Source organism: Dasypus novemcinctus, chromosome 4 (assembly GCF_030445035.2).
Source record: "Dasypus novemcinctus isolate mDasNov1 chromosome 4, mDasNov1.1.hap2, whole genome shotgun sequence".
Classification (NCBI taxonomy): domain Eukaryota; kingdom Metazoa; phylum Chordata; class Mammalia; order Cingulata; family Dasypodidae; genus Dasypus; species Dasypus novemcinctus.
Window position 1 is genome coordinate 130,687,193 of NC_080676.1, and position 72,089 is coordinate 130,759,281.

General features: G+C 33.9%; 1 protein-coding gene and 1 pseudogene across 1 annotated transcript; both read right to left on the reverse strand.

Moving 5' to 3' along the window:
- Positions 1-10,168: 10,168 nt before the first annotated feature.
- LIPI (lipase I) lies at positions 10,169-56,194 on the reverse strand. Its single transcript, XM_058296100.2, has 9 exons — positions 55,804-56,194; positions 53,177-53,285; positions 52,023-52,124; positions 43,606-43,695; positions 41,667-41,834; positions 39,856-39,960; positions 34,113-34,224; positions 30,373-30,549; positions 10,169-10,360 (listed from the first exon to the last, which is right to left on the reverse strand). Exons 1-9 carry the CDS (start codon positions 56,113-56,115, stop codon positions 10,273-10,275), a joined length of 1,263 nt encoding a protein of 420 aa, XP_058152083.1. The 5' UTR covers positions 56,116-56,194; the 3' UTR covers positions 10,169-10,272.
- Positions 19,764-20,393, reverse strand: LOC139438823 (large ribosomal subunit protein uL10 pseudogene; annotated as a pseudogene).
- Positions 56,195-72,089: the final 15,895 nt, after the last annotated feature.

Genomic DNA, 72,089 nt, shown 5'->3' on the forward strand with positions numbered 1-72,089 from the left:
TATATTAGTGAGTAAGGAGATTATCATACATTATAAAAATAGGTATATTTTTCCCAGAATTACCCCTCACAAAGAAAAAAAATTCCTTTTATAATTGAATTCTCAAAAATATTTCATATGGAGGGAGTTTTTGTGATTACTTTGAACAATGTTTGAGGAAACTCTAACATTGTAACATTACCCTAAATGTACCTTTATCTATGTTCACTGCCAATTCTTATAGAAATCATCAAAGGCAAGCTACAGAATTAGTAGGAAAGTAAACTTAACACGCTGCTTAGTAATTATTTCTGATAGTGTGAAATCAAACTTACAAGTGTGGGATTAAATGCAGCCTTTAATGATAACTTAAAATGAATAGTTTAACTCCAGTGAGATACACGAGCAACGGTAATAGCTACGTCTCTAGGACAAGGAACTCTAAAGTAGGTCCTTTTTGTGTATTTTGAATCCTATACCATATTGAGAATAATCTAATAAAAATATATAATTAAAAAGAAAATCCTTAAACAACTAATAGGAAATTTCCTATGACAACATAATATATAGATTCCAAAAGTTCTATAGTTCAGTTTAGATAGACATGAAGACTATGGTCTAGAATCCTATTCGCTAATTCCAAAGGGAGCTTAATTGATGAAAAGACATTGATATAAAAAAGTATGTGAAGAGTTTGATTAAATTGTTACATGAAAGGTGGCTTTGTCTAATATGTTAATATGTATACTACTTTACATAATAAAATTTGTACTATGTACCTTTACCTAAATAATAAATATCATGGTTAGATATTTGGTTATTTTATCTGAAGCATAATTTATACCCTCAATTAATATATGCAGTTTTGCTCATATGAAAACCTGAATCTTCCCAATGGGAAAAACTGGGAGATTTTTATGATCTCTTCCCATAAGGATGTAAGTATGTAGATACAAATAATGAGTTGCTAGTGATTTCTTCTAGTAAGACAGAGAAAATAAAAATAACATTTAAGATTCCTTATCATGTTCTCTAAATTTCTGACGAAAGTAAACAAATAAGAACGATGGAGATAGAATGGCAAAGGTCTGATGAAATTCAGACCTAAGAACTTTTATCGTTAATGTGGAGGGCATGACCACTGGAGGTTCTGAGGAGAGGGAGAGGTAAAAAATAAGTGTAATTTGGGGCATTTTTGGGACATTGGAATTGTCCTGCATGACATTGCAATGATGGATACAGGCCATTATATATTTTGTCATAACCTACAAAATTGCATGGCTCAGAGTGTAAACTATAATGTAAACTATTATCCATGGTTAGAGGCCATGTTTCAATGTGTTTATCAATTGTAACAAACGTACCACACAGATGAAGGCTATTGTAAATGTGGGAGAATATGGAAGGGGGAGGGGATGTGGGATATAGGAAGCTCCTATATTTTTTATGTAACATGTAATCTAAAGTTTCTTGAAAATAAATTTATTAATTTTTAAAAAAAAGAGTGGCTCTAATTCATTTAGTGTATGTTTGGCAGCCATGATATTGAGAACCGCCTATTCTACTAGCCATTCAATAACAGGTACCACCCAGGTTTTATCTCTACTATGTGAGTCAACTCAAGCTTCCATTTTCCTTCTGCCCTGCTATTGCTAGAAAGAAAGTCTATTAAATAAGTATTAATATCAAGGGGATGGTACAATTCCATCATTTATTGTTTCTCTTGAGTTGCCACTCATTCCATTTGAACTCACGTAGAAGATTTCTACTAGGTTTTCCCTATGATGAAACATTCTTTGGATAAGGAGATAAAGAAAAATGCCCTGTATCCGAAAGTCATATCTACCCAAAACATAAACTCCTGTCTTGCTCTCACCCGACTGTTGAAGTAAGACTTCAGTGACCCATTGGGCTGAGTATATCCTTTTGTTTCCCTTGTTTTGAACATCAGTTGGCACATCCAGGACTTCTATAGGTTCCCAAGCTGATCTTGGTGATTTGATGTCCTGGCAGTTCAGAAGGGAAGTTGCTTCATGGCATTTATTTTGAGATGTTTTTCTCAAAAACTCATTTCAGCTTATCCCACCGATATTTGAAACTTTACCATTTAGCTCATGCATTCTAATCACTTTGCTGTCTATTAATTTTATAACAGATCATCATCAAACATTATTACAAATAGCAATGATTACTGCCATTACTTATAATGTCACTTCACAATATTTTTATTTTATCTTACTACCAAAATTTTATTGACTCATAGGTATTCCAATCACTACTATTTCAAAGTAATACTAAATAAAATTAAATTCATATTGTCCTTCTGGACTCGGAAATTTTTCTAATTCATAATACCATTTCAGAATGTGATAATACAGTAAAGGCATATTACGGTGGACAAAACTAATTTAAAGGGATTTTTTTGGACACAAATTCTTGAGTCGCTCACATTTTTGCATGACTGGAAAACAGAAGCACTGACCACCTTGTCTTGGAATATATTTTTAAGGCTGTTTGTATATCAAAGTCTCAAACCCTTCACAGTTCTTGACAGATATGATTCAATTTTTGAAAAAAAAAAGTACATTTTTATGCATACACACATCTTTGGAGTGCATTGGAGAAGGGGGAGAGAGAGAACTTTAAGAGACATATTGGTAATTGGTGATAAGATTTTATGATATTTGAATTTCACTTTCATTAGCTTTTTATTTTTCTACAATTAACATATAAACAAAAAACAAATTACATAAAATAATATTCTAGGCATATTATATTTTTATAGTGAAATACGCAGTGTCACATTTACTATTGCTCCATTGACCAACTAAGACACATGCAAAAGACTAGAGTCATAATTTGAGAGGAGAGAATGGTTATGGGGCCATCTGAACAAATTGGGAGCCATTACTGAAACAACTATCACAGAAATCATGCCACCATCATCTGTCTACATTTGCACCCAATGGCATTATATTCTTGGAGTTTTAGTCCACTGATGACTGGAAAGTGAAGCAATAATGTGATGTGATGGAAAGTTGGAATTGTGTTGGTCTCAGAAAGAAATTATGTCACAGTGGGTGCATGATCATATATATCTGCTTGGCAAGGAAATGGAATCAGTGGAGTGGGTCAAAACTCTTCCCCCACATTCCTGATCCTACTATCTGCTTCAATATCTTTTGGAGTTTGGCAAATAGCGATTCATTTTCCTGGATTCCAGAGATTTTTCAAATCATATTCTCGTTGTGTATTGTCTTGACATGTTCAATGGGAAAGGAGATAAATATGAATCCAGCACTGTTGGTTGGTATCATCTTAACTCAAGGATGTCTTCCAAATAATCTCTACTTTTAACCTTATGTGTAAAACTGTGTCTATATTCCAATCTATAATCATTGATCAAGTGTCCTTTTGTGGTAGGTTGTGAGAAAATAAGAATGAAATGAGAATATTCCTTTGCTTGGTAACTCACTGCTGAAGAGAAACTATATCTTGTCATTTAAAATGAAAATTTCTTGGGACAGTATCCTGTGTCTCATGGTTCTGAGAATACTTTTACTTTTATAATTAAAATAAAATGTGTTCTTAATGAATTCTAAACCCTTCCCCTTCCCTCTCTGTCCTTATCCCATATCACGCACTCAAAGAGTGTTCTGCTAATAATTGATTTTCTAGTTCCTTCTTCCCTCACTTTGTGAATTCTTAGTTGAAAATTTTTCCATAGGTATTTTCCCAATTAAGCATTTCTCCTACCAAGTCTTGATGAGTAACAAAATATTTGAAAACTTACTATGCTATGTTTAACTGACAAAGGTCCCTTGATTTCAGAATCTCTGTCAGCAGCACAGTTTGTCTTTTGCCTTTGAATGGCTTCTTTTCTAGAAAGCTATTAAGGAAATACCTAAAATTTATAATTCTTCTATGTGTTTAGGATGCTCTGAATGTAATAATATTTTACCAACATATATGGAAGATTTTTTGCGGAAAAACAGGCATAAATGTAAATTATCTTTAAATATGGTAATTGTCTTGAATAAACTCATCTAATGTTAAAATCTGGTTTTGCTACATTCCTAGAAAAGAGCTTAAGACATAGATCATCTTAGATTTGCTGTACCCTGAGAGTGCTCTGATCTCTAACCAGAACCACCTATAACATTTTGTTCTTTTGAACAGGCTGCAATCATTAATCTCTGCCTACTCTCTCGCAGTAAGCTAAAAACAAAACGAAACAAATCTTATCATTTCATTTATTTAACTTTGCCTTTATTATTCAATAAATATTTATGGAATACTTGAACTAGACCAGGCAATTTTCTAGACCCTGAGAATATAAAATATGTATAATACAAATTTAGGGGGACTCACATTCTAATGATGGAGAGAGATAAGTAAGCAAAGAACTACTGTCCCATTCTGTAACAGATATAAGAAATTGAATCTCTGGAAACACAAAAGAGGATACAAAGGTAAAGATGGAAGTGAGCATGGGACAGATAAGTTAACCAGAGGAAGGGCCAAGGTGAGAATCAATGTGTGAGGGAAAATCTGAGCTAAAAACAGGAAGGTACTGATGGAGATCAAACAAGGAAACCAGGAAGGAAGTGGAGTCAACAGATTCCTGGTGAATCTGGGTGGATGGTCTATTGCTTTGAATCTTCAAACATTTTCTGCAATATTATGCTCCACTTAAAGCACTTTATTTTTTACTGCTAGCCTGCATATAAACACATCCTTTCATGGCCCTGTGTGATATAATTCTGCCACTAGCCAAGAGCCTACCATTCCAGAAACTTAAGCCATGATACTAAATTCCAAATTAAATTCATCAACACCATCTGCAAAACCAGCTGCTGTTCACCTCCCAGATTTTCTCTTTACAAGTCCCACATGTTCACAGGGAAGAAGTGATGAATGAAAATATTAAATGTGCTTTGAAGTTATAGATTTCATAGTATCATTTATCCCACATAAATATATGTAGGCTAGGAAGTTTATTTGGTAAATTTTAGTAATGTCTTCACCTTAAGATCCTAAAAGCACATTCCAGAAAACCAGAACATGTGTCAATTTGCTAGTATATTTATATTCATTACCCTCCATATCAGTTGGCAGATACCAAATAATTCACAATTTCTCAGAGCCAGCCTTCTCATTTTTGTCTATTCTTATTTTCCAAAGACGTGTCTTCCTTTTATTTATCCACTCATTCTTTTTTTTTCATTCCACAAACATTTACAGAACACCTACTATCTATTCAATACATAACAATCAAAACACAACAGAACACATTTCTTTCAAGAATTCTCAATTGTCCAAAGGATTTTTTTCCTCTTTTCCTCCCCTCATTCACTGAGGATGATAAAATTACATAAGAATTAGGGCATTTGTAAAGAATAAATTAAAGATTGCATTTAAAGGGCTTCAAATACAAACTGGCACATAGCAAGTACTCATTATACATTTGTCATAAATTTTGTAAAAATGGGAATAAACAGAATTAACTTATAAATAGTAAATGTTATGATCATACAAAATATTTTTATGGATAAAATGAATTGTAAATGTAGTTACATAATTATGCCTCATCTATATCGGCAACACACGCAAAAAACTAACACTTATCCATCATTTTAGAATGACATTGGAGCTGATCTGAAAAACACATTTTATGTGAAAAAGAAAGAAAGAAAAAAATCTGTTCTATAAAAAAACAAACAAAATCCAGTTGGCCAATCAGATGTGTCCATCCCCCATTTGGTTAAGCATTGTGGATAGCAAAGGTATACTTTGTTGCTTTGTTGGTAATTTATCTTCTGAATAAAATGTTTATAATTCAATGGAAGCACAAACAAAGCACATTAAGAAAGTGAATAATATATTATTTAGGTAATATATCATTTAGTTAGATGCATCATAAAATTAACTTAAAAACAATCAAACTACCTGGAAGCCAGTATTCAGTGAGAGCCCATGAGCTATGCTGAGTAGGCATCTTAAAGGATAAGTGCGACGGTTTGCTCGGTCGGTAGAGGTGGGGTCTGGCTGCGGACGAGGGGTCGGTCCAGCTTGGGACGAGGGGTCGGTCCCACTTGGGACGAGGGGTCGGTCCGGCAGCAGACGAGGGGTCGGTCTCACAGGGGTTGCACGGTTCGGCTGACGGGGTCGCCCAGCGAAGCCGGCGACGAGGGGGTCGCCCGGAGAAGCAGGCGACGAACTGGGGACAAGGGAGGCCAGGCCCTTGTCAGGGGCTCTCAGGACTGGAGGGTGCACGGCAGAAGAACTACCGCGGAGACAAGGTAAACACGCAAGTCCAACTTTATTGAGGGAGAGGCAACAGTTTTATAGGGGCTGGGGAAGGCTGATTGGTCAAAGCCACGCCCTGTTCTGATTGGTTGCCGGAGAAAGGTCAGTGGGAGGTACTGGACGGGGGAGGGGTGGTGGTCAGGGATTGGCTGTTGCTGTTGCTGGGGGAAGTGGCAGGGTTTAGGGATTGGTGGCTGCTGTTGCTGGGGTAGAGGGCAGACTTGAGTTTCCCGCCTTGTGCCTGGCTGTTGCTGCTGTTGGGGGCGGGGAAAAGGGCAGACTGGAATTTTCCGCCCTGCGCCTGCACAGGGAGAAAGAAGAAGAAGGGTGCCGCCCCACAGGCATCGTGTGGCGCCATCCGGGAGGAGGGGCGGCCGCGGAAGCATGGCCGCCGAGAAGGGGAGACCCGAGGGCACTCTGCGCCCATGCCGAGCTCCCTTCAGGGGTGGCGGTGAGTCTGACCAGCCACCCTATTATGGGGGCAGTGGCTTGGAATTAGGCCTACCGCGGCCGCTCCCCCGCCGGGCCAGCAAACCACACTTCAGCCCGAGGGGTGACCGCAGATAAGGATTTAAAAACCTTTTCCCTTTACTTCTTTATGTGTCTGAACAAGAGCATAATGTCTTCAAGGTAGCCTGGCTTAGCATACTTCATGCATAACAGCTATTTATTCTTTTTGTTGTCCAACATATTTGCTATAATTTACCTCCTTGGAAAAGTGCATTTCCCCCCATTACTTCTATTTTTGATAGAATTTGAAAAATCAATAGAAACTAAATTTTGGTTGAAGACTGTGAACTTGATGGTCAACAGAAGTAACTTCCCTCACCACCATGAAGACTAGCACCAGAGGATTCCTCTCTGGCATTCTTTGGTAACCTTCACTTTAAAAAAAAGTGGAAGGAATTAAGAGGATGCTGGAGAAGATGTTATAATACTGGCACTTATATACCTTTTGTAAGTTTATGTCTTCAAGTTATACTTGGAAGATTTGGTCATCTCTGGGAAGAAAGATTCAGGTATAAGGATCATAGGATCCTTTAATATACTGAGGCAAGTTGGCTCCAGTCGTCTCTTTGTTACCCAGAGGCCCTTACCCAACAGGATTACTAAAGCCAGATTCCTGCTCCTGGTAACATATCTATAGATATCATATCTAAAATTTTATTTGACTTTAAATGTCAGTAATGTCACAAACTGAGATTTAAAAAGTCTAGGGATGGGAACTGGATATGGCTCAACTGATAGAGCTTCTGCCTACCTGGTTCAATCCCTGGGGCCTCCTAGTAAAAAAGAAGAGAAAGCATGCCCGCACAGTGAGCCAGTGCCCATGCGAGTGCCCACGTGGTGAGCTAGTACCCCACACCAAGTGAGTCACACAGCAAGATGATGACGCATCGGGCAGCGGACTTGGCCCAGTGGTTAGGGCGTCCGTCTACCACATGGGAGGTCCGCGGTTCAAACCCTGGGCCTCCTTGACCCAGTGTGGAGCTGGCCCATGCGCAGTGCTGATGCGCGCAAGGAGTGCCCTGCCACGCAGGGGTGTCCCCCCCATGGAGCTCCCCTACGCGCAAGGAGTGCACCCCCTAAGGAGAGCTGCCCAGCGCAAAAGAAGGTGCAGCCTGACCAGGAATGGTGCCGCACACACAGAGAGCTAACACAACAAGATGACGTAATGAAAAGAAACACAGATTCCCGTGCCACTGACAACAAGAGAAGCAGACAAAGAAGACGCAGCAAATAGACACACAGAACAGGTAACTGGGGTGGGAGTGGGGGTAAGGGGAGAGAAATAAATACATAAATAAATCTTTAAAAAAAAAAAAAGATGACACATCAAAAGAGAGACAAGGGGAGAGTCAAGGTGAAGCACAGCAGAAATAAAGAATTGAGGTGGTGCAATTGACAGGGAACCTCTCTCCCCATCAGAGGTCTCCAGGATCGAATCCCTGTGAATCCTAGAAGAGAGGAAATGAGAAGAGAAGATAACACAGACAGCAAAAACAGAAGGGTGGTGTGTGTGTGTGGGAGGGGGATAATTAAATAAATAAATCTTTTAAAAAAATAAAATGTCTAGGGATATCTGGCAAACTAATGGAGGACAATGGAAGAATGAAATTACATGTGGGTTTGTGTTTTTATTTAATAAGGTGAAAGGTTTGTGAAGAGATGGCTAAGAGGTAGAGAGGAGAGAATGAAGGTACCTCTGTGGGCTAGAGTCGGGCCTGTGGAATGAAGGGCTGAGGCAGAAATTGAAAGGGGTGTTTTTACGAAGGATTCTATCAGACAATAGAGGCACAGCCAGTGCTGCTTAAATCTCAAGGGAAAAAGTGATGAGCCTTCTCCATGTGTCTGCCTGATACACTCATTTAAAACACAAAGGCTATTCAGACATCAGTGATTTCAAGGTGGGCACCAACGATAGCCCAAGTCACCCCAAGTTACCCTTTGCCACCTTCATAGGCAGAGGACATCATGGTGGGGGGTGAAGTGGTCATGACAATAAATGGAGAGCACAGACACTGTGACTGTAGGTGGCAGACTCACTTAGAAGCACACATAAAACGTACTTGGGAGACTTTCAGAAATAATTGAGACCCAATTACTCTTGGGCTAAACAGGTAAGGGGAAGAATGCTAAGGACATTTAGATTATTGTTTTGAATGTGATCACTTTTAAGTATAGCTACTGTCAGCTAACATGTTTTGAACTTTGGAGAAATATATAACATAGAGATTAAGAACACAACCCTAGAGACAGATTTCTTGGGTTTGAATTCTGCTTCTGTGTGTGATCCTGGGTAAGTTAGCTGACAACTCTTACCCTTAGTTTCTTCATTATTTAAATTTTTTAAATGAGTTGTTATGTGTAGTGTTTTAACTGTGCCAAACATAGTGAAGTATATGTTAGCTATAATTACATTTATTATGACCACTATGCCCATAGACCACTAAATGCTTTAAAGGGTCAATCTTCACCAAAACCTGGTTATGTGGCTATGGCAGGTTGAATTATATACCCCAGGAAAAAAAAGTTATTTATCTTCATCCCATTCCTGTAGGCGTGAACACACTAGTAAACAGGCCCTTTTGTGGGTGTTATTTTTAGTTTAACTGTGGCCAAGAGAATCCAGATTTGTCTTAATTCTATTACTGGGGACATTATAAAAGACCACGAGGAGGAGTCAGCTGTGAGCTGGAACCCAGAAGAGAAAGGAGAGGACATTACCAGGTGACAGAGAAGCTGAGGAATCCAAGGATTGCTGGCCAGCTGAACTGCTGTTAAGGAAGTCAGAGGTTTGTTCTCTGAAACTGTGAGACAATAAATTCCCACTGTTAAGCCAACAGATTGTTTTATAATTGTCATAGCAGCCTGAAATCCAAGACAGTGACTTAGACACAATGAGTAAATTACCACCACACCGTTAGTAAGTGGTGGAGGCAGGATTTGACTTTAAGCATTATATAGCCATATGCACCATAGAAGCAAATCCTTTATTTACATAGTGCCAAGTAGGTATTTAAGCCAAAAGTGTATTTATTTTCACAAAGTTTACATTAGTTCAAGTGATTTCTCCAAAAGACAAATTTACAAATTAAAAAAAATATGTATATCTGTATTTCTTTTACTTCTGCACGTCTGAGGAGTGTAGAATGGTACTGCACTAAGCTTCCTTAATTTATCTAAAAATATGTACTTAACAGGAATAATTAAGGTGAACATTGAATGATAAAGATTTGATTCAGGGAGCAAATACAGTAAACCAAGAAATAAAAAGCTTTTAGAATATATCCAGAATGCTTTACCATCTGCATTTTTATTTTCCATATTTTTGATTCTTAAAAATGTATTCAAGAAGTAAAAATATCTGAATCCCGGATTGAATGATGCATTTTAAAAGAATTATTTCACTGTTCCCATTTACAAATTCTCCAGTTCACAAATTAGTACAGTTGTCATATTCAGTGGAAAAAGGCATTGCAGTTATATCTTTCTTAATTTACATGTGCTTGGACTAAGAAATACTTCCTCACGTTCTTTAAGCACAAAATTATACTTGCAAAGTGGTGGCCTGTTAAAGAAAAAGAGAGACAGAAAAAAAATCATTATCAAAACCAGAAAAGTTTATTTCCTTCTCATATAAATAATAGAATATGCTACACCTGTCACTAGCTAGTTTGCCAAATAAAGGGAATTAGAACAAATCTATAAGATCATTTCAACTCCAACTCATTTTGCTGTGTGTTTTGCAGTGTAAGGAAGCAAAACACACAATACTTAATGAGAAAGAAAAAAATTCTGTTTCACCATCTTCTCTCCTTGCTGCTTCACTGGAATCCTTGCATCATATGGGATGGATAGTGAAATACATAGCTGAAGCCTGAAATCACCTCCTAGAGGACAGGCTACTCCTTTACTTCAAAACAGACACCGTGGAAGAGTTGGAAAGTATTGCACAAACACATTTTCATCAAAATGATCCAATTATACCTCTTTTGCTAACTACTAAACTGGAAATAAAAATGCTTAAATATTTTATATCTAGGAGAGACCAGATCAATTTTGAAGATTTCTGAGGTCGTCATAACTTTTTTATTTAATTATTTCTTCCTCTTCCTGTTAACTTCTTGAAAACTCTCAAAAGAAAGTCAGCCGTTAAAATAAGAAATGGTTGATAGAAGAGCAGGAAAGGAGCAGATTTCCTGTGTCAGCCTTAGTAATTTAGTCATAGAAAATGGGCCATTCAACTGTCCAAGTGCTGGTGTAGTTCACCCTTATATGACATGTACACTGCTCTAGCACAGTAGGTAAATTGTTCCCAGTACCCTTCCAAATCAGTTAACACACAATTTGACAATTTTTTTTTAAATAGGTCAACAGTATTTCCGAGTAAAATCAATTTTAAATAAGCAAATTTCCTATATCTACTAATGTGTTTAAGAGTAAAAACAAATAGACAATTATCTTTCATTGTAAAAGTTTATTTAGGACACTACAGTACATCCCATTTGAAATTATAAAAGCAGTTAGACATGTTAGCTGTAATACAATACCAATAAATGTAATATGATAGTGCTTCAATCTTATAAGATCTTTTAGAAGTCTGAAAAAAAATTTTTTTTTAAGTTGTGGGAGAGCAAAACTTGAATTCCTATCTTTATAATAACTACATACAATTGAAAAAAAACAGATATCATCCTTTCTTTACTAAGTAATGAATAAAGGGAAAGCTTTAACATTCCCCCAAACAAATGTTTATATACTTATTTTAAATATTTATCTTCCCTCAGCAACATCCCTTGTTCACTGAATGTCCTAGATCTACTTAATCCATCCCATTTTTAAGTTGTCACAGAACAAGTGTGTCATAGACTTATGTGTGGATAAAACAACCTAGTCTAAAAGTAATCACCCTATTCATATAATTATAATACACTATTCAAACATGTGGGTTTTGTTCCTTTTTTACGAAAGAATAAAAGCTTTACATCCTTTTATCACTGGAAGATTTTTAATCACTAATATTGCAAATAAATGTATTTTCCCTTACATAGTTGGTTGTTCGCAAAGCCTTAGCAAGCATTATAATACAGTGTAGGCAAGCAAAATTATTTTTCTTCGTTAATTTTGTTAAAAGCCCTCTAGTTCTACTGCCATCACTCTAATTTTGATATATTAATAACCTGTGCTCCTTCTCTGCAGAAAATAAAAAAATCAAATATAAGAACACCATAATTTTGAAAAAAAATTCTGATATATGTTGAACTACCTGGGGAAAGAGAATATTATATCTTTACTCCATTTTTTAATCTCAAAAGTACACTGAATATTGCATTTCTAATGCTTTCCTTACTGCAAATTATTATAAATGGACACCTTCCATTTGGTAAAGTATAAACTTTCATAAAAATAACAGATGAAATGCAGTTGTAAAATCTCTCAAAAAATTCAAATACATCTAGTTATCAATTTACATTTTAATCCACATATGTTGTACCAAACTATAAGAGATACATGTACCTTCTCATTTTTAAAATGTCATTTTTTGCTCCCTAAGGCTTCCACATAACTGATATCACCACATCTTTGCATCTAATATTCCCTGACAAAGCTATTTAGGACAATGTTCTCGCCAATTAAGAGTAAAAGGTAATGGCTCTACATAAGGAAAGAAAGAACATCTGGAATTTTAACTTGTGGATAAATGTATATTTTTCTTTGTTACTTAAATATATTAATAGATTGACTAAGCAAGAATAATACAATATAAAGAAAGTGGAAAAGCATGAGAAAAATACAATTAATGTAACCTATGGACTATACTTAGCAGCAATACTATTATATTCTTGTATCAATGCCAAAGATATACTGTTTAATAATAGGGGGATATAGGAAAAAATATACCAAATGTACACTCTGGACACAGTTAGTGGTAACAGTATGATGATATTATCTCATAATCTGTAACAAATGTTCCACAACAAAGTAGTGTGTTGGCCTAGGGATGTTTTATGGGAATTCCATATATGTGCATGACTGTTTTGTAAGTTCACAACCTCTCTAACAAAAATATATTTTAAAAATAATAATACGATATATGATCAAGTAGTTAGTATATGCCCGAATAAAATGTATTACAATAACACCACCAAGACAATGGTGGGAAAAATGGAAATACTAGCATAAGATTATATGAGAAATGGTAAAATTCACTTGAAGATAAACTACGACAAATTAAATCCCAAAGCAACCACTAAAATAATAAAACAAAGATTCATAGCTATTAAGTTCACAAAGAAGATAAAATGGAATATAAAAGTACTCAGTTTATCCAAAAGAAGGCAAAAAAAATGAGGAAAAGGAGAACAAGGATGAGAAAGACAAATAGAAAACAAGATGACAAGGTGATGGATTTGAACACAACCATATCAGTAATCACAATAAATGAAAATATTCAAATACTCCAATTAAATGGCTGAGAACTTCAGAATTAATAAAACAGCAAAATTTAACTATTTGATACCTATAAGACATACACTTTAAAAATAAAATCACAAACATGTTAAAATTAAAAAGATTTACTCTAAGAAAAGAATGGCTCAGCAAGATGAGGTGTACAACTTGCATAAATACATCTGAGGAAATACCTTCTCTACTAACGCATAACTTCACAGTTGAAATACCACTTGGTTTTTAGCAAGATTCAGGGCCTTGAGAAGCTGAAATTCCACTGTAGTCTATTTCATTTTTATCATTAATGCCATTTTCAAGGTCTTTGTGAATCACGTGTACATATGGGAATACTTACATATATATACAATTTAAACCAAGGTGCTAGGTGACTGAGGGTTGTGGGTTTTTTTTAATCTTTGGAATACATTTTTATAAAACCATTGCTGATTTTAACTGCACACTTGAATCTGTAAACTAGGAAATCTACAGTACAAAGAAATAAGGTGTACTTAAAGCCTCTCTTCATTTATATAACGTCAAGAGTTATTTTGGATTTTGTTTAAAATCTATTTTCTTGTGAAAATAAAAGATAAAAAAAGATAGAAATTTGCTAATTCTAATCAAAAGAATACATGAGTGGCTCTATTAATATCAGAAAAGTACATGTCAGAGCAAAGAATATTACCAAGGAAAAAGAAGATTGCTTCATAATTTAATAGGGGTCATAATAACCCAGATATTAATGTACCTATAACTAAAATTTCATATATATAAAGCAAAAACTGAGAGAACAGCAAGGAAAATAGAAAAATCCATTATTATAGCCCAAGACTTCAACATACCCCTTTCAATACTTGATCAAACAAGTAGCCAGAAAGTCAATAAGAATAAGTAATATCGGAGTAATACTCCCAATCAAATTTACCTGTTTGACATTTATAGGAGACTTCAAGCCAACAACAGTTGAATACACATTTTTTAAAGCCCATATGGAAAGTTTACCCGGGTAGGCCATACACTAGGCCATAAAACACTCTCAAAAATATAAAAAAGATTAAAGTCTTACAATGTATATTCTCTGACTACAATGGAATTAAACCAGAAGTCAATAACACAAAGATCTCCCTAAATGCCACAAATTATTTAGATGCTAAATAGTACACTTATAAATAACTCATAGTTCAAAGAAGAAATCAAAAGGAAAATTAGCAGGTACTATGAATACAATGAAAATTTGAGAGATATTCCTAAAGTAATACTTAGAAGGAAATTTGCAGCACTAAATGCCTCTATCAGTAAATAAAAAAGTCTCAAATCAATTATCTCAGTTTTCACCTTAAGAAATTAGAAAAAGAAGAGCAATTTTAATCCAAATGACTATACTGGTGAATTCTTTTCCAAATATTTAAGAAAGAAATAATAACAATTCTCTACTTTCTTCCAGAAAAGTAGATGAGGTTACTATTGCACTTACACCAAATCCAAACAAAAACATTGCAAGGAAAGAAAACTATAAACCAATATTTCTCATGGACATAAACACAAAATTCTCTATTTTATTTTTTAAAATTTGCAATTTTAAAAGGAAAATATACCACAACCAAATTGTATTATCCCAGGAATGTAAGTCTGAGATAATTTGGAAAAGAATTCAGTGTAATTCACCATATCAACATAGAAAAAGATGAAAAACCATATAGTTACTTGCATATATACAGAAAAATCATTTGACAAAATTTAAGATTCATTCATGGTAAAAACTCTCAGAAAATAAGGCATATAAAGGAGCTTCCTTAAGCTGAAAGAGGGCATCTTCAAATACCGACTGCTAAAGTAATATTTACCAGTAGAAGAATGAATCCTTTCCTAATAAGATCAGAAACAGGGTAAGGATGTCTGTTTTTGCTATTCCTATTCCACTTCATTCTAGAAGTGAATAAAGGAGGAGAATAAATAAAAAGTATATAAATAAGAAGAAATAAAATTGTCTCTTTTCTCTATGACAATTTTCTACATAAAAAAAAATACAAGGAATCTACACTAATAAGGAAGTATAGCAAGAAGACAATATACAAGGCCAATGTACAAAAGAAAAAATGTATTTCTATATGCTACCAATGGGCAATTGGAAACAAAAGTTTCAAACAACACCCTTAAATAATAATAGCACCAAGTCAAAAAGTAAATCAAGATACATTTAACAAAATGTACAGGATCCTTATATGCAAAAAATTACAAAATACCTTTGAAAGAAATCAAAGTTATAAATAAATGGAAAGATATACCATGTTCATGGATATAAAAACTTTGATAAAAAGAATAATATTGATAAGATGTTCTAAATTGACTTACAGATTCATTATAATCAAATCCTAATGAGGTATTTTTTAGATATAGACAAGCTGGTTATAAAATTGTATTAGAATTGACTAAACAAATTTTTAAAAGAACGAAGTTAGAGTAATCAAATTACTTTATTTTAAGCATATTATAAAGTTACTATAATCAAAGCAGTGTGGTTTTGGCAATAAAATAAGTAATAGATCAATGGAACTGGATAGAGTCCAGAAATAGAGCAGGCATGGTCAATTGATTTTTAACAAATGTCTAAAAACAATTCAATGGAGAAAGAAATGATAGTTTTTTCAACAAATGTTATTGAACAAGAACACCTAGACATCCATGTGGATGAACATGAACTTTAAGCCCATACTTCATGTATCGTTATACAAAAAAACCTCAGGGCACAGATCTGAATGCAAATTCAAAACCATACCACTTCTAGAAGAAAACATAGGATAAAATATTTGGGACCCGGGTGTTCCATCCACTTTAGGGTAGTAAGTAGCATCCCTGGCCTCTACCCACTAGATGGCAATAGCACTCTGCCCCAGCTGTGACAACCAAAAATGTACCCAGACATGGCCTAATATCCTTCCTGAGTGTTGAGAAGGGAAGCAAAACTACCACTACTTAAGAATCACCGGGTTAGGCAAAGTTCTGAGATAATACACCAAATTCACACTCCATACAAGAAAATAAATGAAAAATATGGCTAAATTAAATTTTAAAATGCTCAGTTGTGAAAATTATTCTTAAGAGAATGAAAATACAAGACACAGGTTGGCAAAAAGTATTTCAAGTTACATATCCAACAAAAGGCTCGTGTTCAGAACATATAATGAACTCCTAAAACTCAATATGATAACAAGCAGTATAATAAAAATATAGGCAAAATATTTCAACATTTTACCCAAAAAAAGACATACAGATGGCAAATAGCATATAAAAAGATGATCAACATCATTAGTCATTGCAGAAATGCAAATTAAAGCACAATGAAACACCTCTACACATCTTTTAGAAAAGCTAAAATTGAAAACAAACAAAAACTGGTAAAGTTGTAGAGCAAATGGAACCTTCATATGTTTTTGGTGGGAATGTAAAATGTACACCCACTTTGGGAAAAAAATTGGCAGTTTCTTATAAAGTTAAATATACACTTACCATGTAAGCCAACAATCCCACTTCTAGGTATTTACCCATGAGAAATGAAAATTTATGGTCACATAAAAACCTATACATGAACATTTATGATGATTTTATTCATAGACATTGAAAAACAACCAGCAAACTATATGCCCTTTAACTGGTCAGTAGATAAACTTAGGGTATAACCATAGATTATGTGGTGAATTGTTTTTCCCCAAATGACATGTTCAAAATCCTGGTGCTGTAGAGGTGACCTCATTTAGAAATAGGTCATTTCAGGTGGAATTAAGTAAGTTAAAATGAAGTAATACTAGAGTAGGATGAGTTCTTAAAAGAGATGCAGACAGACAGACACAGGAGAAAGAAGACAGCTATTTGATAACAGAGGTAGAGAAATGCCAGAAGTCAAGAAATGCCAAGGATTGTTGGCCACCACCAGGAGAGAAGCCATAAGAGAGGCTCAGAAGAGATTCTCCCCTACAGAATTCCTAGGGAGCTTAGACCTGTGGACAATTTGATTTTGGATTTCTAGCTTCAAGAACAGTGAGACATTTCAGTTAAACCATCCAGTTTTAGTACTTTGTTACGGCAGCCCTTGGAAACGATGATATATATAGTGGAATGTAATCCATCAATAATAACCCACTGAACCAAAAAAAGGTAAAACAAAATAAACAACAAAAAAAGAAATGAAAAAAATAACCCACTGATATAAGCAATAACATGGATGAATTTTGTAATCCTTAATTTAATTGAAACAATCCATACTCAAAAAACTAGGCAGAAATGGGCACAGTGGTTGCCAGGAGTTGATGGTAGAGGCAGGGTTGAAAGCAAAGAGGCAGCAGGAGAGAGTTTTAGGGATTGATTGAATTGTTCTGTATCTTGATTGTGGTGGTTGTTTTATGAATCTAAGCATTTATCAAATTCATAGAATTATTCACCAAAAACTAATAAATGTTACTGCGTATAATTTTTAAAGTAGTTTTAGTCCAACGTTACTCAAAAAGTCATACCAGCCTAACGCCATGATGCATATCCCTCTAGGCCAAGAGTTTTTAACAAGGGGTCCGTGAGCTTGAATTGAAATTCAAAAAAACATTACTCTGGTGGGGACAGGTGTTGGTGCAGGTGTGATATATTTACTAAATAATACACAGTATAGTGTGGACTTAGTAAGGTGTCCATGGTTTTTACCTGACTGGCAATGGGTGCATGGAACAAAAAATGTTAAGAACCCCTGCTCTAGGCTCTTAAGTTCTAAAGTCCTACTCTTCTGGAAATGCTGGAGAAGACCCATGTTGTGGTCTATATCACAGATAATTACTTGTTCAGTGCATGCACCGTTTAGTCTGGACCATAAAGCATCGCATTTTGTAGTTCACAGTCCCAATAATTTGGCAGTGTTAATTCTCATTAATTGCACTTTATCTAAATGGAAAGATCCAAATAGGAAAAGCAACTAGAAGGTTACAGCAATTATCTAGGTAATTAAACTTAAAGCCTACATTTCATCCAGACATCTGTTAGCATCCATAATTAGCAGGGACTGTTAAGAGCTTTGTTAAGCATATACAAAATGTACTTGAGATTTTTTATTTTCCTTTAATAAATGCAATGGCATCAAAATTTGAAAATATAGTCAATTTTCTTAGTCTACTGTTTAGAGTTTATGTAAAAATTATGAAATGAGCTGCTTATTTTTGCTCTGTAGCATATCCCAATCACCTTACCCTTCTTTTTTACTTAAACTATAAATAAGTTGAATGTGACATTAGTCCATGTAGAACAAGATTAAGAATTTTGAGTGTCAAATGTACTAGTAGACACAGTCTGGTTGCCTTTCTCTTTTCATTCTCCTACAATAAGTGACTTAAAAAGAGAAGTGCATGGATAAAGAAACTACTGACTATGGGCTCATCAACATTCTGTATCAAAGAATGAGCAAAATATGATAAGAGGGAAGAGTTGAAAATATTCTTCCTCCTTGATATCCTTCTTAAATATATAATGAGGACATTTATTTGTTTAAAATACAAGTAAATATTTATGAATAGATATTCACTGCAATATAATTTATGATAAGCAAGCGTAGGGAAAAACTGAGTGCCCAACAATAAAGGAATATTTATGTCGAATATTTCACAGAAGATTGAATGCAGCTATTGACTCAGAAAAAAAAGAAAAATGCTTATAATCAGGGCCACAGTGCCTGGTACATCACATTCATATTGTTATCTATGTAAACAGCAACCTTGCTTATAGTATAGGGTTAATATTTAAATATATGACACAATTATAACACATGTGATGATAAGTATAACAGAATATTAACAGTTGTGATCTCTTTGTGGGAGGATTGCACATGATCTAAATTTTACAAATATTCCACAGTGTGAATAATTGACTCTATTAACTGGTAAAAAAAAAAAGTTTCTTTAAAAATAACAGCAATCAAAAGCAAAAGAAAAAAGTAAACAACAAATTCAAACCCCCAAGATCATTGATTTTGGGGTGCAAAGGGTTTGATTTCAAGTCATTCCAAAGGTGCTTCTTAGCTGAGTAAACTTACACATGTTATTTACTGCCTCTGAGTTTCCAATTCTTTACAGATAAAAGAGACAGAAGACATACCTGAGAGGTGTTGCAAGGATGGCAAAAATAATATCTGGAATGTAGTAGATGGCTAAACCAATTAACCACTGTAATTCATCTAGAAAGTCTTTAACAAACATAAAATATTCTGAGTCCTCCCTTTAATGCCCATACCTTCAAAGGATTTACCAATACCTAATACACAATATTTCCCCTTAAATACCTTGCATTGTCCAAAATTTGCATCTCAGGAAAACCTAAAAACCCTTTCTTTAGAAACTAGTTTCCTAGGTAAGAAGGTTGAGATTGGGGCAAAGAATTCAGAAGATAAATCCTACCATATAAGATACCAAAGCAGATTTTTTTTTTAGAGAAGTAAGCCTTTATTTCCTCATTCACAAATAAAGCTAGCTGTGTTGGCTGCTTTTTGGTGACTAGTCAAAGAGAATGAATCCCATATCCTCATCAGACTTCTCAGACTCTTCTTTTGCTTCAACCTTGGCTGGGGCTGCAGCAATAGCGGAGCAGGAGTGGTGGCAGTAGCCACAGGGGCAGCAGCCACAAATGCAGATGGATCAGCCAAGAAGGCCTTGACCTTTTCGGCAAGTGGGAAGGTATAATCAGTCTCTACAGACAAACCCAGAACTCGCTTGTACCCACTGATGATAGAATGGGGTACTGATGCAACAGTTGTGTAACCAATCTGCAGACATACACTGGCAACATTGCGAACACCCTCCAGGAAGCAAGAATGCAGAGTTTCCTCTGTGATGTCAAGTACTTCAGGGTTGTAGATGCTGCCACTGTCAAACACCTGCTGGATGATCAGCCCAAAGGAGAAGGGGGAGATGTTCAGCATGTTCAGCAGTGTGGTTTCGCTGGCTCCCACTTTGTCTGCAGTCTTAATCAGCTGCACGTCACTCAGGATTTCAATGGTGCCCCTGGAAATCTTAGTGGTGATGCCTAAAGCCTGGAAGAAATGGTGCTGATGGGCAAGGCCATCCGAGGGCATCTGGAAAACAACCCGGCCCTGGAGAAACAGTTGCCTCATATCCGGGGGAATGTGGACTTTGTGTTCACCAAGGAGGACCTCAATGAAATCAGTGAGATGCCAGCTGCCTCCCGTGCTGGTGCCTTTGCCCCATGTGAAGTCACTATGCCTGCCCAGATTTCTTTTACTAAAGTTCCTAGTCAACACTGCTCAAAGTCTTTGTATATTCCCAAGGACACTACAAGGTGAGGTTATAGAGCATTACAGTTATCATAAAGGGTATTGTGAGCAAAGAAGTAGGTAAGGAGTTTAGATGAGAAGTTGAGAAAATAATGATGAATGAAATTTTTATTATGAAATGAGGCATATAGTTCCATAGAAATATTATAACTAAAGCATTTTATTGATATTATTTCCATAATGTAGAGATATCCATCTCATATAATTATTGGCATGGTTAGTCTGTTGCTTGAATTGTGTATTTATAGATTACAAGAGGAGTGAGGAACTAAGTTGGGGGCTGGGGTGATTTGAAACTCTGTACCCCAGAAACCACATACTTAATCTTGTGAGTGTGGACCCATTTTAAGTAGAATTTTTTGATGAAGCTACTTCAGTTAAAGTGTGACCCACCTCATTCAATACAGAATGTTCTGATTAGAGTACTTTATAAACAGAATGAATACAGAGAAAGAAGATGCCACAGAAGCAAGAAGCTAAAATCAACAAAACATGGAAGAGAACTAAGAGAACAGCAGATGCCACCATGTCCATTGCCATGTGACAGAGGAGACTAGGATCACCAGTAGCAGTTCTTTAGGAAGAAAGAATCGTCTTGATGATGCCTTGATTTGGACATTTTCACAGCCTCAAAACTGTTAAGCTTGTAAGCTAATAAATTCCCATTATTTAAAGACAACCTCTTTTGTGGTATCTGCTTTACACAGTCTAGCAAACTAAAATAGGAGCCAATAGGGAAAGGGAAGAAAAATGGAGAAAGAAGAATTGATATTAATTGCGCATCTACTATGAGGCAAATATTTACTTTACATACCTTATACCACTTAAAAACTATGGAGAAGTAAAATATAAATGCAGAAAGAAAATAAGCATTTTGTGAACAAGAAAGATTGATTTTAAAATACATTGATACACATTTGAAATGTACTTTGCATAAAATCTTGTTGAGATTTTATTTGATAGTTGGATATTTATGTAATTACTAAAATTATATCTCACAGACTAGTGAAAATATATATGCTGAAGATTTCGTAACCATAACCTAAAAATTATTAAATACATTGTGCAGTTAGAAAATTACTGCCTAGAATTATGTCAAAACAAAAATTAGGCAAATTAAAAAGTCACATTTTATATTTAAAACAAATTCTTATCTACTGTAAGCTAACGGCAGACAGATTTTATTTGGAAGTAAGAGATGACTAAATTTTTTCATTTAATATGATAATTAAAAGTTTGAATTTCTAAAAATTCCTAAGTATATTAGAATATCTATATTTTATTCATTAATGACTCTAATAGTATATTTTAATTTGCTAAAGGTTGCCAATGCAAAATACCAAAAATGGGCTGGCTTCTATAATAGGAATTTATTAGGATAGAAGCATACAATTCCAAAACTGTGAAAAGTCCAAGTCCAGGCAACTTTAAGAGATGCTGCCTCACTAAGTTGCAGCTGTGGACGATCAGGCAGATGGCAGGGCATAATGGGACCCACTCCTCTCTCCCTCTCCTCCAGGCCTGTCTTTTCAGGTTCGAGCTGCTCCAGGCATCAAGACTCTAGCACCTCTTTCTATGACTCTGAGCTGCACTGCTTCCACCCTCCAGCCTCAGGAATCCCTCCTTAAGACTTTTTTCCTGTGTGTCTCTACTCTCATACTTCCATTTATACAGCACTCCAGTGAGAGGGAAAGGACCCACTTTGGGTCCCGCAATCTAATCAAAGGCCCTTAACTGAAGTGATCTAATCAAAAGGTCCCTTAACTCTACCTAACCAAAAGGCCACACATCCAATAGGGTTATAGGCACAGGAATGGGCTGGCTTACGAACATAATTTTCTGGGGTCCACAAAAGACTCAAATGAGTACATAAAGTATAAAAGAAAAGCTTATTTCTGGTCCTAAAAATAACTTTATTATCATTATATGAGGCATAGCTTGCATTATAAATAGAAACACACATATACAACCTACATTGTTGATGTTATTTGGAATTCTTTATTTGTATCACCTATCAACATTCCACTGGACTCGAAGAGTGTCGTTTGAGGACCAAGAAAAAATGGGAGTGGGAATGAATACTGAGAGTCGGGGGAAGGTTTTCAATGGCTAAAGAAACTTTGAAAATATAAAGTAATTTTGCCAAAATTGCTCATTTTAAACATCCCTCAGAATTCTAGGGTTTCAATCCCTACTTGCTCCCAAAATACTCTTGACCTTATAGCCATGCAGTTTAAAAGACAGAAACAAAACATTAACGATATCATCACAAACAATATAACTGTAAATTGGTTTTCTGAGGTTATTCTCTAAATTAAATTCAGCTCCTTTGGCCATTCTTAACTAAATACTTCATTAAATCTAAGCATTACACATAATATTTTCAAAAGGATCTTGAAATTACTAAAACTAAATGCAATAGTAAACTTGTGAAGCAACATGAAGTATATATGGCATGCATTCAAAAGCTACAAAATTAATTTGAAAAAGAGCAATACACCTGAATAGTTTACATAAATCCTTCATAATGCATTGGAATAAATTACCTGAGGAGTTACTTCTCTAATATTTGAAGTTATATCAATCTTATATATAATCTTATCTGACAAAATCCTAGACCACTGTTATTAAGAACTCTGAGCATAATTGAGGAATAAAATTAACTGCCCCAAAATTGTTTGAAGTATCCAGATCTTGGAAAGATCTGAGTTTGAGTGCTTCGACTTAGCCATCTGATTTGCTTTCTCTCATAAGTTAATTTCACCCATCAGTCAGCAATATATAGAACCTACTATTTAACTATTCTTAATCACTAACTCAGTATTGAACTTTAACAGGATATACTACAAGTCTGAGAATCTATGTGTAATTAATGTTTTACATAACATTAAATTGTCTTCAGTCTCTCTGTGGTAGCATGTTATTTTTCCCATGCAACATCCATTCCCCTTTCTTCTAGTAATATTATCCTTATTATTCTCAGTCAATAAACTTAGAGGAATTTGACTTCATATTTTCTCCAGAGTTCAGCATACAACAATCAGAGGACTTATTCCCTGGTCAATCAGAAACTGTATTTCTCTGATCACATTGTGGCACTCAAAGAGGTGTACTTTAATGAACCAAAATCAATGAACTGGTTAACAACTATAGGGATTACTCTTTCCTATTGGATTTAAATTTACAATCAAGTATATTTAGAGGTACTGGCAGCCAACTTGCCACCAAGAAGCCTGAGAATGAAAAAAATGTGAATAGCCGAGCCAAAAGCTAGAACAAAAGTGCTTCTGATTGCATGGCCTGATGCCTTGAATCCAGCCAAGCCAGCCAATCCCAAAAGACTTTCAGATACATCTGGTCACATATTTCATCTGTAGGGATTTGTGATTGCATTTTCTGTCCCTTACAACAGAAAGAGTTTTGGGTGATACATTGCCATTTTATTTCCTTGACATTAAGCTTCTTCTCCATTCATTTTTCTCCTAGTCAAGAATATGTTGATCCTTAGAATTGCTTCCATATTTAGAAGAACCATATTTATTAAGATATATTAATAACATTTCCATGCAGTGCATGTTTAGTTATAGAGATAATTCTTTAAGTTATCTAACTAATTATAGATGAACGGGCAAGTATTACATGCTTCATTACATAAACCTAAGCATTTTGTTACAAGTTAGTATGTGATATTTTCTTATAATGAAATGTGTTTATTCATATTTTAGGAAGGCAATGAAAAACTACTGTTTAGTTATATTGGAATATGCCAACTGTGCTAGTATCAAATATTCCTTGGTTGGGAAGAAGGGAGAAAATGAAATTCATTTCTCTCCCTAAGCAGAGGGAGATTTTATTCTTTACCATTTACTTCTCCAAATGTGTGCATTTTTAAGTCTACCTAGGATATTTAGTAATAGTCCAAAGTGGCCTGCCCCTTCATAAGTACTATCTTGGCCCTTTTTCTTTACCTTGATGCTCTCTGTAGTGCCTAGTAACAATATATCTATAGATAGGTAGGTAAACAGGTTGGTCCATGGATAAGTGGTATGCATATAATTAGACCAAACTTTTTGCTTGGCTAACTTGGAGAAAAAAAGAGAATATCTTTCTGGATGTTATAAATGGATAGATTCCAGAGAGCCATGTAAAACTATTAAGACTTTGTAAGGCTGATAAGAGCTTACCTTGCCTTCTACTGACCCCACTATTTCTAAAAACCTACTCATCCACACAACCACTTCATTTTTTGTTGTTTTTTTCTTTTTCAAACTGGTAAAATATGCCAAAATTTCTCACCCTACAGGTTTGTAATAACATGGCATAACATTGGGCAAATGTAACAGAAGCATTACATTCCACAGCTGGCATGCAATGAAGTCAGCCCAAAGGACAACATTTGATCTAACTATTGCCTTTGAGCCATCAATTAGAAAAAGAACACATGGAAGATTAAACATAAAAGTCTCTTTGTCATTTTTTGAGGAATCAAAGACTCTGATTCTAGTAATTTCTGTAAAATATTATGGACTTTTGATTACTTAAGGAGTTCAATATTTTTAAAAATTCAAGGGGCAGATATGGAAATAATTTCTAAATCACATTGTTTCAACATCAAATCCAAAAATAAATTCTCATTTCAACAAATTTCTTTACTTTCCATAAACACTGCAATTTTTAGGATTTGCTAATATATTTATAAAAGCATTACTTGCCAAGAAGATAATTGTTAGATTGTTTAAAGTATTCAGCAAGTTACAATGCCATAAGTATACCCTTTCACTTAAGTATCAGTATAAATTTATCTTATTTCATCAAGGTGACTTGACAAAGAAAAAAAACAGAAAAACATTTAAGTTTTTTCTAATTACATAATAAATATATGCTTACATATTTTGAAAAAAACATTGTAGTGCAAAAAATTTAAAATAATGCAATCTGAAACACTAAAAATTTATAGTGTGCTTTCTTTTAATATTGTGAATTGTGTAAACATGTATGATTATCCCTAACTTCAGAATTATATTGTATATAATCTCAATTTTCATTAACCATTATGTTGTGATAATTTTACCATTTGAATGAACACCTAACATTTCCTGTTGTAGATACTCCATAATAAATTTGTCAGTTACTCCATTTTGAGCAGTTAATTTATTTCCAGTTTTTCACTACTATACATCAAATTGTGATTAAATTTCTTATGTAGAAACATTTAGGTATATTTCCAATATTTCCTTTCAATTAATTAATTTAACAAGTATATACATAGCAATCATTTTTTTTGTTTTTCTTTTTTTTTTTTTTTTACATATTCATACTATATTTACTGTAACTGATGTACAGATACTGAGACAATAGCTTTCAAACAAGGTAACATTTGGGTTTACATTGTGGTTTATAATTTAGACTATACAATTTTCTAAAATTTTAGTTATCTTATGTTTTACATCATGACTTACATTTTAGCCTATCAGCCCCTGTACATTTTTGCTGTAATTATCATGTCTTATATCAATCCTTGTGTAATCTTTTTTTTATTTTATTTTATTTACTTTGTAATAATATTACATTAAAAATATATATATATGAGGTCCCATTGAACCCTACCTCCCCCACCCCACCTCTCCCCCCCCTCAGCAACACTCCCTCCCATCATCATGACACAGCCATTGCATTTGGCAAGTATATCTAGGCCAAACAATGTTTTATATCCTTTACAGATAAAGTATATAAACCTCTTAATAACCTTATAAAGTAGACTGTTATCATTCCAATTTTACAGACAAGAAACCTGAGACACAGAAAGATTAATCAATTTGTCCAAGGTCACGGACCTAGTAAGTAGTTGAACTAGAATTCAAACCCAGGCAGTCAGTCTCTACAGATGATGCTCTTAAGCAGTACCCTACGTTACATCTCCGAAGTATAAATTCTAGAAGAGCAAATAATGAACCAGAAGTATTAACATTTGTGAGTTCTTGATATATTTTGTTATTAATAATTCTTTCCATAATATGCATAACAGTGTTATTTCCTACCAACAGTGAAACAGAATGGCATCTTCAGCAACAAGAGATTTTTTTTTCAATTAGTTGAGGTAGATTGCACCTCATTGCTTTATTTTTAACTTATTTGAATACTACTGGGCTTCAGCATTTTAAAGTATGGCTATTAACCATATGTTACTTTGATTTTGTGAATTTTTCCTTGCCAATTTATTATTAATTTCTTCACTCAACAACTATTCTTTGACTGCCTATTTTGTGCCAGGAACAGTTCAAGGCATTTGAACTTCTTCAATGAACAGAATTAAAACTGTTCATTGAGGTCTTAAATGGCTTACATTTTAGGTAGGAGAGATAAACAATAAATAACAAATACATAAATAAGTAAAACATATAGTACACCATAAATGATATTCCTAGAAGAAAAAAAATAGAGCCGTGGAAGGGAGCAGAAATGGTGGGGGAGATAGATACCTTTTTAAGCAGGATGAAAAGGGTAGTAGGCTTCTTTGAGAAGAGAACATTGAGCAAAATCTTGGAGATGACAAAGGTAGCTATAGGCAGGCAATTTTAGGTGAGGAAAATTCCAGGCAGAGCAAAGAGTCAGTGTAAAGTTTCTAAGGGAGATCCTACCTGGATGAGCACGGAGGCCATACAGACAGCAAGTGTAGAGAAATAGGAGTTGATGCCAGAGAGGTACAGGGATAGTAGAGGAATAGGGGGGAGTTGTGCAGAGTCTTGTCATTGTGATGACTTTACTTTTATTGGGAGGATATACACAGGCACGCCATTGGAGAGTTCTGCACGTGGTAGTGAGAATAAACTACAGGAAACAAAGATGGAAGCAGGAAAACAATTAAGAGATTATTAAAAGGGAAACGGACTTGGCCCAGTGGTTAGGGTGTCCGTCTACCACATGGGAGGTCCGTGGTTCAAACCCCGGGCCTCCTTGACCCGTATGGAGCTGGCTCATACGCAGTGCTGATGCGCGCAAGGAGTGCCGCCCTACGCAGGGGTGTCCCCCCGTGTAGGGGAGCCCCATGTGCAAGGAGTGTGCCCCGTAAGGAGAGCCGCCCAGCGCGAAGGAAAGTGCAGCCTGCCCAGGAATGGCGCCGCCCACACTTCCCGTGCCGCTGACAGACAACAGAAGCGGACAAAGAAACAAGACGCAACAAATAGACACAGAGAACAGACAACCGGGGGAGGGGGCGGGAATTAAAATGAAATAAATAAATCTTTAAAAAAAAAAGAGAGAGAGTGTTAAAAGAAGTCAGGAAAGAGATGGTGCAGCCAAGTACACCATCTCTTAATTTTTAGGCAGGCAAATTGATTAACATTTCTCTTTCACTTTTCTGCCTTGACTTTTGTTATTCTGCAACCAGGCAAATATTTACCTACTTAGAGATATAAACAATACTTTCATTTTTCAAACTTTCTCGGTTCATCTCAGTAATTTGCTCTTCCAAAATGAGGAAGAACAAGCAATATATCATTTAGAATTTGATTAGAATTTGATGCAAACTTACATGTGCATTTAATAAGAATTGCCATTACTACAACATTGAATCTTCCATTCCACAAAAAATTTATTTGAATACTTGTAGAATCTATCTTTATTATCAAATTGTTAAAGGAAAATAAATAAAAATGAGTCTAAATGGTGGCATCTGTTTAGTTTCCTGCTTCTTAGTTCATCCTTTTGATTTCAGGCCTATATCCTCTTATCCTCAATTTTTCTTCACTACATCTGTAATTAGTTCTTCTGTTGTGTCTCCTCTTCAGTAATATCAGATATCCACATTTTAAATTTTAGTTATTTTCCCCCAAAAGTATTATCCAATATTCTCTGTTATTTATATACCTTTATTTGTTCTGTGGGTTATTATAAAGTTTGTTCTCCATATTATTGCTAATTTCTATCATTTACTATTCTTATTAATAAACTTTATTTTCAACTTCAAAAAATAAAATAACAAAGGCAGCGTAACAGATTATGGAAACATTACTTTAAAAAATTCTGTTTGGGCACATTTATTTTATTTAATCCTAAAAACAAACTTAATTGTTTCTCCAATGCACAGAAATAAATGAGCACAGATTGGTTAAATGGCAGGACCAAGGTCTCCTTGTTAATGATGAAAATAAGAAGAATAAATGCTTGATAATATACACATCTCTGAAAACTAAATCCCATATTCTTTTTACTTACCCTTTGCATCAATATAGTACCTTCTTTGCTTTTGCTACAAAAATATTATGGTATACTGTAAACTATATTCTATAAGTTAATGTTAATTATTCTATAATTTTATAATTATAGTATTTTATATTATAATTTTAGTGCTAGAACTAAATCTGATGTTGGCTTCAGATTCTTAACTTAGCAAACTCCCTTTTATTCACAATCTGTTGTCTCATTTTCTCATTCTTTATCTCCTCTTCCATAGAATTACTCTTTTCATAAATACCATTGATAACATTGAGTAATGCATTCTATAAGTTACTGCTATTTCTTGAAATAACTCTTTTAAAAGTACATACTCAGTCTAAATCTTGATTGTTAGATCTTTCTTTTTTATGTTGCTGAAAGTTGAATTAGGCCACCTTTTATTATTCTGTTGTCATTATTTTTCCTGTTCACTTTTGCTTAAATGGCAAGAGGATTATTTCACCCTCACATTTGAACATGTACTTAAGGGTTGATTATCCTCCCCATGTACAGGACTAAATTTCTCTTTTTCATCTCGAGCCTCAGATTCTGGCTAAATTTCTGGTGTTTGGCCCAAATTTACATAGTGTGCCTCTTCTGAACTAAGGAAGAAACTGTTGGTCCCTTTTCCCTGTTACAATGCCATAAAGAGGAGCTATATATGAACAATATGAATTCTTTTCCATTTAAATCCCAGGGAAAAAAAGTGATATAAAACTACAGCATGTGGGTTTCTCTGTTCTTACCCAACAAAATTCTTTTGCTCAAAGATAGGTATTAATGGGGCAGGAAAGGTGAATAAAATGGTACAGCAAACCTGGCCTCCTTAGAAAGCAGCTTTGGGGCACTACAGGTATTGTTTCCATACTTATGCAATGTGAAGATTTTGCGTCTTTAAGGTGATGGACACAAAAGTTTGTTGAAGATTGTACATCTCACAGCTGTAGTCCTTCAAGCTCTGACATCCTTCCTCCCTTTTTCTCTTTCTCTCTATCTTTCTCTTTCTCTCTCTTCTCCTCCCCCCTTTCTTGTACTCTGGTAGGGAAAGTTGCTAATGTTTCTTCTGAAAATATCCGTATCTTTTGTATATTTTTGTATTTTCATAATCATTTTAATAAAAAACCAAGTACATTCAACTTTATAGATTTTCAGCATTATGAAAGCATCTTCCTTATTGAATTTTGAATGACTAAATAGTATCATACCAGAAGTTATAAGAGAACTTACATTTCAAAGATTTTGCCAACTGTTCTTTGTTGGTATAGACCTTGTCTAAGTGCATGTTCTTATCATTTATTATTTTTAATAGTTTTAGTCTCCACAAATTCTTACTTACTATATCCAACACTCTTAGAAAGGTAACTAGGAAATCCAACATTCTTAGAAAGGTAACTAGGAAATCAAATAAATAATTATAAGATCATGTAATGCATTTTGCATCATTTTGATATTCTGATACGCATGTAAAATATAATCTGAAATGTACAATAAAATGATATTTGAATCCATGGTTTATGAAACCATTCCTTAACAAACCAATATTTTCAAGTTTAAAAGAATAATATTTGCAACCACGATTTAGTGGTTTTTTTTTTTACCTTTCTGGATATGTAAGTGAGTTTAACATTAGACTCTGGATTCTGTAGTTGCATGTAGTACATTGCAGATCTGAGCTCTGGAAATATGTCAAACCGATGCTTGAAATATTTACAACATCATTGAAAAATTGAGCAAGGATCTTGACTTCTTGAAGTTTATGAAATGATTTGCTCTCCCTAAATAGGAAAAATGATATATTCAGTATATTTATAATTTGAAATGTAATTTTAACTATAAAGTCAATATAATCTTAATGATGCAGGATATAGAGATCAATCTATAGAAAAAAGGTCAAACAAGACATTTATGAAAGAATTTAAACAATAATTTAAACATCATCATCATCATACATGATTGCAAACATTTTGGAACTGCTTTTGAGAAAAAAAGTGGGACATCTTATCTTTCCAACTAGACAGCTATATTGGAATTTTGTCTGAGGTTAAAGAAGCTGTGCTTCTCTTTTTAAATCCCTCAATAACTAACACAGTTCCTTGAGCAGACTGGGTGTTCAATTAATATTTACATTTTGTTTTCTATCATTTTATCAAATATTTTTCTTCAAATAATAATGTATATAAGCCTAAAATTTAAAAGAAAAAAAGTAACATTTAATAATAATTAACACAGCTTCCTGAGAATTTACAATGTAGTTGGAAATACAGTAAAGTTGTACATACTTGATCATTTAAATATCTCAACAACTCTTGGGATTAGGTACCATTAGTCTTGCCATTTTGAAGATGAGAAAACCGAACAGGGGAGCAACACGATGTCTTTCCCAAGGCCACCCAGCTAGGGAATGCAGAGATGGAATACAAATCCAGCCATGTCAGTGTTCTTCACCACTCTGCCAATTGCTCATTCCCCAGTACCAGAAATCAATAAGGCCAAAGTTGGACCCTCTGATTCCAAAGGGAAATCTTCTGCCTACTCCTCTGCATTTCCTCTCATTAAATAAAATTGAGGGAAAGGCACATTTAAAGAAGGAGGAACAGGAAGAAAGGAAGGATGGAAAGAAGGGAGGGAGGGAGGAAAACTGTAAATATCTGTTGAAATAATTTCCTATACTCACCAGAGCATTGTCAATACCTGGCTCAATATTTGAATAGAAAAATGATGAGCATTGTTATTTTATTGTTATTAATTTAAAGCCTTTCTGCTGCATGAGACTGAAATTACATGAGGGAAGAAATCTAATTTGTCCAAAATTTCCTCTCCAATTTCTAGTATCATTCCTGAAATACAGATCCCTCAAGAATTTTTATTGTATGGTTAAACTGGCCCATATGTGTGTATCTCTTAGCTCAGTGAATGGCACCATAATTCAAATAGTTTCCAGGCTCAAAACATGAAGTCACTCTAGACTGGTTTCTTTCCTTCATTATTACATGTTCATTTAATAATAAAACCACATCCATTCTAAAGGCTAAAACCTCTAGAATCTAGCTCACCCTTCTTTTTCACTTCATTAACTTGGTTCAAGTTCCAGTCTTCTTTAGAATGAGTTATTCCAAAAGTCACACCTCTGGACTCCTGCCTCCAGTCTTGTTTCACTAAAAATCCCCATAATCATCTACCTGAAGGATCATTCTAAATGGAACACCCAATATTGACATTCCCCTACTTAAATTCTATATTGGTGTATGAAAATATTTGGCTTTATATATAAAGTTTAAGTGATTTTAAAGACAGAAAAATGATCACACTATAACAAGTATACAACATAAGGATGTAAAACTCATTTGCAATAAGATCCAAATTTTGTTAAATTACAAAAAGTTTGTGTGTTTGTTAGCAGCATGCACATGGAAAGGGAGAAGTAAGAGAAGGGGGAGAGAAGAAGGAGTAATAATTAGAAACTAAATGGGAAGTGTGGGTTTCCCTGGATTGTATAATTACATGTTATTCTTGTTTTCTATTGTATAATATGGACTTTTTCTAAAGTGAGCAAATAACACTGTTTCCATTTTAAAAAGGAAAATAAATGATCATTTAGAAATCTCTAACTTCCCTGCCATCTAAACAACATAGTTAAATCCCAAAACATAAATAAATAAGGAGACAAGAATTATTCATGGAAAAAAAATACAACTGTTATCCAGGCTTAGATGGACAGATTATTTGCTATGTGTATGTGCTCCCACAGTGTATATTCCTTCATGAAAAGTGTACTAATTCATGTATTTAAATAAAATGTGTCAATATTTCACGGTGTTCCACATAGAACATGATATTTGTAAAGTATATCAAGACTCTCGGTTTCTTTGCAACCTAAACAAATTGGAAACAACTACAATAAGACTGCAGTCAATGTGCTATTCTTTGATTTCAGGAACTTTCCTATCTTCTTTTCTTTCCAAGCACCCTCTCCCTGTTCCCTGACTTCCCCTAAGTGTATGGCCTCCCCTTCAAACACTTTCTTGCCTCTTCCTCTGTGGGGATATAATACGTTGTGTTCTTCTGTTAGGAAACTTGTTACGCAAACCTATAATTATGTCCTGGTCTCCTCCAGGATTCTGTGATCTCTTTGAGAACAATAACTCTATCAGTTTTCAGTTTGGATTCCCACCACTTTGTGAAATGTCTGACAAGTTTGGTGCTGAATAACAGTTGCTGAATATATGAATATTTCAAAAGATGGTAAAGCTATTTCTGACAATAATGAACAATAGATTTTATATACATATATACAAGATTTTAAGCAATTTCAAATAATTAGCTGCTGTGGAAAAATATTTTTATAACATTCAAATCAGTGCTCAAAATTAGGTGGAAAGGGCTTACAACTTGACCTTTTTTTAAAGATAATCATTTTTATTGTCCTTTTTTTTTTAAGATAAATACATCCCAACTTTATCTTAATAAAAGATGGGTCTCCTGAAATTCCAAAGAGGATATCAGTAATAGTCAGAACTTAACCCAAATTGTTATAAGGCCAGAGACGATCAAATAAAGTTTATCCTTTATTTAATCACTAAATATATGGTAGTTGTGAGCCTTTTAAAAACATTTCCATTATTTAAAGAAGTTCTAGAAGTCTAGCATATCAGGTTGGAATCCACAATTATAATAGTAGCATAAAATTTTATATCATTATTTACATAAGAGAAAATGAATTCCCCAGTTTGGGAATTTATTAAGCACACTCATATACATTCAACAAATTCAAGCTGATGACAACCTTTGAGATGATTCAATAATTTTAAAACTATGTGCACACACCTACACACATTCACAAATACGCATACTAGCATAGGTAAAAAGATAAATAGAAGATTGAGGGAAAACAAAACCCTCACCTATTATTGAGGGGGGGAGGTTGTGGCTGGGACAACTCTCTGAAACATGGAAATAGCGTCGCTTTATGGATAGACGTCACAAACATTTATACATCACTGTGAACACTACCTTGCCCGGAAATTTGAGAAAATTAGAAGGTAAGGTGGTTTGATGAGAACACTGGACTGAGCGTCAGGAGAAAATAAAGAGTTACTTCAAATCTATCAACTCTCTTGTAGTAGCTAGTTTTGTAAAATAAACTAGTCACTTTTTTTTTCATTCATGTTCAGTGTCTTCCTCAGAGGAATGAAAAACTTACAATACAATATCTGAGGTTCTTTCAACATCTAACACTCTAGGAACCTCTGGATTGAAAAGTTACACTGTTTGGATTATCTGAAGTGGATACTCGAAATGAACATTTAATAATAAAAAAAAGATAATAAATTGTACTTACTCATAGAGCCTTGGTTCTTCAACAATCCCTAACTGGTTTATTAATTTAAATGTAACATACCCATCTGTCATAGTTTTCTCCAGAACAATTATACTGAGAACAAAGTAATAGGCTACAAAACAAAAATATAGAATCCAATTCACTATACATTTTTACTTTGTTTTAGTGCTTATGCATGAATGGATATATGCATGCAATCTAGGTATATCGTATATGAAAATTACATTAAGAGATATGTATTTGGTAAATGGGAAATACATTTTATCTCTTGTCAATTTTCAACTAGTCTTCAAAATGAGTAATGAAGAAGACAGTCATCAGTCATGAGTATCGTGAAAATTTAAATAGCTAGTAAATACTAATTGGTATGCAGACCAAAAAAATTCAGAATTTAGATTACTTAAACAATTTTTCCAAGATACACATGTGAGGTAAATACAATGTTTCCTTATTCATCTGAACAGTAGTCCCAGCTAAATTCACTTGACAAATATAATTCCCAATTTCACTGTCTGTTTAGAAATATTGTAAAATATTTAATCCTACACAGGGTGAGCACATAGTTCTTATTCAAATTGCCCCTAACATAATTTAATGGAGCATTTTTTTCATAGGCAAGGATGCTTAACTCAACCATATGCTCAAGATGTTCAGTGTTTCTGGAAGCTCTGACCATCTGTGAGTGAGCCTGAGACCTCCTAGAACACAATGTATACATAATGGCAATTAAAGAAACATGCAATACTTGAAATGTTTCTGTGAGAAATCTCTTTACAAAAATCGTGCCTGTTAGCTGTTAAGTGATGCTAAATAGCCAAGAGTATCCTAATGTCTTGTGCCTAATGCAGGGCACTACCTCAAATAAGGTAATGCATCTATGATTGGACCTCATCAAGTGTCAATAATTTCTGACACAAGAGATGTAAAGGGACACCTCCTACTTTGAAGTAAACACCCCTTCTCAAACAAATGCTTTGTTCAACTTCATCCAAAAAAGTGGGTGTTCAGTATTGATCAGATATTTCCAGCAGCATGACATATCAAAGTTGAAAGAATATAAATACGTAGAAATACATAAATATTTAAATAAACAACCAAACTCCGAAGAAAGAAGGGGAAATATCAGGTGCTAAAGATGTAGAGAATGACGGCCAAGGCCATAAGAAGGAATGAAACACTGGATTCCCCCCAGGACTTAAGAACTGGATGCAGCCTGGAGATGAAGACTGAAGTATCAACATTCATGCAGGAACAAGAGACTTGATGCCAGGCAACAAAGCTGCACAGACTCTGAGACCTTAACTCAGTGCCTCGTCTCTGAAAGAACTAGGGAAACGCCTTCCACTGGCTCTGTGTACGTCTTATGTGCTGGGAAAAAAAAAGTTCCCTGAGGTTAAATAAAACTCCAGGTAACATGGCATCGAAGTTTACACTAGCCTCTTCTTAAAGGATCCCCCAAACATTTATATAAAGAATACTCCAGGATCATTATGCATAAGACTTTGGGAAAAAATGAAATGCAAGATGCTCTGGAAGGATAATTTTAAAGAGTAGACTGCTGAGAATTTCTATATTAAAATAGACATGAATTCATTCTGAAATAATACAACTATATTTTTCTTTACTTTTAAATGCATACCTGGACAGATCATTAAGACTGGAAAAGAATAACAATAAAGAATTTAAAAATGTATAAATTCTACTGGAAGAAAAGTATAGATTATTTACAGGGAACAGTTAGAGTTAACAAAGTCCTAAAAACAACAGAATTCATATCTTCGAAGTGCTGAGCAAAAATAGCTCTCAACATAGAATTCTATACTAAACTAAATTTCATTACAGAATGAGGTACAGTTAGTGATATTATAAAATTATAAAATGATGAAAGAAATAAAGCATACCAAAATAAATGGAGAGACCTATCATGTTCATGGATTGGAAGATTCAACAAAATGAAGATATCAGTCCCCTCCAAATTGATCTGTAGATTTACTACAAATATTTATTTAAACTCCAGAAAGTTAATTTTGTAGGTATGGACAACTTTATTTTAAGATTTATATGGAAAGGAATAGGCCCTAGATTATACACAACAACCTTAAGAAAAATAACAAAGAGGAAGAAATTATTCTGCATAATAAGGTTTACTTTACTTTATAACTACAGTAATCAACACTTTTTGTGATTAGTAAAGGCATAAACACATAGATAAATGGAACAAAATAGAAAGCACAGAAATAGTCCCACACAAAAATGCTTAAATGATTTTTGATAAAAGACTCAAAAGTACTTTAATGAGGGAAGGATAGCCTTTTCAAAAAATGGTGCTAAGCAATTGGACATTCACAGGCAAAAAAATGAGTACCAACCTAATCCTCACATCTTATACAAAAATTAAATCAAAACAGATAACAGACTTAAATGCAACACAAAACCATTTTTAGGAAAAAAATTATAAACAAAGTCTTCAGGAATTAGAGCTTGACAAAGAGTTCTTAGGCTTCATACCAAAAGTACATTCCATTAATGGAAAAATTGATAAATTAGACCTCATGAAAATCAAAACTTGTGCTCTGAGAAAGCCATGTGAAAAACATGAAAAGACAATTTACAAACTGGGAGAAAATATTTGCAAACCATATGTTAAACAAAGACTTATATCTAGAGTGCATACATAAAGGACTCTCAACACTCAACACTAAAAATTAAATAAAAATTCCAATTACAAAATGGCAAAATACCTGAAAAGACATTTCATGGAAAATAAGCATGTATCATCAGCTATCAGAGAAATGCTAATTAAAACCATAGTGAAATATCTCTGTACATCTATCAGAATGAATACCATAAAATATATAACACCAAATACTGACAAGGATTCAGAGAAACTGGTTCACTCATGCTTTGATAGGGAGGATGTAAAATGTGACAGCCACTCTAGAAAACACTTTGTCAGTAATTTATAAAACTAAATGTAAAAAAGAAAATGACTATCATACTGTGTTTTAGTGCCACTAGTTATAAGTCCTATGATGTGTTTTCATCATTTCTATTCACTTCCAAACATTTACAAACAACTTTTTACCAATTCTGCACAGATTAAACCTACACTTTAGATAAATTGCACAGTTTATGAACAACAGCAAGAACAACAAATAGGGTGGGTTGGGGGAAAAACACACCAAATGTAAGATACAAACTATGTTTGTAGTAATACTTTAATGATGCTCTTTCATAATTTGTTACAAATGTTTCACAACAATGCAAAGTATTTGTGGTGGGATGATGTATGGGAGCCCTGTATGTTAGGCATGTTTGTTTTGTAAGTTTACAACTTTTACTACACACTTATCATTTATGTATGTTCATGTATGAATGATATACTTGAATAAAATGTTTTTAAAATGAAAAAAGCTAAATGTACAGTTACCATGTGTCCAAACAATTTGTATTCCTGAGCATTTATCCAAGAGAAATGAAAATCTATGTTTATGCAAAAACTGGCAAACAATGTCCATAGTATCTTTATTCATAACAGCTAAAATCTGGAAACAGCCCAGATACCCTCCAACAAGTGAATGATTAAACAAACTGGGTACATACACACTATGGAATACTACTCAGCAATAAAAAAGGGATGAATTATTGCTACATGTAACAACAGGATGAATCTCCAGGGAATTCTGGTAAGTAAAAAAAAAGCCAATCAAAAAGGCTACATACTATATGATGGCCTTTATATAATATTTTGAAATGACAATATTTTGTACATGCAGAACAGATTTGTGGATACCAGGGATTAGGGATGGCTGGGGTTGAGGCAGTATATGTGGTTATAAAAGGGCAACACAAGGGATGCTGGTGTATCGGATCTGTTCAATATCTTCAATGTGAGAGTAGCTACATGACTGTACACATGAGATTAAATTGTATAGAACTAAATACACATTCAAAAAAACTCACACATATACACACATTCACAAATGTGTGTATGGGGAAATCTATGATGAGTGGATTAAACCAATGTTAATATCCTGATCATGATATTCTATTATATTATAGTGTCTTTACCACTGAGGGTAACTGGATAAAGTGTACAATAGAACTCTTGGTGTTATTCCTTAAAATTACTTATGAGGGAAATGGATGTGGCTCAAGCAGTTGGGCACCAGTCTACCACATGGAAGGTCCCAGGTTCAGTTCCCAGTGCCTCCTAAAGAAGATGAGCAAGACAGCAAGCTGACGCAAGAGGCTGGCATGGCAAGCAGATGCAACAAGATGATGCAATGATGAATTGATGTGGAGGCAGTGGCCACTGGAGGCTCTGAGGGCAGGGAGAGGGAAAAACAGGTGTAATATGGGAGCAATTTTGGGACTTGGAAATTATCCTGAATGATACTGAAACAATAGAGACAGGTCATTAGAAATCTTGCCATAATCTACAGAACTGGGTGGGAGAGAGTATAAACTACAATGTAAACTTTAACCCATACTTAGTGGCAATGCTCCAAAATGTGCTCATCAATTGCAATGAATGTACCTCACTAATGAAAGATGTTGTTAATGTGGGAAAATGTGAGAGGTGTGGGGAGTGGGGAAAATGGGAATCCCCTATATTTTTTATGTGACATTTGTATAATCTAAGTATCTTTTAAAAAATTGTTTTTAAAAAAGATGAAGCAAGGAGATGATGCAATGACAAGACACAACAAGGACCATAATGAAAAACACAAGGAGGGAGCAGATGTGATCAAGCAGTTGAATGCCTCCCTCCCACATGGGAGGTCCTGGGTTTTCCTGGTCCTCCTTAAAAGAAGACCAGCAGACACAGAGAGCACACAATGAGCTCACACAGAGAACAAACAGCAAACGCAAACAAGGGAGGGGGCGGGGGGGGTAAATAAATTAAATAAATCTTTTTAAAAATTGCTTGTAAATCTGAAATTGTCTAAATAAAACTTTTAATATAAAATAAAATGTCCCAATGCTGTATGATAGGGCAGATCATTAATATTTGAAGAATTCTATCTTAAAATTGATAGAGAATGATTTCAAAACTTTTACAATAACTATGCTAGAAATATTCTAAAATATGAAAATCTATTTTAAGTATTCATTTCCAGTAACCAAAGTCAATGCCAGTGACTAGAAACGTCTCTCCCGTTTAAGAGTCTTCATATAATAGGATTTACTTTAATTTATTGACCACTTTCATTTCTAAACAGAATAACTTTTGCTGTCTTTAATAGGTCCTTATAAATAAAATTATTTCATACATTTCAGTGAGATTACTTCTTGTTCATCCAGTTTCCTCCTGTTGTCTCAATCCAAATGCATCATGAGGATTATCATTTACTTGCCCTTTCTTGTATTTATATGGTTTAGTTTCGGTTCCTAAATGGTGTTAATAATGTAGCTAGAGGTTTGGTCTCTGTAACCTGATATGTGATTAAATAATTCTAGGGGTGGACTGACAATCATACAACATTGGGATGGGGGGAGAAACAAAAAGACTTTGTTTCTTTGGGAAAATATTACACAATGCATCTGTTCATTTTATCTAAAAAGTCATGAAATTATGCACAAGTCCTTATTTGAATTTGTCCATCTTGCTTTTAAAAAATTAAACTTTTCTGAAAGTGCATGATGGAATTTGAGTGGGTGAAAAGAATATTTGGATAAAATGTATTTAAGTATATAAAACTAATCATTTATTCATTTGTTAAAAATGTTACCAACTTACTACAGAATGGATTTTTGCCATTGGTATCCAAAAACACAATAGTCCTAAGAGATCTTTCTTCCAGTCTTTCTTTTAAAACATCTTTCCATAGCTCTGCTTGATAACCTGAGATTTGAGAAATAGAACATTGGAAATTGGTCTCCCGCAAATAACATACAAAACTTTCAAATCACTAAAGGATCAATTAATAATAATTATTATAGCAATTATTTTATTATTATTATCCATGAATTTTAATAATATAAAAAGCATTTTTCAAATATCACACTTATTTAATTACAATAGCAGCTCAATTTTAGGATTCATAAATAAATCCTGATCCTTGAAAACCTTATCAGAACTTATCATATCCCATATTGCTATTGCCCATTACAGCAGTTTTCACTATTTGTTATAAATTCAGAATTGCACTTATAACTCCTTTTAGTAAATTTACCAGAATAAATTGAGTAGATAAAACTGAACGATTTAGCTCCATGAGTACAACCCCCATAGGTGTATGTGTACATTTTATAGATAACATAATATAGATCATATATATTGTGTGTATATATATTACATATAATTCACATATATATTAAATGTACATATATATGCAGTATATTTACATATAGTGTGTGACTATATTTCAGATTCTTCTCACTTCATGCATTTCTCTGTTCCCACATTACTACTTTCAAATTTGAGATTTCAATATAATAATTCTGATTTAAGAATTTAGAAACTTAATTCTATTTCTAACTTGTTCCCTTAACCAGTCCATTTATTCGCTTTGGTGTACAATTTTCTTATTTCTATGTAAAAGTCATGGGACTAGAAAAGCAATCTGCAATATGATGTCTGAAGAAAATTAATTCCACAAAATGTTTTATGGACAGAAACAGTCTATAAAAAGACAAATTTGGCAAAGCCTGTATAGTACATTCCTTTCCTGGAGATTCTCCTTATATGATAGTATAAACTACTGCTGAGGAAAACTGCTAACATATGGTTTAATTCAGCCTTTGGAATTTCTACCTATATTTTCCAGTCCTTTAGCCTTTAGAAATATTTCTGGCAGATCCTGCCATGATAATGGCCAGATGTTTACATGTATCAAGTATCTGCAGGTCTAAGAAGTCGTTAAATCATAGCTGTATCCATCTCACTTCTGCCCAAGTCATTCTTGTTATGTGAAGGTCATGTTATCTCTTCAGAAATCCCTGAACAAACAATCTCTGAGAATCCTTCCAGCCCTAACATTCTATTTTTAATGTGGTTCCTTTATTCTCTATAATTTCTTATTGGTAGCCTGGAGTTAACTGAACCTGCAATATTCAACTGCTCTTTCCAAGCTTTTATTATTTACAAGCAATAAGCCTTGTGTGGTTCATGTCTGCTTGCTGACTGCAAATGAAATGCTAACTATAGTTCATACCTCTTAACTTGCTCCTAAGACTTCCCATTAAAACAAAAAACAAACAAATCCTCACTGCTGCTAAGAAAGTGCAAGTCTCTTTAAGAGATAAATAATAGATAATGAGATCCTTTTGTATATCAAGAACAGGAATCATTATGAGGTCAACAAATTTGTCTACCATATTGAGCATAGAGAGGCAGTTGACAAAGATCACACAATAAATATCATAAAAATATTTAGTACCAAGTAATCGATTAATTCTTGTTGTTTCCCATCTCCATAGATAATTTTTCCATAAAATATTAACATTGTGAAAATTAATGCAAAATTTAGCTCCTGGCAGAAAATACTAGCACAATTATGTTATTAATTTTCATTAAAAAATGGAAGTAATTATAACAATCTCTCTTACCTAATCGAGGACATGATTTTTTCCTAAAGCCATCACAGTCCACACATGAACCAATCTTGTAATCTTTGTATGAATGACAAGGAAATGAAATAAAATTGCAGCTTGTTTCCAAAGATGCCATGAACAAATAAACTGCTCTCTGATGGTCGCACTTAATAAATTCAATCCCTTAAGGGGTAAAATTAAGCAAAAGAACTGTAGATGTATTAAGTCGAACAAGAGTAAGTTATAGAAAAATAGTACCTTATACACTTATATTTATGATTATACTGCATAGTTTAACTTTAAGCAACTAAAGAAATGGCGCCATGTAAAATTTATGTTTTTACATGAGATTTATAATAAACTTTCCTAAAGAAATAATTACTTCAGCAAAGATGTTTGATTTCAATAATTTAGCAGTCTCCCTGATTACAGTGCTACCATACTTAACCAGTGTGCACACTCTCCCTTCTAATTGCACATTCCCAACATTTCTGACCAATGTCAGAGATGACTAAGAAAACTGGTGACATTAACACTTTTTAATATCCCTTGCTTTTCACAAACTCTCATGCCCCTCCTTCCTTTAACCAAACTTCTCTATTTACAGAGGCCTTTAAGTCATGATCAGATGTCATATGATCTTAAGAATAGTTCTTGCTGTGATTCTAAAGTGAACCACATCCCACACCAGGAGCAGTTGTTCAGCATTCTCTAGATACAGCACAACCAAATGTCAAGAGTTTATACAATTGCATGTGTTTGTAGAATACTATGGCGATAGTATAGGTTAAATCCTGGGTTAAAACTTGCATTATAGGGGAAGCAGACTTGGCCCTAGTGGATAGGGCACACCTCTACCACATGGGACATCCGCAGTTCAAACCCCGGGCCTCCCTGACCCATGTGGAGCTGGCCCATGCACAGAGCTGATGCGCACAAGGAGTGCCCTACCACGTAGGGGTGTCCCCCTGTAGGGGAGTCCCACGCGCAAGGAGTGCGCCCCATAAGAAGAGCCACCCAGCGCAAAAGAAAGTTCAGCCTGCCCAGGAATGGCACCGCCCACACGGAGAGCTGACACAACAAAATGACGCAACAAAAGAAACACAGATTCCCGTGCTGCTGACAACAACAGAAGTGGACGAAAAAGAACACGCAGCAAATGGACACAGAGAGCAGACAATGGGGCGGGGGGGGGGGAAGGGGAGAGAAATTAAATTTTTTTTTTAAAAATTTGCATTATGCCATTCTTGAGCTTCTATGCTTCATCAGCGACTTTTAACTTCTAATGTTTTAAAATGATGAAATAACATGGTTGAAAGTACAATAGGGTGGCAGACTTGTTCCAGTGGTTAGGGCGTCCGTCTACCACATGAAAGGTCCGCAGTTCAAACCCCAGGCCTCCTTGACCCGTGTGGAGCTGGCCCATGCACAGTGCTGATGCACGCAAGGAGCGCCCTGCCACGCAGGGGAGCCCACGCACAAGTAGTGCGCCCCTGTAAGGAGAGCTGCCCAGCACGAAAGAAAGTGCAGCCTGCCCAGGAATGGCGCCGCACACGGAGAGCTGACACAGCAAGATGACATAACAAAAGAAACACAGATTCCCATGCCGCTGACAACAACAGAAGGGGACAAAGAAGAAGATGCAGCAAATAGACACAGAGAACAGACAACCGGGGGAGGGGGGACAGGGGGGAAGGGGAGAGAAATAAATAAATAAATCTTAAAAAAAGAAAGTACAATAGAATGGGTCTCATCCATGACCCCATGGAATATCAACTGGCAACCTTGAACTAAATAGAATCAAATTATACCATTGTTCACCAATAACTCTCCTGAATCATGGCCAATGAAGATTAAATTAAACTATTGCCAGCAAATTAAGAAGACAAAGAGAATCAGTTTACTCTTACCATTTCAATTTATATGTAATTTGTTCAAAATACTATTGGTATACCTGAAAAAATTGATTTTGGACAGCCAGGCTGTGTTTTTCCACCATTTGGATAAAAATCTATATGTCCCAAGGGTTCCTTAATGCCTAAACCTGTAAAGAAAACCACATGAGAATCACAAGGTATATCACCAAGTTAACAGCAACTGCATAAAACAATATTTCCTACAAAATCCACTAAAAATGACTCTTTTAAAAATTGAATTAAAAATAAAATAAGGGTTATTAGAAAGGTGAATTTTCTGGTATCAATTTTTTATATTATTTCCTTATGAAAATTATATTTCATTAATTAAATCTACTTATTAGTCAGCTAATACGGTCAAGTCACAGTTCTTTGTACCATAAATGCACGGTGAAATAAACAGAGCAAAAATCATTTTTCTAGTGGAAATTTCAATCTAGTGGAGGAAGGTACATAATAAACAGGTGAAAATATAGTATATCAGATAATAAGTGCAGTGGAGTAAAATTACAGAGAACAACAAACAGGAGGTACACAGAAAGAGTAGTAGATTGAACTTTTGAGTAGGTTTTTTAAGTAAAGCTCCACTGAATGGATGAGAATTGAGCAAATTCCTGAAAGCTACAAGGTAGCAGACCAACCAAGTATCTACCAGCATGCCTTGGATACGCAGAGCCAGTGTGGCTGAAGCGCAATGTGTAAGAGGGAGCATGAGAAAATGAATCCAAGTCATATAGGACTTTCAGGCCAGTGTGATGATTTGCTCTCACTCTGTATGACAACACCTACCATTTGTTAGTGCTAGATTAACCAAGTAGAAAACTCCAAAGAATGACTTGGGCAGCAGTGAGTTAGATATAACTATGATTTAACAACTTCTTAGATCTGCAGATACTTGAGATGCTGGTGAAAGTACAAATTCTTGGTCCATTACCAATATGGGGACATATCCCAGAGGAGTCATTAGGATAGAAGGAGGAGACAAATTTTAAGAATAATCAGGACTGTGATTAGAAGTAAAATCTTGCTGCCAAGGAAGATTTTAATGCTTTAGTTTGGGGCCAAGAAATTTCTTATATCACCAGGTCAATAGCAATTGCATAAAACAATATTTCCTACAAAATCCCATAAGGGATCAGGAATAGACTGACAAAAACAAATATATACTTGGGTCTGACATGAAGATTTAAGATGCAACAACATGATTTAGTTCTAGTATGTAACAAAAATAGGTTAAGAGCTAGTGAAATGTTAAAGGATCATAAGAACACTGGATATGTATGTTATGAGTAGGCATTTGTTAAGGAAAGACAAAGAAGAACTTAAATGACTTCATTAGTACTCTCAGAATCCATGAAATTTGTGTGCGTGAGTTAATTGTGACTACAGTGAGGGTGGACTAGCCAATCCCTCTTTACATTCCATCATCTGCTTAGCTGGTGGAATCTAAGCAATAAAAGACAGTCAAGTATACTGAGAAAGAAGTCCATCAGTTTTGGAGTTCTGCGAAATATCCTCACATGAAAACTCAACATGAAGTTCTAAGACTAGGGGTTCCAGGTTTGGAGCCATCATTTTCTCCAACCTCCCATTAAGGTAGAATCAAACCAAGATTGCTCAGAAATCAGGTGAAGCAAAAGACGTTTATTATTAGTTTATGAGCAGCCCTTGATTCAGGCATGTCATTTCCCTTTTCTCAGATGGAGGGTGTAGAGCAGCTTGGTCTACTTAGGTCATTAATTCCCTTGGTTCAAAGAAGGATGGAGAGAACAGGTATGACTTTTTAAATTTTCTTTTTATTATAAAATATAATGCACAAGCAGAAAAGAACATGAAACAGAAAGATATAATTTATTATGTCAAGAAAAAGAAAATAGCCAGCAACTAGGAGCCACCAATGTACTAATACCCAACCAAAAACTTTTCTCTTTCCTCAGATAACAACCTGTCTTTTAGAAAAATCATTTTTTACTATTCTTTACTTGTAAGGATGCCTCTCGAAATGCTGTATCTTTGATATTCCTGCTTGAGAAATATATATATAAATTGATTGGTATAGTCTGTATTCTTTTTATGTCTGGCTTATTTCAATTATAGTATGTTTGTAATACTAATCCCCATGGTCGTGTATAAATGTAGTTCATTCATTTCCCTTGCTATACAGAATCTCATTGTATAAACTTACCACGACTTATTTATGAATTCTATCAGTAGACATTACCTTTTTTTTTTAACATTCCTGAACACATATGTATTATTCTGTTGGATACATACCTAGGAGCATAATTGCTGTTATAAGATATTTATATCTTCAATTTTAATAAGCTATACTCACAGTTTGCCAACATGGTTGTATCAGTTTACACTCCTAACAGCAGCATTTGAGTATTTGCATTTTTCTACATTCTCTCCAACAAATGGTTCTGTCAGACATTTTAATTTTACCTATTATGGTAGGCATCTAGTATTCTACTGGGGAACTCATTGACATTTTTGTACTGAGTAATGACTTTGAGAATCTTTCCATAGGTTTATTGCTTATTTGGAACATCTTCTTTGTAAAACGTCTGTTTAAGTCTTGTTTTTTAACTAGGTTGCTTTTCTTTTGATAACTGACTTACAATGGTTCTTTATGTCTTGTTTTTTGACTTGCTGTTCACTTCCTTACATTGTTTTTTGATGAAGTTTTCAATTTTAATATTATCATACATTTTAATCTTTTCTTTTATGATTAGGAGTTTTATGTGTTTTTGAAAATTATTATTCTCTATTGCAAAGTCATGGAATTTTAACTTTAAGCACTTAATCCATAAAATGTTTATTGTTCTTCTTTTCCTATTTATACATATACAAACAGGAAGAATTTTGTGGTTTATGTGAGTCAGAAGTCTTTTAATATTCAATTTGAAACACTTATTAAAAAGAGAATCATTTAAACACTGCCCAAAAGAGCCAAATTTGCCATAAATCTAGTTTCTTGGCTTTGTATTCTGTTTTACTGGATTTTTCTCCACTCTTAGGCTAATAGCATACTATCTGCATTACTATGGCTTTTAAATAACACTTGGTATCTGGAAGAACATGTCTTTACACTTCTTTTCCTTCCTTAAGGGTGCCTCAATAATACTTGGCCTTTGGTATTTCGATAGTAATTTTATAATATCTTTGTGAGGTTGTAAAGAAGAAGAAGAGGAGAAGTAGAGAGAGGAACAGGAAAAAGAGGAGGAGGAAGAGAAGAAGAGGGATAGAAGAAGGATTTTGACAGACTGCATTAAATCTGTATATCAACTTGGAAAGAATTGGCATATACATAATACAAAGCCTTCCAAATCATATACGTGGTTTATTTCCTTTTTATTTTGGACTGCTTTAATTGATTTCTGTAAGCTGTCATCATTTTCTACATGAAATCTTCCTCAGTTTTATTGTATTTATTCCAAGTTATTATATACATATACAATATATATTTTATGAGGTAATGGGGATTGGAACTGGGACCTCATATATGCGAAGTAAATGCTCAACTACTGAGCTACACCTGCTCCCATATATTTTTATTATAAAATATGGTATAATTTTAGAATTTTATTTTCTCTTTATTGCTGATTTTTAGAAAAAAATTAAATTTGTTTATTTTTTTTGTATCCAACAACTTGCTTTAATTAACTTATGAATTCTAATAAATTATCTCGGAGTTCTTTTAGATTATCTATGTAGCGTAACTTACCATCTGATTATGATATTCCTTTCTTTTCATAGTTTTTATGACTTTCTCCACTTACCATGCTAAAATCTCCAGTAAAAGGCTGACTATGAATGACAATATAGGCATTCTTGTCTAGTTCCCAATGTCATAAAGAATGTTTCCAAATTGAATCATTAATGTGGTATTTTCTGTAGGTTTTAAAAAATATACTTTTTATCAGATTGTTCAGCTAATTTTCTGTTCCTACTTTGCTGAAAGTTTCTGTCATGAATAAATTCTCCTAAAAGATTTTGAAATAATTTTTCTCCTTTATTTTTTAATGAGATTAATTGAGGTGATTTTTTTAAAATGTTAAACTAAACTTGCTTTATAGAATAACACAAAATTGATTGTAATCATTTTCCTTTTTAATGTGTTGCTGAATTGATTTGCTAATATATTTTATGTATAGTTTTTACATCTGAGATTATGAGAGATACTAACAATTTGACTTCTCTGTAATATTGACAAGTTTTTATTAAGTGTTCAATCACCTTTAAAATACTGTAAACTATTTCTTTTTTTAATTTTTTTTTATTTTCTGGAAGTGTTTGTGTAGCCTGGTTTTATTTCTTCCTTAATTGTTTAGTAGAGAAGAAAAATAAGACCAGAATTTTCTCTCTGGGATGGCTGTAAATTAGGGTTTTGATACCATTAATAATAACATGACTACTCAAATATTCTCTTTATTGCATATCTTATTTGACATATTTTTTATTCAAATATATTTCAATAACATATATTTGGGTTTTACATTTTTTTCATCCTATATGGCAAAAATAGTCTTAATCAGATTATTTAGGACATTTACATTTAATGGTATAATTGAATTTAAGTTTACCATCTTATTACCTACTTTTATTTGTTTCAGCTGTTATATATCCTCTTGCTCTCCCTTCTTGCCTTTTTGAATTTTTTTATTATTTTGTTTTGTCCTTTTTTAGCTTGAAAGTTGTATGCTCCTTTACTCTGTTCTTCCTATATATCCTAGAGACTCAATACATATCCTTGAATTATGAACAAGTGTTGACTGTAACTTTTATTTCCCAAACAATTAAAGGAATATAGAATGCTTGAATTTGTGTAATGTATTATAATTTTCTATATATTTCAAGACCCATAATACATGATTAACAATGTTTTATTCTGATAATATTAATTTAGAGTTAACTATATTTTTCCATTTCATTGCTCTTCCTGAATATTCACTGTCCAGGAAAATTTTCCTTCTGCCTGAAGAATAACCTATCTGCTGATGACAATTTCTCCCAGTTTAAATTGGTCTGAAACACAATATCACTTTTCCATTTTTATTCTCGAAATACATGGGAATTTGAGAATCAAAGTTATTTTTTCTTTCACTATATTGATATGATTTCATAGTTTCCTGGCTTTAAATATTTTTATGGAGATTTCAGTAGTAATTCTGATCATTTTTCTTTCTTATTTTAAGAGAGATGTTTTGCTAGTGCTTTTCTGAAATTTTATTATGTCTCTCAATGGAGATTTCTCTTTTTTTTTCCTATTGCATAATATCTCTTTATTTAACCACTGAAATGGAGGAAGGTCAATTTTTTAATAAAGGGCATCTCTATAAATTGATTAATTTAGCTTTCTGAAAAGAAATACAGTGCCGTGATTTTTTTCATATCACTGTGACCCTGAGAAAACATCAATGTGCATCAGCATTTAAAAACCCATTGCATCAAGGCAAATTTCCATTTAATTGTTTTGTGAACCTAGATTTTCATATATTGGTTTTACTTATGCAATTTTTATAAAGAAGTTACAGGTTTACAGAAAAATCATGGTAAAATTCAGGGTTCCCATATACCACCCTATTGTCACTAACATCTTCATTAGTGTGGTACATTTATTACAATTGAGGAGAGCACATTTTTCTAATTGTACTACTAACTGCAGTCCATGAATGTTAGACTGTTTGTATTATAGTCTCATGAATTTTAAGCTTCTTATTCTATAAAATATACACAAACTAAAATTCCCCCTTTCAACCACATTCAACTATTTAATTCAGTGCTGTTAATAACATTCACAATGTTGTGATAATATCTCTTTAAACATTACTTTCTTCTATTTTTTTTTCTCCTTTTATTAGGGAATTCTAGTGAAAAGTGATAGGATTTACTATTATGGGAGATATGCTTCTTATCTCTCTTATCTCTCTGTCTTGTCCATTATTTTGCATCTTCTGCATATTCTGCTTCTTTCTTGAAATTTACTTCTTGCCTTCCTTTCATTTTACACACTCTTTCTTCTCGTTTCAAATTTGTTAAACCCATTCAAGGGGTGTTATTTTACTTTACTGATTACTTGGCTATTTATCAAATATAATGCCATGTTTATACTTTCCCATTTTCTGTTGAAATTTTAAGTCTTGTCTTTTATCTCTTTGAACATAATCAGCATAATTTATAGCCAATTTATAATAATTCCAATATCTGGAGGTCTTTGGATCTGTTTATACTGGCTTTCGTTTCTGCTGATTCTCATTCATGTTGTATTATTTCAAGTGTGCCTGGTTATCTTTATTAGGATGCTGGACGTTTATTTAATTTTTTTGTAAAAAGTAACTTAAAACAAGGGAAGTGGCTGTGGCTCAATCAGATGAGCTTCTGTCTACCGTATGGGAGGCCCTTGGGTCATGTCCCCGGGCCTTCTTGTGAAGGCAGGCTCGCCCACATGCCACAGAGCACCACCTGGCCCACAGTCGCCTTGGAGAGCTGACTCAGCAAGGTGATGCAACAAAAAGAAGGGAGACAAGCAAGAACACAGAAGAGCCCACAGCAAATGGACATAGAAAGCAGACAGCAAGCAAACTACAAGGGGGAAAGGGAAATAAAATAAATAAATACAGACATAGAAGAATGTACAGCAAATGGACACAGAGAGCAGACAGCATGCAAAAAGCTGCAAGAGATAAAAAAAAAATAACTTAAAACAAAAGATTATTTGATTTCCCTACATAGAGGACAATTTCTTTGCTTCTGTGAGGTAACTAGGAGCTCCACCAATCCAGGATGTGCTTAACCAAACTCATTAAGTGAGATTTTTTTCTAAGCATCTTATATAATGGGAAGCATGCTACACAACATATAAAACTGGTTTACTTTAGATTTACCCTTACTCCAATAGTACTGCCCTTTGAGGTCTGGAACAACTTATGAGATGTTTTACAAGACCTAGAAGGATTTCAAAACCATTCACTGATAGTCTGCCTCAGAAAACCCTACATGAGAAAAGCAAACCCAAATTATCAGTTACTCCCTAGAATTTTGCTTTCTTCTGGATCTTGGCCTGGTAATTCTTCCCTATTAGTTCAGCAAGAGGGTTGTCCAAAATTACCAAATCCACCACTTTTGTAAGGCCACGTGGCTTCTTTAACATATGCAACTAAATTAGGACAAAAAGTATTTGGAAGTAGAAGATGCATTTGTTGGCTAATATTCAAATAAGAGGTCTGTCAGGTATGTGCTGACCCCATTCAGAAATTTCTTGAGACATGTGAATATGCAGTGCCAAGAACATGCAATCTTCATTTGTGATGTTGGTTTAAAAAAATCAATCAATATATCCAACTTTGTGGCATGTAGTGGCAGGTAAGTTCTGATAGATTGAATCATCAAAAAAATGTTAGAAGTAAAGGACAAACCAAGATAGTTCAATAGGAGAAGTTAAATTCGTGAAAAATAATTTTAAAAAGATACAAAGAGCTAATAATTCAAAAGGACATTAGCAGAATTGAGATGGAGTTTCAGAAAAAGTTCAGACACAGGACCACAGAGTAATTGGTCAATAGGTATGTCGTGTGCTATACAGTAAGCTGATACACAGAAATAGTGAGAGAGAATACATAAGGGGTTGGGAGCATCATAACAAAGCTACCCACAGTCAGAACACTCCTAAATATCAATTAGTCAGAATAACATCTAGTGAAGTGCATACTCTGAAATCAGAAGATATGACTTTGAATTTTGGCTCTACCCCATACTGTCCCTTTGAACTTCACCCTAGTTTCCCCATCTATAAAAGTGGGATGATAATGGTTACCTATCTCAAGAGGCCACATGAGAATTGATTGATTAATGCATATAAAGCACTTAGAACACTGCCTGGTACACAGGAAGTGGTTGATAAATATTAAAATGATCAGTTTCAAATCAGAAAAGGGATTCCTTGAAAGCATCAGCTCAATGAACTCTAGCCAAAGCTACCAAAGTCTTGTTAAACGTTTTCAGGAAGATAATTAAAAACTAGAAGGAATTGCTTCCCTTCCTTACGGAAAATTTCCAGTTTAACTATACTGGAAATGGTATGAACAGATCTCATTGGTAGACATCAAGACAGGGAAAATTAGTGGATAGAACAGAAAACTAGATACATCAGAACTATTAATTTGGGGGGAAACCTGATCACATCAAGAAAATTAAGAACAGCATTGCCAAGATGACTATTTTTATCAAATTTCAAAATTGTAAGATCATATGACACATTGAAATTTAGAGGAAGTAAGCTGATGGTAAAGAGCATCATTTGACTCTAGCAGGAATCACTCACCCCAAGAAATATTGCTAATTGGAAGTATAACCATTAAGTAATTATAGATTTATCATCCTATGAAATTCTTTCCCCAGCGCTATATTTATTTTTTATTTTCAAATAGTTAAGCAATAAATTCTATGTTGTTACCATTGGTATCAGAATGGATGACATCCACAAACTTTGCATCAGTATAATCTAATCTGTCATAGGGTGGTTTTCCAGAGAATTTTGGCCCAGCAGGGTCAAGACCTGAAATGCAAAAAGAAAAAAATCAATCTATTATCTATTTCATTAGATTTAGGAATTGCATTATTTCATTATAAACATAATAAGCCTGTACAATTATATTTGAAACTCTATTTAAAAATGTAACTGAAGAACAACTAAATTGTTCAAATATCATTATTTGAACAATATTTATTATCAACTTTCAACATTTATCAAGTTTAACCATGCTGTCAATAATGCAACAAAATTTTGTAGATATTTTTGTTTGAAATATTTTACTTAATAAGTAATTAGGAATAATCTGGTAGTAATTTATATTAACTAATAATTAATAGTTAAACTTATTAGTTAATAAATATCCTCCTCTGGAGAATTAAAAAAATAAGAATACCATTATATGTCCTCTCTTGAAATCTGTGCCTTTCTAATAATTACTGGATCTAGCTATAATTTTTATGTACTGAATGGAAATCTGGGCTATGGGGTAAAACATCTTTATTATTATCTACCATTCATTCCTCACAAAAGTTTTCCTCACACACCTAAGGAAATTAAAATATATTAAAAATTCTGATTACAGTAATTTTGTTGTGGAAATATAAAGGTAATTGGGATCCAATACTCCTAGAATCTCAGATACCAACTCTTGATTCTCTTTTCTAGAGATAAAATTTCTAATAGAAGTCAAATATAGCAAAATTCACAAAATTAAATTAATAGGTTTATGAATGCATTAAACTCTGACTTTATAGCCTTGTTAGTGCATGAAGTTTATTATTTAATAGACCACAATTTCCTTGATATTGTTATGACAATAAGTATCTTCAAAATTCAGACGGGGCTGCAGAAATAGATCTTTTCCTCCCATTTTACCATGACTGACTTAAACTCTATTAAGAACTAAACAAAACTTTAAGAATCTCACTAAAGTTTAAGACTAACACTTGAAAATAATACAGAAATAAGTAAATGTGAATGCATAATTATATTATTGTAAACACTAGGTTCTAAATAAAGTAAGTTCTGATACTTAAAAGTATACTAAGACATTAATTCTATCTAAAATATTTTACCTGTTATTCTTCCAAGTTGACCTTGAAACATCTTTCCAACAAATCCACTAATATGAGCTCCTAAGCTCACACCTATGAAATGAAAAGTGTCAAGAGACGCTCCATGCTTCTGCAATTGAAAATATGGTGTTACGATTTTCATTACAGGTAATCACAAATTATGTGTCATACATCGATATTCTGAAATACATTATTTTTCTGGTAAATCCATATTTTGTAGGTGGGGAAGAGAGCTTTGTAATTTCAAAACAACTATATCTTGGCATAAGGTGTTTTTCTCCTTTCTTCATTTTTAATATTAAAATCATACTTAAATTCTTCAAAATCTTTTTCATCTATTACATAGTATAATATATGCAAAATTCAATTAGCAAAGCTTTTTTCTAAAAGATTTCTTTTTTTTAATTTATTTCTCTCCCCTCCCCACCCTCCTAGTTGTCTGCTGTCTGTGTCCATTCTCTGTGTGTGCTTCTGTGTCCACTTATATTCTTGTCAGTGGCACTGGGAATCTGTGTCTCTTTTTGTTGCAACATCTTGCTGCATCAGCTCTCCGCGTGTGTGGTGCCACTCCTGGGCAGGCTGCACTTTTTTTATGCTGGGTGGCTCTCCTTACAGGGAGCACTCCTTGCTCGTGGGGCTCCCCTATGTGGGAGACACCCCTGCGTGGCACAACACTCCTTGCACACGTCAGCACTGCGTGTGGGCCAGCTCATCACATGGGTCAGGAGGTCCTGGGTCCTGGGTTTGAACCCTGGACCTCCCATTTGGTAGGCGGATGCTCTATCCATTGAGCCAGATCTGCTTCCCTAGCAAAGCTTTTAATAATCATAATAGCCACTTTATGTTGGGTGCTTACTTTATTCCAGTTACCTTGAGAGTTGCTTTACATATACCACATTTAATATTCACAACAGCCCTATGAGTTATTTATTTTTATGTTATTGCCTAAAATTGTTCCTTGTACCTATTAAATGCTAAGTAAATATGGTTCAGTAAATCCCCATTTTACCAAAGAAACTAGGTTCAGAGGTTAAGGAATTGACCAAAGTCGTATAGGTAATGAGTGGAAAAGATTATTTCAAGTTGGGTGTGTTGGTTGTTTTAAACTGGCAAAGTGGAATAATCATCCTCACTTCAGAGATGATAAAATGAATTTTAAGTGCTTTCCCTAGATCACAAGATTAACCGAGGGTGTATTTTTACCACTACCCTCTCATGGAACAGAAGCGGACCTGTGAGCAGGCCATGGTGAGTCTACACAGGGATAAAGCCAACAGATGTGGAAAGATTGGCTCACATGTGCAAAACTCGGTACAAGCTTTCCAAGTATAGGTGATGGTCTTCTTCAAATTTCTGAAAATGATGCCCAGAAACTTGACTTTTATGCTACCAATTTCATCCCTTCTCCTTAATATGAAGTATTTTCAAGCAATCTACTTTTAGAAATACATCTAATACTACATATTTTCTTAATATTCCCATTTTAACTCTCACATTTCCCAAACTTTGGAGTACATGTTCATAAGTTTGAGAAAGGCCATTGCTATCAGGGAAAATCTATTATGTACTTTATAGACTATCAGTAAGAACAGGCAAGTCAGTTTAGCTCTTCTATTTTTCTAAAGGATGGTATAGTTTTGTCCAAATTTGGGGATGTAAGAATAATAATGTGATATTATTCAATGGTTACCATGTGCCAGGCACTGGTTCAGCATGTTACATATATTACCTAATTTTAAATGCTCATATAAAATATCATTGTAAGTTTTATTTTCCCAAATGTGTAGGTGGGAAAACAGGTACAGAGAGGTTGAGTAATTGCTCAAAGTCACACAGATGATGAGGCGGAAATGGGGCTTGAACTGAAGTCTGATTCAAAACCTGTGCTTCTGACCACTATATGTAACTATTTCTTGTATCCGTATGCTTGCTCATTTTAGCAAAACCTTGCTCAGTTTGGCTCAATACAATTAAAGGGAAGATCTAAAGCCCAAGAATGCCCCCAAATCAGATATCACCCATCATTCTCTCAAGTACCATCTCCACTACCTCCCCTTTAGGACAAGCATGGATCTCCAGAAAGGCTGACTTAGTACACGTGGATCATTCAAACCATAGATTATCTGGAACTGGCTTGAATTTACTTGACCTATCCCAAAGCCTAAACCTAAACACTGGAGATACCAGTATGGCACTGAGACCTGCCTCCAAGGTTGGTGGAAGTATGCTACTTTCAATCTGTTTCCCCCTCCTTTTTTACCAATTCACACTTGATTAACTAAAAAAATAGCTAAGAACATGTAATGTTCTGTTACGAAGGATCACTACCTCATCCTAAAGTCATTATAGGTAGGGTTAAAGGAACTATTTAAAAATTTTAACACAAAACATATAAGCATTTAAGATGATGCTTTTATATAACACACATCATGTATAGATAGAAAAATTGCCTACTTAGGGAAACAAAGGAAAAATGGCTACATACATTAATATATCAAAGTAATAATTCCCAACGCTAAAAGGAAAAAAAGCGTTTTCTTTATTTTATTACCACTTCACGATATTGCATAATATACTGTATACTGTTTAACATGTATTAATATAATGCATAAAATTCCCAGACTTACCAAAAGATTATGAATATACCCACTCAAAGTTAAAGCAACTTTTCTGGTATTTCTAACTGCTCTGTTGTAAATCAAAGTTGTAGCACCCCGGTTCCAGTCTACTACAACTATATTCATATCTTCTTCATTCAACAAAATCCTTAGAAAGTTATGAAGCCATGATGGAGTAGAGCCCGTTGGTCTATATCCATGAATAAGCCAGATTGTTTTAATTTTTATGTTGAAATGAGTGTTGAGTGAGTTATTCTGCTGAAACAATGGCTCAGCACAGTTTAGGTTGTTCCTTGTATACATCATCAGATTTATCTCCATTCTGGGAAGAAACAAATCTCTGAAGGAATCCTTTACACTCAACTGAGAGAATTCAAGGCATGATCTTTTAATCTCTGAAATTAAGAAAAGGTTAAGCTGAGTACTGGGATAGTATTTGATTCTTGTTGCTGCTGCAAAAATTAGAATTGGATTTGGGGAGAAGGGACTTAATTTCATTAGCATTTCAGCATACTTTATTAAGAAACTATAGTGTGTAAAGTAGTACACTGATTATGAAAAAAAAGGCTTTTGAACTGGAAGTAATAAAAAATTATAATGGAATATGTAAGTAAATGTAATTGAAAATTAAGAATTAGCTTTATATCTGCACAAAATGTCAGAAAATAATAGGTCTGACTTAAAACAGATCATTGTTAATAAAGAAGCATTATGTATATCAATAAAAGTAGGTAAATTAATTATGAACTTTGACAGAAGTTTTACAGAAAACATTATAAATGAGTAATACCATTTAAAAACTGTATCTGACCAGTGATCAAATAAATTTAAAAAACTAAGGTATAATATTACATACCAAATAAAGCAACAAGTAAAAATCCTTCTAAAAGTGAGGGTAAATGTAATAAGTATTCATATACATGGATGCTGAGAACTTAAGTTAAAATAACATTTTCTTTATATTTTATATACATACACATACATACACAAAAAATTTAAAAGTTTAATCTTGACTTTATAGAATTTTATATTTTTGAAGTTAAAAATTTATATTAAAGGCAAAGACATTAATCACAGAGTTATATATTATTGCACAAAAATTTAAAAACATCTTAAATATCATCATTACAGTTCTCTCATCCTTGTACATGTTCTCTCCCTCCCTCCCTATCTATCTATCTATCTATCTGACCTATCTTTATTTCTTTCTATCTCTCTCTCTGTCCTAGAAAGAGCTAGGAGTTAAAAGAAAAAAACTAAACCAAATTAACAGCAATAATTATTAGTAGGAGTGAAAAACTGACTTTATTTTTTCTTCTCAAAGATTTTAAGACTTGTAATTTTTTTTTTAATTAGCAGGCAATCCCAAAATAATGTGCTGTTGTTTTGTTTGGGGGAAGTTTTGTTTGCTTACTTTTAGCAAGAGCAGTTTTACCAATTTATGCTGCTTCTGGAAGTTTAATTTGGCAAGAATATTTTGGAAGCGATTTTTCAACATATATAAAAAATTCACAAAAGTGCCAGTATACATTAGTCCAGTTCAAAGAATCTATCGCAAGAATATACTATGAAAACATAGGGGAAAATATTCTAATACACATTAATACTGAAAAATGTAAGCAATTTAAATATCCAGAAATAAGGACATATGTAAATTACAATATGTCCATCCACTTGTAAGTCATAATAAAATATATTCATTATGTAATTCTACTTAGGGAATTATATATATGATATTGTCCCAAATATTTGAAGAAAATAAAGGAGAGGGGCAATGAAGGAGAATCATTCAATTCCCTGGTTAACAGTTGACAGTTGGACTAATTATATACCTCAATATATCATTTGTTTCAACCACTTGGGGATGAGGAAGTGAAGAGGAGAAATAAATCAAATGACATATAAAATGCTTGCCAGATTGTACGAATTATTTAGGGAATTGTGTACAAACACCTTCCCAACAAATGGAACTCTAAGAAGGACCCAATTACATCTGAAATACCGGTGAACTCCATGCCAACGTAGATTTTACCTGACTAGTCTACAATGAATGGGAGGAATAAACCAGTAGTATCCCTATGGCAAAAAGTATCATAAAATAAGAGAAAATAATCATAACCCAGGCTTCACTCTGTCTCTGCAGCCTTCTTTCTGTGTGCCTCTGCATGTTTCTCCCATTTATTAATTATCTATTAGCAAATACAAAAATAATTGTAGAAAACACTATAGCATCCTCTTTAAAATATAAAAAAGTAAACGACCAGGAACAAGTAATTTGATGAGCAGGTCATCAAATAACCATGAGCAGTAGAGCATTAATTGATTTGTCAATATAAATTTAATGGTGCAAACTAATACCAGATCAGACATCACAAAATATTATTGATGTAAAAGACACCAGGATCAGGTACAAAATGGAATAATAAGATAAGCTAATTCAGGGAAAGTTAAATGCAATTACAGAATAAAAATTCACAGTACAGATGTCATAAACAACTGTAAAGCTGTCCTTAAAATAAGAAATGAAGGAAGACAGAGAATACAATTATGAGGGGAAACATAGACAAAGGCTAGGAACTGGTGATAAAATTAAAAAGTATTGGTATTCTTCTGGAGGGTATTCTTTTTGAAAGGGAAGGTAGCAAAAACAATAATAAAAATAATTGCATACCAGTGTATGCAAACCCAAAAGGCTCACCAAAATCTAGAGAAAATCAGGTAATCAAACTCACCAAGAGACTGCCTAGAAACTGGATTGGGTTTCGATGAAAGAGAAAAATATCCTAAAAATATCAAGGCAGAAAACCAGGTTACAAATAGAGGAATGAAGTTATAACTTATATTTCCCCTCTAAAACAATACATCAAGCAGATAAAAGTGTAATGAATGAAGGTTATATATGGAAACGTTTGCAACCTAATTATTTTTTACACCACTCATAAATGATATAGTACAGTTCCTGACATTGCTGCTATAATAAAGGTTAGATTTCTTGAAATCAAGTTCTATAAAAAGTCATTGTTATAAAAGAAAGTTGATTCATGGCAATGCTCCAAGATGTATTCATCAATCATGGTAAATGTGTCACACTAATGAAGGATGTTGTTGGTGAGGGAAAATGTGGGAGGGCTAGGGAGTGGGGCATATACTAATCCCCTACATTTTTTTAGTAACAATTATGCAATCTAAGTTTCTTTAAAGAAATAAAATTTTTAAAGTGTAATAAAATAAAAAAATGAAAAAATAAAATCATCTGGAACTCTGATCAAAAAATAAATTTCATCCACTTTAAAAAAAAAGGAAACTGAAAGTGAGCATAGCAACATTTAAGGTCAAATGTTATAAAACTGGATAAAACATAAATGAGTTATCAACTATCAGTCTTGTTTAAATTATACTAAAAATATAAGAACATCAGCTGAAATGGGCATAGAGGAAGTGTGCTGCTAACATTCCTCAACCAGAAGAATCAAAGATGCCATTTTTTTTACTTTAGACTAATTTGGGCTTAAAAAGATATTGAAACCTTAAATGTTAACTGGCATACTAATTGAAACAGTGTACATAGACTCTTACACACTAAAAATATATAAAAATATATAAACATAGTCTACATACAAAAGACAAGGAGAAAAATGAAAACAACTATAGAAAGCAGAAGGCAAAGTGAAACTACAGCACTAAAGAAAATATATGTGATATATAAGCAGTAATGTAGCTGTTAAATCCTACCTTTTTAAAAGCTAAAAAGCTCAGCTTTCATTTGAAAAAAGAAGAGACATAATAAGATATTTAAAAGAGGTACACTGAAAGCAGTGGGTCTCATTGATTTCAGCTTTGGGCTGCTCCACCTGTGGCCTTTCTCTCCTGTGTTCAGTGATTTCAACTTCTAGAGGCTTCACTCTGTCTCTGTGGCCTTCTTTCTGCATGCCTCTGCATGTTTCTCCCATTTATAAAGGACTCCAGTTATAGGATTACAACCCACCCTGGGCTATGCGCTATTGGAGCAATCTAAAGAAATGGACCTCACATGATCTAATCTAATCAAAGGTTTACAGTAGGTTGAGCTTAAGAACATGATTTTCTGGGGTCCACATAAAAGATTCAAACTAACACCTTCCATATGTTCTTTACATATGCAAACTACATTAATTCTATCACAATATTTCAAAGTCTTAAATCATTTCAGTAACAATGCTAAGTACAAAATCTCATCAAAATTGGTTATAGACATGTAGGAAACAGGGGGCCAAGCCAACAGACAGTGATGTTTGCTAAATGGTGCCAAAGCATTATACCAGAAATGGGTTGGCTTTTACAATAGGCATTTATGATGTCAAAAGCTTATAGTTCTAAGGCTGCTAAAATCAAGACATGAACAAGAGATACTGTCTCACCAAATTCTAGCTGTGGGCAAAGGCACATAATGGCATCATCCAAAGATACTTTCTCTCTGGCCTCAGCTATGGATGATCAGGCACACGACAGGGCATACTGGCAGCTCTGCTGGTCTCTGCCTTTTCCTCCATGCTTACTTTCTCCCTGAGATTAGCTATGGGCGATCAGGCACAAAGCTCTCTCTTCCTTTTCAGGGCCCTTGGGGTTTCTCTGTTTCTCTCTCACTTTTTTCCCTGGTCCATGGCATTTTAGTCCTCAAGGACTCCAGTGAGAGTCAGAAAGAATTCTGCTTCTCGACTATACCCTTCTACTTGTTCCTGGCCTCCCCTACAGTCTAGAACTAAAACCTACACTAAGACTCCTTCTAGAATATCCAGTCTCCAACCTGCCATACAAACTTCAGACTTACCAGCCCCCACAATGACCAATTCATTATAATAAATCTCTTAGTTCTCTTAGAGAGAGAAAGAAAAAAAAATTTTTAGAGGAATATAGATTTGAATAAATGCTGAGATATACCATTATCCAGACGGAATAGTTAATAACAGGAAATCAACTCTACCTAAACTAATTTTTAAGTGTAATGCAATTCCAAATTAAGGTCTCAATAACATGTTTTCAGGAAGAAAGGTGCTCGAGGACACTGAATGATATTTTGAAGAATAATAATTAGGAGTCATGTGTTGTACAGGATTTTAAAATTATGTTTCTATTAAAATTCAATTAAAAAGAAGCCTGTGAAACTGTGTCAATAATTGATAGACCAATTAATGAAACAAAATGGAAACTCTCAAAAATATGCTGTATTAGTCATGATAACTATAGTAATTCAAAACAGCCCTAAATAATGGATATTTAAATAAGCAAAATTAGAATAATTAGTTGATTCTAGTCATTTTAAAACAATCCATCTAAAAGTAAAATTACATTAGCTAGGAAAAGGAAATGAAATGGCTAATCTGTAAATCTCAGATTGAGGAATTACCTTTTTTAGCATTAAAACAAAGTAAGAAATCATAAAGTATAATCTTATAGATTAATACATTTTACAGTTCATAAGTTTAAAATTTCTGTACATAAAACAAACACTATAAGCTATACAAAAGGCAAAATATATGCTAGAGAAATAGTTTCAATATAAATCAGGAAAGGGATTAATACACAGGTATAGTTTATTTTTTTAGTAAACATTTTTTAAATTTTTTTATTTTTTTGTCTTTATTTATTTTTTTAATGTTACATTAAAAAAATATGAGGTCCCGATATACCTTCCACCCCCCTTATCCCACTCCTCCCCCCATAACAACAACCTCCTCCATCATCATGAGACACTCAGTGTACTTGGTGAGTACATCTCTGAACACCACTGCACCTCAAATACTATGAATGCACAAAAAGAAAAGGAATACCACAATTAAATACCATATGGTGAATATAGATTCCACCAAAATTTTTTTTCAAATGGCCCATAAACTTGTTAAAAGTTGATCAATGTTATTAAAAGTCAAATAAAGGCTAATTAAAATAACATTACCCATCATTTTTACTAACATACCTACTGAGCATTAAAAATTTCTATCAGAGAATGGTTAATAATGACTATTCAGGCATCAATGAATGAGATGACAATTGGAGACTGGAGAAGTAAACTGTGGTGTATCCAGAAGGAGATTGCATAGCAATTAAGAAGTCATGTTTCTGACCACACAGGTATGACTTAAGCAAATTGAGCAGACTCACAGAGCTAGAGTCTAGAAGATATGTTAACAGGAGACGGAAAGGGAGTAGAGAGGAGTGAACCAATACCCATATGGGCAAATTCTATGATAAGGTAGAAGGGTGTGGTTGGCAGTGGATGAGCATGAGAGTGGTGCTGTGAAGTGATTGGGTTCATGGTGCTGGTCTGTGAGGGGGAGAAGGTTGGGAGGTTGAGTTGAACTATACATGGAATTTGGGGGAGGGTTGGAATAAGAAGCATGTGAACTCTGGGGATTTGCAGGTCCGTGGTTAAAACTACAATGGTGGGAATGTTCTTTTGACAAATATGGCAGGAGAAGGTTACTGGTGTAGGGTGTCAGGTGTGGGGGGATATGTGGGATAAGGCACCCCTGGGGCATGCCTCTATGGAATATATAAGTGTTCTTGTCATAAGGTGTTATAACAATGGGTAGAGACCCACACATTAAACAAGAAAATATTAAACTCCCATACTGGAGTCCTGCTTTGTTCTCAATTAGAGGGACAAGAATCTTTCCAGAACATAGACCGTGCCTACTAAAAGAAAACAGAACAATATGGTGTGCCCTCAATATTATTGCAAATAACTATGAATCTTATTCTTCAAAAATTGAAACTTAGTGCTTACCATAGGTTTCTAGGAGAGGGGAAGGGAAGAATAGAATAGATGAAACATAGGGCATTTTAGGGCATTAAAATTGTTCTGAATGGTCTTGAAATAATGCATACAGGCCATTTTAAATTTTTTCAAAACCTATAAAAGTATAAGGTGCAAAATGTAAACCATTGGCCATGGTTAGTAGCAATGCTTCAATATTTGTACATCAATTGTTAACAAATGTATATCCACATGTAAAATGTTATTAATAGGGGAGAATGGAAATGGGGGAGATGTTGGGTATATGGGAAGTCGCTATATTTTCTATGTGACTTTTCTGTAACCTAAAGCTTCTTAAAGATAAAATGAAAAAAAAAAATAAGACACTGGGGGAAGATACAGAAGAAATTGTCATGTACATACAAGACAACAAATCTTACAATGATGAAAGACAATGTAAAAAAAACTATTTCAATTTTATTATTTTTAATTATTATTTTATTTTATTAAATTTATTTGGTTTGGGGTTTTTTTTTTGCTTCATCTTTGGAGAGGTGTTGGTTCACAGAAAAGTCACAACTGTGGTAGGGGAGGCTCAATGATGCTGGGTGTCAGTGATGGGGGGTATGTGTCAGAGTTGTGCCCCAAGGCACACCTCTAAGGCAGGTGAATATGTTCAAGTATTCATGAGGTGTTGTCTCAGTGGGTGGGAACCCACACAATAACTGAAAGAAAATTGAATTCCCATGCTGGGGAGTCCGGCTACATTCTCTAATGGAATGGTAAGACTCTCCCGAACACATGGGCAGGCCTAATGAAGGAAGACACACAATTACGCCAAGCCCTTGATATTGATGATTGTACTTACGAATCTTTTCTAGTGAAATTGAAACTTAGTCTAGTATTAAATATTGCCTAAGAGTTACCTCCTGAAAGCCTCTTTGTTGCTCAACTGTGGCATCTCTCTAAGCCAAACTCAGCTCCTGGAAACTCTACAGACATCTAGCCACTATAAGCAGGGCACACAATCTTAGGAATTTGGCATCCTGTTAGTGGGCCTTACTTTGAAATTTGTGCTCCCTAGTGTAACAGAGTTAGACTCATTTACACATGCTCTTCTGTCCCTTTTATTTGAACCTATAATTAGCACTATACTTGTTAAATATTTGTCCCAGAGATTTAAATCTTTGGTCTGCTCATGAGCCAGTTGAGCCCTGAATCTCAGCAAAGTTGCAACAATGACTCTCCAGTTCACTGAGCTCACCCAGGACAACTAACAAGGCGATGATGATGGACAATGCCCATCCCAAGGAATAGAGAGTGTCTACAACTGCAAGCAAGATAGTTCACTCCACCTGCCCCATGGGATCTAAGCCCCTTCTCAAATAGAAACAGAGCAGACATCACCACCCCCAAATCCTCAAGATTGGGAAATGAACAATGGACTAAAGTAGACATTATTCTGTTATAGACTTGTTATTATTCTTGCAATGGAAGAACTTTTATAACTGATATAAAGGCAGTGGCCACCAGAGGTTTTGAGTAGAGGGAGAGGAAGAATAGATGCAACATAGGGACATTCTAAGGACATTGGAATTGTTCTGCATGACATTGCAATAATGGATGAAGGCCATTATGCATTTTGTGATTAACCTATAAAATTGTGGGGCAGAGGGTCTACTATAACGTAAACTACACTCCACCGTTAGCAGCAATGCTTTAATATGTGTTCATCAATTGTAACAAATGTACCACAACAATGAAAGATGTTTTAATGGGGAAAGTGTGGGAGGAAGAGAAGGTTGGGTGTATGGGAATTACTATATTTTTATGTAAAATTTATGTAATCAAATGCTTCTTTAAAAATAAAAACAAATTTTAAAAAAAGAAGTATTTCTGAGAACTAGTGATATGTAAAATTAAATGTAATAAAACCATATGTATAGTCCTAATTTTATCTATTTCTTACAATGTACATGTAGCACACTAATTATGAACATGTATGCACATACTTATCATAATAGAACTCGTAGAAATTAAACTAATACTTTATAATTTGTAAGACAATGATATTAAATAGATTTTTTTTCTGTTTTTCTCTATTTTTCTGTTTTCTACATTTATTCTGTACTTAAATATTTTCTGAGTTTTCCAGATGTAAAATGCATTTTATTAATTTTATAATAAAGGAAAATGGTTTAAGTAGCCTTCAGTCAATTAAAATATAATAAAAGCAAAACCAGTATCACCAGCAAAAAGCTGAAGGTATCTAGAACAGAAAGATGAATTTTAATTTTTTTAATCCTACTTGAAATAATAACAAATTGGAGCCCTGGGGACTAGGCTAAGTGAGTAGAAATTCAGTAACAAGGGCACGAAATTCGATTTCCTTTCCAAACGTGTAGGTAGATAAGAACTATATCAGTAATCATGACAAAGAGTTACACTGGGGAAGAATTCTGAAAATCTTTTTAGGTTTCAAATGAAAAAACCAGTGAAATTGTTTTTAAAAATAACAGATATGTGGGGAAGTTAAGGAGTAATCGTTCTAGGTGTTTCAACTGTATCTTGAAAAGTACTTCAATTATGGCATGACATTATAATTACAATGGCTGTGAGGATGAGGACAAAGAGTACAAAACAGGGAGTCCAGCGATGTGGACAGTATCCTGACATGGACATCCAAGATCCTATTGCCTTTAGCCCCTCTCAGACATCTCTGAGTAAATTCCTTCCCCTTTCATCTTTGAGCCTTAGTTGCCTCAACTCTTAAGGGGAAGGAGTTGAAACAAATCATCCCTATAACCCATGTCACTCTAGCATTCTTTGATCTCTAACTTATTTTCATGCTTGGTGAACTGATGAGACAAATTATTTTTCCTTGCAACTTTCAGCATTGACCTAGTCAAGAACAAAAGTGCCTCAAATCCCAGCCATAAAAAGCCACCAATCCTAACACATCCTGGAAAGATTTAACTTTCTTCCTCTGAAACTTTCCACTGAAATCCCACACTCATTTCAAAAAGTTGTCATGAAAACTTGAAAACATCCTTCCTTCTGTTATTCCATTTCTGATGACAAAATGGATTTATTAACTGTAAAAATAACAATAACAAAAACAACAGTAATGGTTTATGGTTCTTTAGCAATCACTCCATATCAAAAACTGCAACACCTTATGTTTGCTATCCTTTACCTCGTTTTATATACGAAGAAACTGAAGGTCAAAGAAATTAAGTGACCTCTTCAAGGTTACAAATTTAGAAGCAAGAGAACATTTCTGGATGAGATCTGAGAAGCATGAGCATGTTGCATGCTATTTTGTAAACATTTGAGCAACAGATCCTATCAGAAGCTCACTAACTCATTTGCTAATGCATATGTAATAAGATTAAGGAAAATTTGCAGACAGCAGAATTCCAGTAGCCAAACAACTTACTCACTTGATGCTACAAAGACAAATTTGTATGGCCATAAATTCAGTTAAGACACAGAAACCTATCGGAAGAACTTTAAATTCCCTAAAGGCTAGTGACAGAAAACAAAATTAAAATTGAAAATATATTTAGTTCACTGTTCCTGAAACAATCAAAGCACACTTAGAAAATATATATATATATACTTATTTAATGTGTCACAAGAAATCAAACAAGATATTCAATCTGTAATTCCTTCGACTGTAAAAATGTTTGGAAATTGTTGAAAGTGAAGCTTACTACACAAGCAAATTGTCTAAGAATTCCTGCACGATAAGAATAGTTTTTATATTTTTTTAATGGTTTGGGGAAAAATGTTAAAAAGGAGACTATTTTGTGGCACATGGAAATGAAATATTCAAGTTTCAGTGTCCAGAAATTTTCAAATGATGTGTTTGATATAGAGAAGCCCTATACCTGGAAATTATCTAAGAAAATAAATAGAAAAATATATTGGAAGAAAACACAGTGGATTATTTTAACCTAATGTATATTGCTTTGCAAATGACCTGCTCCCACATATATGTTATATACTTTGAACTTTGCAGCACAGTGAGATAGTATTTTAATTTTTACTTCCGTTTAGAAATGAGAAAACCAAGGTTCAGAGTGGTTAAAGGACTTTACCTGAAATAATGAACCACAAGGACATGAACCTGGGTCTTTTAATTGCAAAGCCCACATTCTTTCATAATTCTCCTACATTAAATGAACTTTGGTACAACAAAGTTAGTCACTTCTGGGGCATCTGATTTTATTAATCAGGAGAAATATATTATTGGTCATATCAGAAAGATTTTGATATAGATTTAGTGAGGAATAATGATGAATTTCTTGGCGTGATCAGCTCGGAATCCAATGAGTTTGTGGAAAGGTCAATAAAAGACAAACATATGACAAAGAAGGTTCCAAAGCTTCCTATACCCTTTCTATGCAGTGTGGCCTGTATACTCATGGGGCAGCACCTTGAAGCCTAGCAGGACTGAAGATTTGAAATTCACCTCTGGCCAATGAATAAGAGTCATTTTAACAAGACTCTGGTGTCCTCTACCACATATTGGAAGGGCTATAATCTTAGAAAATGACTCAATTTTTCTGAATTTTACTTTCCTCAATGGGAAATGGGAAAGATGAATTAGTCTATCGTTAATATCTCTTTCAGGTATAGTATTATGTGGGTCAAATCTTACTCACCATCAGTTTTTGTATAGACTGCAAGCTAAGAATGATTTTTATATTTTTAAATGGTTGGGAGGGAAATTAAAAAAAAGATTTTGTAGCACATGGAAATTATAATATATTCAAATGTCAGTATTCAAAAATAAAGTTTTATGAGAACTAAGCCATGCTTATTTGTTTATATATTATCTACAGCTGTTTTTATGCTGCCATGGCAAAATTGAGAGGTTGCAACTGGGAATGTATAGCACACAAAGCACAAAATATTTACTATGTAACCCTTTACAGACACACTTGCTGGCCCTTGCTATAATGACAGCAACAATAACTGCCATTTAGCCAGTTCCCAAGAACCAGATACTATGGTAAGAGTATATATATATGTGTATAATTTGACTATGTTTATAACCATGAATGTACATGTGTATATATATCTATATTTAGACCTATACATGTATACAACTATATACATATGTACATGTTCACCAACCTTCTTCCGTTTTACTATATTTTTTATTTTTTTTAACTCCCTGACTAATCTCAAGGTTTTTAGAATGTTTTTTCCTTTTTTTTGGAGGAAATGTAGTCAATGATTTCCATCATGACAAATGTGAGACTTGCCCATTAACAAGTCTATTAGAACCTCTAGTGGAGATGGCGGAATTTGAACATAACTTATTTATATATAAAATAAATTACTGAAAGCTCAATAAAATTCCCTAGACAGATGGGGACTCAAGGAAAATGAACGTATAAGTGTATCAATTAAGAATGATTTTGAGAATCACTAAAATAATTGATTTCCTTTTTTTCTATTGACTACTGATAATATTTAAAAGTCTATTATGCATTTTAGTCATCACTAGAGAAGTAAACTTTCCACTGAGAAAGAATCTCAAAATGTCTATCATGTAAGTTTGCAGCATAAGCTATAACATTAAAATGACACTTAAAGCTATGGGCCTAAACTTCAAATTCTCCTCACTTCCAAATTAAAGTGCTACTACTATACATTATATGAACATAATATACCTATCAAGAAACTACCAACTGAAAATAAAATATAAATAATATATGATATATTGTGCCACTTAGATTCTGTTTTTGAATATGAAATTCAAACATTCCCAGAATTTATGATTAGCTCAAACAGCCAATTGAAATCATAACAAGAAATAATTTTAATTTCTAATTGATATTTTAATGTTATACAAGTATAAAATCAAAATTTTTTAAAAAGAAAAGATCTCCTTTTGCAAAATCTCTACACAAATTAATCTTGAATTTTAAATTTGTTACTTTTTTATTACCATAAAGTAGAACAAGTAGTTCTACTTTATTACTATAAAGCAGTAAATGATATTACTAAAATTAGTAAACTTCATTACCATGAGCCAGTTCTGGTTTATTACATTAAGCCAAAAAAAAAAAAAGGACAACAAGAAAGAAAGTTGTAGTGTATGGCTGTTTTGTTTGCTCTGCAATTAATTCACCTAAATAAGAATTTTCCTCAAGAGGAAAATTTTATTTATTTGAACAGATGAAATTGAAACAAGAAATTTATTCAAGTCATGATTTTCAAATAGTAAATTAACTTCTCTATTACTGAATTATTCTAAGTTTTTAAATATTTCTATCTGTGCTCTTTTCCTATTAGCTGGAGAGAGCTTTGTAGTTATCAGGAAATTAAATAAAATATAGAACTTTAAATTTATCACACACATACACTAATGCACAAATACAAACGTTCCTCTTAGGAACCTAATTTATGTTTGGTGTAATCAGTAGCCATAACCATAGCATACTTTCCATCCCATGTTGTCATAGCATTCTTTATACCAGAATACAGACAATTCTGGGCTTTGTATAGATTATTTTTCAGATAAGGCAAATTGTTAATAAGTAACTTACCAGATCTTGCCCAGCACATCAAACAGAGAAAAATGTATACTCTCATTTGGAATCTGATGAAAGCATAGGAAACACTCAGATTCACAAAAAAGAAATCTGTTATTCATTAAGGTTTCTCTTTGGTAGGATTGTCACAGTCTGGCAGTTTTTAATATAAAAAGTTCCCTGACTTTTGCTCCTCCTTCTTTGCTGAAAAAAATGAGGGAGTTTGTTTTCCTGCATTGAGTTTGTGGTGTGAGAAGGATTTTTTAGCAAAAGACTCTGTAATAAGTCACAAACATTCAGCCACACAAGTTGAATTTAAGGGAAAGAAAGGGCTAATTATATCCTTCTCTATTCCTTTTTACCTCAAGATTAAAGAAGTGGTCAGAAGGACTATGTTTGTTGAAAGCCTAGAGCAAATGCAATGCTGGAAATGGAAAGAGTCAGAAAAAGTTGTGGTTTATGTTCATTTTTATTATAAACTAAGTTGTCTTTAATACACCATAAAATCAATAATGAGATCCATACCCATCAATCAGTCTAGTATAAAATATGACCCTTTCAAGTTTATGTCAATTTTGCATCCAAAACTCAGAGGCTATTTTAAAATACCAATGGCTGGTCTGTGTCTTAGTATCTGAAATTTGAAAAGTAAAAAAAATATTTTTAATATTTAACAACTATTTAAAAATTATTATAGACTTTATTTTGCATGTTCTCATAATGTTCTCTGATTTCTCTGTCAGCAATGGACTTCAGCAGGCATAGTATATAGAAGGTTGTTCTAAGCACATGCATTAGAACGTCAAAAATTAAGTTTTGATTTTAGAAAATTAAAGTTTCTGTGAATTTCCAAAGATACTTTAAGAACATAGTATTTAACTTGCACCATAGATCAGCAGAAACTAATCTGAGTAGAAGGTACTGCACAGATCTACCCCTTGCCTGAGCATTATGAGACACCAGACTGACGATGGAGTAGCTAAGGTATTTCAGAGGATTCACATATAAAGTTAGGTATCTATTTTAAAACCATAAAAAATTTAACTGCTTTTGAAGCCCCATCATTGTTTTGATCTGTTTGATCTCTGGGGTTTCTATGTAAGACTTCATTTTTAAATGGTACCACACTATGATTGGTTTGGAAACCACAAAATAATCAAGGTCCTTCTGCATCACGTAGCTATAAAAATTGCCCTTCTATAACAAGTATATAAGTAACCTACGTAATTGTAGAATGTGGGGAAAGATTACGAAAAGGCATTCAAATTAAAAGAGATTCTTCTTGGTCCTAGGATTGGTTCCTGGTGCCACTTAAAGAGAAGACAAGCAGACACAGAAGAACACACAGTGAATGGACACAGAGCAGACAGCAAGGTCAAAACAACGGGGGCAGGGGGTTTTGCAGAAATAAATAAATAAATAAATAAATCTTTTTAAAAGAAAAAATATTCTTCTTTAAAAGTTTATATTTATACTTAAATAAGATAAATGTTTCTGGACAGGATGGGTTAAAGTACTGTAACCATAATTTTTTAAGCTGCCTTTTGCCTGTTATTTTATTTTTTGAGGTTGAGATAAAGTTTTTATTCTAAAAAAAAAGTTTATACTTAAAAAGCATATATGTCTTTCTTATTTGTTATGTAATTTTCCTTTATTTTTGTGCTTTTGATTTGACACTATAATATGACTTGTATGTTATTTTCATCTTTTCCATTCTAAAAACATAGTGATAATGTTTCCTTTGCATTTCTGGCAGTGAAATTTGCAGCAGAGTTCCAAAAATAAAATATTACATTTCTTCATTATCATATTTTTTTACTTACTGTCAATAGTGAGAAAGTTGGAGTGTCAATGTCCATTGCATTAAATGGCAAAAATAATGGAGGAAGTTAATCTGTTATATAAAATGCCACTAATCTAGTAAGATGGTTTCTTTATGTACAGGCATACCTTGGGGATATTGCAGGTTCAGTTCCAGATCCCCTACAGTAAAGCAAGTCACATGATTTTTTTGGTATCCTAGTTCATATAAAAGTTCTATTTATACTATACTGTAGTCTATTACATGTACAATAACATTATGCTTAAAAGCAATGTACAAGGAAGAGGATGTGGCTTAAGCACTTAGGCTTAAGCTACATGGGAGGTCCTGGGTTCAGGTCCAGATGCCTCCCAAAAGAAGATGAGCAGATGCCACCTTCTGCCACAAATGTTCATCACTTTTGCAAGGTGGTAAGAATGTGGAGAAGCATGGAAAAAATACAATTGATGTAATCTATGGACTATAGTTAACAGCAATATTGTAATATTCTTGCATCAATGTCAAAGATGTAGTGTTAATAATAGGGATTATGGAAAAAATATACCAAACGTATGCTTATAGACCATAGTTAGTGATAATAGTCTGATGATATTATCTCATATTCTGTAACAAATATTCCACAACAATGTACTGTGTTGGAAGTGAGAAAGGGTTTGTATGGGATTCCACATGTGTACATGATTGTTTAGTAAGTTCACAACTTCTCTAATAAAAGCATATTTTAAAAAATTAATGATATAGATAGGTCTATATTTATTTGTATAGAAAACCCCTATTACATAGTTTTAGGTGGAAAAATCAAGTTAAAAAATTATGTATAATAAAGTCAATTTTCTGAAAATGTATTATTTATACATACAGGTTATGTGAATATATGTGTAGAATCATTTTCTTACAAAATGGTTATCTCTGCATTGTAGATTTTTGGGTGATTTTCACATTCTTATTTCTTTTCTTTGGATATTAAAATTATTTCTTTACAATAAACAACTAATGTATATAAATAAAAAGAAAAGCTATATTGACTTGGGACAAAACATGGTTAAGAATATCAGCAAAAGATAAAATAAGTACAAGAAAAAAGTGAAGCCAAATTAAGATCAATTTACAAAATGCATCCAACAGAGTTCCTTCCTAGTATGTGCCAAGTTTCATTCATTTATTTATGCAACTTTTATTAAGGTTCTAC

What these genes read in the sequence shown, in the direction of transcription:
- LIPI (XM_058296100.2), bottom strand. Translation starts at nt 56,115, where the DNA reads ATGGAGATAAATCTGATGATGTATACAAGGAACAACCTAAACTGTGCT. An exon ending in TCAACTTGGAAGAATAACAG is followed by an intron (nt 52,125 to 53,176) that starts GTAAAATATTTT and finishes TTTGCATTTCAG; the next exon opens with GTCTTGACCCTGCTGGGCCA. An exon ending in TCACTTACATATCCAGAAAG is followed by an intron (nt 10,361 to 30,372) that starts GTAAAAAAAAAA and finishes TTTCTTTAACAG; the next exon opens with GCCACCACTTTGCAAGTATA.